Below are 72,089 nucleotides of genomic sequence, written 5' to 3'. Positions count from 1 at the left end.
AGGGGAAATCATGCAACCATATATCACAAAAAAAAAAAAAAAAAAGTTTTTTTAGAACTTTGGTTTTGCCTTTTCAATTTTAATGTGAAGTGGGAAAAAATAATACTCATTCATGCATTCTCATAGTGTTTTCACATTTGTTCCAAAATTACCCTCAAAAGTTAAAATGACAAGTACACCTACCACTTAAAAAAAGCTCTTGATAAGTATATTTATCAATGATTTAAAAACCAAACCGGATCAGCCGGTTGAACCGTCAATTGGACCTTGATCTGGTCCGATTCAGCTTTTGAGTTGAAAGGGGCTTTAGACCGGCATTGAACTAGACGGACCGATGGTTGAATCGTCGAACCGAACAAACCGTTCGATTTTTTGTGAGTCGGTCAACATGTGGGTTAACCAAAACACTCTTGGGCCTTGCTTGCCACATTGGGCCTACAATATTCCCACCCACCAGGCAGCCCATTGACCACCAGGCAACCCATTGAGCAACTTACCTGTTTCTTGGTTATTTATAGAACTCATTAAACTCATTAAATTTGTGAGTTTTCAATGTGGGATTTGGTTATAAAGAATATAGATGCAACTGTGTTGCATTGTGAGGATTTGAACATCTAAGGTTTAGAAAAAAAAAGGGCCAACCATTATGCCACACAACTCCTTTGATAGATATAGGTAACAATATTTTATATTAATGCTCTTTGAAAATTTTTATAATATAAAACATTTAAGCAAATATAAATATTTATATTCATGTTTATTTTTATAACAATTATTAACAATAAATATGAAAATAATATAAATTAATTAATATAATATTTTAAAAATTTTAAAATAATAAAATGCATAGATATATAGATAAAATTAAATGTTATAATTTTCTTCTCATATGTAAATATTATACATATTTTATTTAACAAAATTTGATATATTAATTCATTTATATTTGTGTTTATCATATCAAATACAAAAAAATGAAATGCTATAATTTTAATATTATATAAATTTCTTAAAATTATTTTTAATTTTAATAAAATATAAATTATATATTTATGACATCACCGGTTTGATCACCGATTCAACCAGTGAACCGGTAACTTTTCCAGTTCAATGACCGGTCCGGTTCTAAAAACATTGATATCTATCACTTTATATATATATATATATCAAATAGATAAATATTAAGGTTTAAATTTTAAAATTTTATTTTATTATTTAGAGGTTTATGATATAAGATTTTTTATATAAATGCTAAACAAAGGATTTATTTATTTTGTAAATACTATCACATATAAAAGTAAAAATATCTTTGTAATAATTTTTTTTTTAAATTTATCATATCAAAATCATAGTAAGTGATGGTGTTTTTATCTTTTTTTCTTATGATTTTAACTTGATTGTGGATCTAACTTTTTGTTTGGTTTTAATCTTTAATTTTTTAATTAAAATAAAATATAAAAGAAAATATATATTTTTTTCATAAAAAAAAATTGTATTTAACCTTTTATATTAATTTCATAAAAAAAATAGGTACATTCATTCCTAGGGAAATTGATACCCCTTATCTCCCTTATCATGGTCTATATATTCTTTTGGGGACTCTCGGTAAGTGATTGGAGGTCATCCCTCACATCGGAACGAACCTTGGAACCCTAAGTACATCCATTTCTAAGGAAACCAAAACCCTTATATCCATTATCATGGTCCATATATTTCTTTGGGGGACCCTCGGGAATGAATTGGAGGTTGTTCATCACCTTGGAACGGACTTTGGAACCCTAGGTACATCCTTAAGAAAATTTGGTACATTCAATCCTAGGGCTACTGGGACTTTTATTTCCCTTTTCATGGTCCATTTGTTCCATTAGGGACCCTCGGGAAGTGATTGGAGGTTGTTCCACACCCCGAAATAGACTTTAGAATCCTAGGTACATACTTAAGAAAATTTGGTACATTCAATCCTCGGGCTACCAAGACCCTTAAATCCCTTCCCATAGTCCATGTAATCCTTTGGGGTCCCTCGAGAAGTGATTAGAGGTGGTTCCCTAGCCTAGAACGGACATTGGAACCCTAAGTACATCTTTAAGAAAATTTGGTACATCCAATCCTTGGGATACTAGAACCTTTATATCTCTTCCAATAGTTCATTTTCTTCTTTGGGGACCCTCGGAAAGTGATTAGAGATCATTCCCCACCCTCAAACTAACATTGGAACCCTAGTTACATCCATAAAAATTTTGATATATCCAATCATCAGGCTACTAAGACCCTTATATCCCTTCCCATCGTCTATTTGTTCTTTTAGGAACCCTTGGGAAGTGATTAGAGGTCGTTTCCCCACCTCGTAACTAACATTGGAACCTTAATTATATCATTAAGAAAATTTGATACATCCGATCATCGAGCTACAAGATCCCTATATCCCTTCCAATAGTTCATTTGATCCCTTGAGAAGTGATTGGAGGTCATTCCCCACCCCGAAATAGACTTTGGAACCCTAAATACATCCTTTAGAAAATTTTGTGTTTCTTTAAGAAAATTTGGTATTGTAGACTTACATTTTTCACGTGCATCCCCCACCTGATTGGTGAGACTCGCTTTCTTTTAATGAAAAACTATATTTTTGTAAAAATCGGAGTCATCATTTTTTTAAAGAGAAAATAAAATAAGAAACTAAAACCCAAAGAAAAATGACTCTTTAAGCTTTGGAAAAGCTTGTCTTTCAAAAACTCGAATCTAAGTCCGAAAATCAGGTTACCTATTAGAAAGGTATGTGATTAAACTGTAGCACCCCTCTAAACTCGTATACCTATGGTCTTTACTAAGCAAACGGATGGAATCATGACAATTGATTAATTAATCGAGGATACCAATAATAGGACAACAAGATACATATGAGTCATGAGGTAAGCAAAAGAGTATACAAGGCTGTACACAATTAACGAATGTGAAATGCACAAAATAAAATTTAATTATTTGTTAAAGTTGCAACATTTCAAAGGAAGTTCAAACAAATTTATTTATATTGGGAACAATTCCGAATTAAAGATTTCAAACTTATTTACTCACAACGTTTCAATTTATTTATTAAAGATTCGATATTTATTCACATCCAAAATTAATTAAAAAGAAAAGGCTTTTCTTGATTTTATTAAAAGAATCTTGACTGAATTTGAATTTATTAAATAGAAAAGTTTCAATTTGATCTTCTATTCACAAAGAAATGATTTTGGTTTACACTTTATTAAAGATTTCAAACATCAATTTCATTTTTGGAAAAATGATTTTTATCATGGAAATGAGGTTTACTTAGAGTGTGTTTAACAATGATTTTAGAAAATGTTTCTAATTTTTTTAACACTTAAATTTTTTTTTTATCTTTCAAACATAAAAAATACTAAAAACGCTTCCTAAAATCACTACCAAACACTCTCTTAATTTAATTATAGGAACCAAATTTCAATTTACTAAGAAAACAAATTTTTACAACTTTTATTTCCTTTATATTTTTATTAAAATAATTTTCAACATTTTTTTAAAATCAAATTTTGGAACTTTATTAAAACTATTTTGAATTTTCTTTTTTATTAAAATAAAATCTTAGAAATTTTATTAAGCAAACTTTTGGAACATTTTATCAAACACAAACTTAGAGAACTTTAATTTAAAATAATTTTTTTGAGAACTTTAATTTAAAATAAATTTTTGAGAACTTTAATTTAATTAATACTAATTCACATCAAAATCTTTAATTTCTTTTACTTTGAAGAATGGAATACATTTGTTAGTTTAGTTTTTCACTTTATGCACTTACAACCCATATTTATCTTATAGATTTGATTGTTAGATTCATTAACCAAAGATCAAATCAAGTTAAGTAGTGATCAAGATATTCCCAAGTATTACTAGTATTAAGTATCCTCTATACCTTCTTTGTTGTCACCTCGCGTATCCGGTGGTCCACGTTGCTGCGAGATGGATGGACACACGATTCTCAACACACAAAGGGTTCTTGATTCAGCGGTTGTACCTGCAAAAGGCATCCGGACAGGGTGTCCGGACGCACCCTCCGATGATTTTGTTAGCCATGGTAAGAGAGGAAGATATATGAGGCAGTTGGCCTTTTACTAGGTATTAGGAGGTTTCCAGGGATCCCCTTCTTCTGCGTGTGAAGGCATATATATACAGCTTCAGGGGTACTGCTCCTTTCATTAATGGTGAGGAGATATTTTATGTTGTAATGATGATAACAGGTGTCAGTAGGAGCATTATCACCCTACGAATGGCTGTCAGAGACCATGGTAGGTGATGCGGCTGTCAGAGATCGTGGGAAGTGATTATGTAGAATGATCGTGGGAAGTGACTTGCTGTCACTTCCTCTTGTCTTCTCACTCTGCAGGTGACAAGATGTGGGCCATGGCTGCTTGTTGTGATTGCGTGTAAGACTCGTTTTACTTTAATTGACCATCCGGACGATTTATATCCGGATGGCTCATGCTGATTATCCGGATGTGTTGTGGAGACTATCCGGATGTCTACGCTCTGCCAGCGTCGTTTGCTCTTCCTTGGATAGGAGAAGCTGAAACGTCGTTCGCCTTTCCTTGAGGCGGTCCGGATAGGATAACTGCACCATGCATATCCTCAGGGGGATCCGTATGATGAAGGTCCGGCTGATAACACGTGCCACGCGTCACTATGAGCTGCGTGCCACGTGTTTCCCAAGGGGAGGGGTCCCTACATTCTTCACATCAAACTAACATAAAAGATCTCTTCCTACATATTCAAATAGAAAAACATAAAGAAACCATTTGCTACCTTATTGTGTTATTGCTATTTCTCATTTGGATTCTTTACTTTCATGATACCTTTTCCAAATCACATCAAATCAACAAAACATGCATGGTGTAGGATGCCTACCTCTCAACAACCTATGTTTGGTTATCAAGAAAACAAAATAGAAAAAAAAAACTAATAATAAATAGAATAAAATAAGAGAGAAAAAATATAACACACACAAAGCAAGTAATGATCTATGTGGTTCAACTTAAAGTTTACATCCATGTGTAAAGACAAAGAAAAACTTCTACTATTTTTTATGGATACAATAATTTTAGAGTTAACAAATATAAAGTTTTAATTACATAAAAAAAAATTAGACTCTCATTTGTTCAAACTTTCTTGAACATATTTTTCCTAATTATGGAGAATATTTAATATTGGAAACTAATTATGTATATAAATTATCAAAGATACTATTCCTAGGAGAAAATATTTTGTGCTATCTTCTTCCTATATTTTTTCTAATTAAATGAGAATATTCCATATAGGTAATTAATTACACATGTAATTCTCAAAGATTTCTATTCCTAAAAGAAAATCTTAATTGTTATAGGATATTTCTTTTATAACTATTGAAAAGTCTTTTATATTGTATTAGAAAAATATCAGACATTTGGTAAAATTTAGAAAACTGTAGACCCCCATTTTGGGAGTCATTCTTGCAGCTGATGCTTGACAAGTGTCACCATCTTGCATGGCCACGTGTCACTCCCGGATTAGTCAATATGGGATCAAAATAGTGGAATTGATGGACCAATCAGAGATTGACACCTAGAGGGGAGCTGCAGAAGAGGTACGTTTCTGTTATGGGGGAGCGTCTCCTGCAGGTGGTGGTGCTTCCAGAGAGAGGGGGCGTCTCCTGCAGGTGGTGTGGGTGCTTTTTGGAGAGATATTTTTGAGAGAAGCTTTTGATGCTGGTCTGAGAGATTTTTTTTGAGGGAGCTTCAGGGGGATTTTCTGGAGCTGGAGGAGGGGCAGCAAACTGTGAGGAGAGGAGAAACACAGCAGTCTCCTTGCTCATTTCAGCTGGAGAGAAGCCTTTCAGGTGCGTTTTCTAGACCATATACTTGTTGCAGTAGATTTCCTTGATATTGATGTGATTGTGTTATAAATAATTTGTGCCTTGTTCTTCATGAAAAACTGATTTAAGAGTGATCTGATTCCTTTTTATCTCTCCATTGGGTGTCTGAGTCATGTATTTGGGTCCTATTTCCACTGATTTTCCCACCTATACATGAGCCTATTGACTCCAATATAAGACGGGCTCGGGTCATTGTTTTCTGGGGATTCATTTTATACTCTGTTTTGGTCCTTGCTTCCTGGTTGTTTTGTTATCTTGCTCCTCTGTATTCTCTTGAATGCACGCTCAAGGCTTCAAGACTGTAAATCTGTGCCGGTGCGCTGGTGGAGAATGAATTGATTTGAAGAACATTTGATGGATGAAAATGACTTTTAGATGTCCATGAATCTGGAAGGATGTGTGGGGTATATAGGTATTAAATAGATGCAACAGGGTTGAATCAGAGCTTGAGAAGATGAATCTCAGGCACCGGGGGGTCTCCATTTGGCTGGTTCATCCTTGCATAATGGCATTGAAACATCGAGGTTCTCTGCTAGAAGTGGCTGTATATTGAATGGGCAGCAGGAGTTATCGCCACATCATGTTAAGGGGAACAGCTTCATTGAGAAGTAGCCCTGCTCTGTGCATGCGAACTTTGTGTTGTTTATGTTACAGCAGAATGGTCTTTGATGGAAATGGTCTCAAAGGGAAATAAGGATCCACAAGTGGACTTTAATGAAAAGCTTGATGAATTTGCAGAAATTGAAAAGTGCATTGGAGCTCCCATCCTGCTGGAAATGAGGTGTTATAAATTCTGAGGTCTGGGACCTCTGGAAGTTTAATTTCCTCTGAACTGTGCCTTCGTTAGATCAAACAGTAATAACTTTTAATTCTCATGGAATAGAGATGACAGAGAAGTGGTTGGAGATGCGGGTGATTTTGGGAATTGTCACAATAATAAGAGCAGAGATACAGAGGGACGAGAGAGGAATGGTATCTCACCAGCTGCTAAGGATAGCTTGAGCCCTACAATGGACAGCAGAGTAGCAAATAACCCCCCTTGCTGTCACTTCACCAACTGCTGGATCTACTTCTTTGAGGAGTCCAAGGAATAATCCAATCCCTAATACTATGAGCAGGCACCTATTTTCTATGTTCAGATCCCAATCCAATGGTGCTGAACCCAATGCCTTTTGCCAGTCCACTCGTACCCACCTCCCTCATTCTTTCCCTATACATTTAGCCCCATTTCCCATTTGCTTAGATTCCTATGTCTAGCCACCTCCATTTTTTTTTCCCTCTTTTAAATACCATCATACCCATTTACTATACCCTGCCGTGGCTGTCCCCAGTCTTCCACCTCAGCTATCCATGATACTACTAAACTCATCCCATTTCCTTTCGCCTTTTGTTCCTTCAATAACGAGCCAAAGCCCTGCATATACACCACTCACCTAGCAAAATGCATTCTTGCTGTTGGACGGGATTCGCAACCTGAAATATAAGCAAGGTCCGCCAGCTAAGTTCCGGACCCATAACAGTTGAGGAGTCAAGTCCCGAATGCCTCTATACTCAGTTTTCCCTGCCGAGAATGCTGCCATTCAAGATTCTTTGAAACTGGATTGAGTCTTCTCTGGAAGCAAAGAAACTCCAGAAGAGTTCTCTAAGCTCGTTATTAATGCTTTCTTGACCTAGAGGATTTCCTTTATTAACGTCATGACGGCTCCCTGTGAGGCTACTGATGTCACTTAGATTCTATATATGGTCGGCATGGATACCCAGATTGGGTCCAAGTTCTTGCATGCTTGTGTTGGTTTCGGTGGGTCCTGTTTCCATTAGGACATACCATGTGCGGATGTCCTTGCATGCTTATATTATGCTCCTCGCAATTTTCAGGTGTTGCTTTAAGCCTGTTTTATTCCTTGCCACAACAGCAAGTCAAAGAGATCATGATGATAGGAGAAGAAGACAACTGTAGCAGCAGGTTTTTGAAGAAGCACCTCTTTGAGAATTTGTTAAAGCATCCAGAGTCCATGACAAATACTAAATTGGCTATAAGTGAAACATATCAACAAGCTGACATGATTTTGTCTGGATACTGAAAGAGTTACTTATCGAGATGATGGTTTTACCGCTCCCACAGCAGTGCTTGTTGGTAACCATCTCTATGTTGCCAATGTTGAAGATTTGAGGGGTAGAGTTGGACGTACCAAAGTATTTCAATAATGCCGTTTTGACTGATTCATCATATTCTTGAATGAGAGCTCACTTAGACTCTCTAAAGCCCTGATTTGCCCTAACGACCTTCAAAGATTACCAGAAGAGAGAGTGACTTGAGAGGGATAGAGAGAGCTTGAAGGGCAAGTTTTCTGGCTAAGTGAGGACACCAAACAGGAGTAACGGGAGAGAGCTTGAGGGAGCAGAAAAGAGAGCCTCAAGCCATGAAATTTTCAACTCATCCAGCATAACTGCCACGTGTTCTTCTTTTTATCATGATGATCCTTTCAGATGGCGTCCTAAGTCCAGGTTCTGCAATATCCTTTGGGCCCTCCAGAAGCTCTTAAAGTAAACCCATTGAGAGGCCTCCATTGGGTCCATTGCCAGCTGGATTCCACTCGCGTTCAAGAGGCCGTGGTGTCAGTTGCAGCATCCGTGGAAGCAGATTAGAATGCCATGAGAATGAGGGAGAAAGTGCAGCTGCATCAACAGATCAGATAGAGAGTCCCCATGAGGAAAATGCCCGTGAGAAGAGAAAGTCAAGCTCCAGTAAAACCGATGCTCCTCTTCTCTTGGACCTGCAGGTGGAGGAGATAAAATATGTGTTTGAAGTGAAGACGTTTCAGAGGATAGAGCTTCTGGTGCTTTCTACTCTTCAGTGGAAGGTGAATTCAGTGACCCCAACTTCATTCTTTTGATCACATTATAAGGAGGCTTGGATTGAAGACCTGCTTGCATTGGAAATTTCTGGAGAGAATCAGCTCCTGAGTGTACTCAAAGTCAACTAAACCAGAGCCACTAGTGCACCATGACCCATAATCCTAGAGCTCAGACGAACTTCAGTACAACAGAGGCTCCATACTTCTCTCCATTTTCCCTCCCAGATTATTCCGAGGACCCTTTCATGCAGAAGCTGTGAAGCATCTTCTCAACACCATTAAGGTTTTCCACCATCTCCAGGCTTGCAAGTGCTAGTGCTGGTTCTCCAGAATCTCCAAGCTTGCAAGTGTCTGTCCTGTTTCTCAAGGATTCTTTTACTCGCGAACCGGGAATCAAGGTCCAGCATGCCAATTTCCAAGCGTCAAAAGTTGTGGACTATGGTGCTACTGTACGGGCTGTAATCTTAAGCGGTGACAGCAACTATTCATCCCCTTCTGCAACCATCCCAGACAATGGTCGGTATTGTTGATATAGTGGGACCTGCAGGCAGTGTCTATCAGCAGCCCTGGCAGGCACAAGTCAACTGGGCCCTATCCCTACCAGGCCATGCATTGGCCATCTTTAGTATGGGTCACCTTTGGGCCACGTGACATTCTTGGATTTCTTTTTATTTGATTTTGAAAAGGTTTTCTCAAACCCCATTTTGTAAATATCTTTCTCAAAATTCTGATTTTCAAGTAATTCCAATTTTCTCATCTTTCATCCTTAGGATTTTTTAGGATCACCCAAGAATCCCATTTTTAATAAAACTTGGTTGCCATCTTTCCTTCTGGCAAACAATTTCAACATCTCTTTTGTTTTAAAATGTTTTAAAATAAGTATGAATTAAATTCCGTAATTCCGAATAATGGAATTAATTCATGCAAAAATAAATGGGCTTTGGTGGGGGCCCGACATCAAATCAATTTTCTTCAAAATAAAAATGAATTCGAATGAAGTGTCGACATGCGTGCTATTGGTGTTTCTTCCTATTTGGTGATATAAGTGACATGCTTTATATTCATTATTGTGCACTAACCCCCTTTTGTGATAGCGCATTGCCGTTTGCTGATCAGGTACGCATCCACTTCCACTTTGGTTATTCTCTATGCATATTCTGATACTCATATGTGCATGATTGATTCGAGTATTCATTGATTTTCTCATTGATTTGCCATGTCAGCTTCATCTCATTAGTAGAGACCCGACTTTAGGGATTTAGAGGGGTGCTACGGTCTTTACCGTACCTTCCTGATAAGTAACCTGACCCCCGAACCCGATCCAGTTTTTCATAGACCGCCTTTTCCAAAATAAGGAGTCACACTTAGGGTTTTTCTTTCTTATTTTGTTTACCCTTTAAAAATAAAACAAAAATAAGTGGCGACTCCAAGTCATTTTCAAATAATCAATAAAATCAATTTTTCAAATAAAAATCGAGTTTCGCCATCGAGTGGGAAACGCATTGAGCCGAAATGCGGGGTCCACAAAAACACTTTTAAAAAATTAAAAGATTATTTCTATTGCTTTATGGAGAAGTGATAAATAATTTTTCTAAAAATACTTTTAGAAAAAACACTTTCCCTAAAAATGCTTGAATAAAAATATTGTCAAATGCACTCTAAGTTATTAAGTTGATTTATACAAGGATCAAAATATAAAAAAATTAGTAAAATATTGGTGATTGGATTTTATGGAAAATTGGAAAATATTGAAAATATCGGACCAAAATATTTGTTCAACATTATCATACTATGCAATCGTACTTTAGCACTTGGGCACAACTATTAAACCCCATACACAATGAGTATGAGTGACCGTCATATGTTGGTCTAGTTATTGTGCCTGCAGATTCAATGAAACATGTGTCAGGTGGACAACCTAAATCTACTTGTTTGCACAATGAAATGGATGTTAGAGAAGGTAAAACATCGATTACATGTGATTTGTGCAAACAAAGTGGTCACAATCGTCGTTCTTGTCCAAATAAGAACATGAGTGCTGGGCCTTCATGATGTGTCATTGACATTGTATTTCTTCTTTAACATAGACACAAGTTCATGAATGATTTAGTTGTGTTTAATTTTTCATTGGCCTTGGTTAGCTTTGGATGTTGACATTACGTTATTTGTATTTAGGACAATACCTATGTTATAAGAGAGACTTTGTTGTTAATTTCAAAATTGTAATATTAACAATTATTAGTCTTACAATAGTATATCATTTTCAGATGAATATTTTGATTAATCAGGTTGTTTATATTTTGGAGAATACCCTATTTATAGGGGAAACTCTGACAATTTATTAATATTTGGATGTGAACATTAGTTTATTACATTTTTTTTCATTATTGTACTTGCATATTGATATTAGTTGTAGATGAATATTTTGATTAATCAAGTTGTACGTATTTTGAAGAATACCCTATATTTAAGGGAGATTCTATCAAAATTTTTAAACTTTGGATGTAAACATCAGTGTTAGAAAAATTAGGTTAATCCAACCTATGGTAATCACCCTAGAGGGGGGGTGAATAGGGTGATGGTCTCTTTTTGCAAATTTAAACTATATAAATGTAAGATACAATTATATGCAAGTATATAATAAACAATATAAAGGCAATTGCATATAAATTAAAAGAGTAGGGAAAAGAGAATGCAAATACAAGATTTTATAGTGGTTCGGCGCAACCCGACCTACATCCACTCTCCTCTAGCTTCAATCCCAAGCTTGAGGTTCCACTAATTCAAGGCTTCCAAACCAAGCCTTCAAGTAATACAATTGGATTATGGTTCCAATCCACCCTCTTGGACTTTTGGCTCCAAGCACCCTTTACACTTCTCAAGAGATACTCCACTCTTGAACAACCACTTAAGTGATACCCCACACTTGAGAATCTTCTTCTCAAAGATATACAAATAATTGATCTCACAAAATCCTAGTACAAAAACTTTAAGCTCAAATGATACAAGAAAACTAGGATTGAAAGGTGCACTAAAGATATGCAAGTTTTAGAACAATGGTGCACTAAAAAACACTCTTCCAAGGCTTAAATATATTCAAAAAAGGTTTGGGGAGGTTAAGCTCATGAAACAATAAAGATTGGAGCCTTTTTATAGAAGAAAAAAGCCAAACTAGCCGTTAAGGGTTCAACCGGTCGAGCTGAGGGTCGACCGGTTGACTAGCCGTTAGCATTTAATGCTTGGTAGGTGACCGTTGGACCTCGACTGGACCTTAACCAGACCTTGACCGGTTGAACAATCATTTTGAAAGAAAGAGAAAGTTTTTTTCACCCTCGACCGGTTGAGTTGGGGGTCGACCCTGACCTCAATCGGTTGAGTTGGGGGTCGACCCGGACCTCAACTAGTTGAGCTGGGGGTCAACCCTGACCTCGACCGATTGAGCTGGGGATCGACCTGGACCTCGACTAGTTGAGCTAGGGGTCGACCCAGACCTAGACCGGTTGAGCTAAGAGTCAATTGATTCCTCACCCGGTTCAACCGGTTGAGTCATTTTTGGCTTAACAACCAACTTTTTCAACTTAAAACCCTTTAAACAAGTTTGAAAAACATTTGACACAAGGTTTTAGTTGAAAACATGAAATCATCCAATTTTTAAAATATTTAAAACAAAATAACTCTTGGATGATTTTGGTGCATAAGTAAAGAATGTAATGCATGAAAATCCTAGTGCACCAACAACTTTACAAAGAGATCTTATGAAGCTTGGGTCTTGAAAAACACTTCTCTTTGAGGTGGTCTTTTTCTTCATGATTTCTCATTGGGTTGATTTGTCTTTGTGATTGCCACTTTGGAAATCGTCTTGCCTAATCACACTTGAAATATAATCATTAGTTCTAAAACTTGTTTTGTTATCATCAAAACCGAGATTAACCAAACCTTGGTTTCACAATCTCCCCCTTTTTGATGATGACAAAACCAAGGTTGCTAAAAAGCTCCCCCTCAATATATGCTCATTTGAATTTAGAAAATATTCAAATTTAGAAACTTCAAGGGGTATATTAAGGATGCTCAAAATGATATAATCAAACATAAATAGCATAAAGAGCATTTTAGCAATTATTAATAAATATGATGCATGCAATTATAACCAATAAAGCACATTGCATCAATATGAATAGGATTGCTAAAACAATATTGACATTTCTTCCCAAGTTAGCAACCTACATTACTTCTCTCCCTTTTTGTCATCAACAAAAAGTCTCAATAAAGTATATAAGAGGAATCACATGTTATCAAAAGTTTAAAAAATAAACAATAAGCATGATATGATTTCTCATAGAAATGAATCTCCCTCTTTTTCATTTAAGAACATTTTTCGAATAAAAGATTGCTCATCCTTAGAGCATTCCCAATTTAAAGCATGATTTGGAAAAAATATATGGGAGAACATATGCATTTAGAAAAATATATAACATGTATTGAATAACACTATTAGAGCATACAAGCATATGATCATTCAATTTTACCTAGGTTTATTTAAAAAAAAATTTCTTTTTAATTCAAACCTTGGTTTAAAGATATACCAATTTTATCAAAGTGATACCAAATGTTATATTATTGACAAAAAATATACCAAGTGTTAGCAAAATGATAAAATGATATTGCAAATTAAGCTTTAGAAGGGATACCATTACCAATATCGTCAACGCATTTTTTCTAAGGTAAGCATATCCTCCTTCTTGTATGGATCCCTACAAAACAAATTAAGTAACCTTTGGTACCCATATCTTTTTGGGTCCTAGAAGGTTAATCTTTCTTTCTTCCATTTGGAATCCAAAATAATTTAGAGTTTTGAAGAACAAGAGGGGATTTTCTTAAGGGAAAAATATCACTAATGTGACCTCTTCTTCCACAAAGATTGCAAATAGTTGAAGGAGAAAAAAAAAAAAAAAAACTAGAGGCTTCATTTTTTTAAAAAAAAAATTGATTTTTTGAAAGGCTTGTAGCCTAGCCCTTTTTTTTTGTTGTCAAAAATGCACTTTTGATTTGCCAAAATCATATCAAAACTCTTTTGACCATTTCAGAATTTTTAACTCCTTATTTTCCTTTTCAAAAGAGATTTTTGCCTTCTCAATATTTTCAAATTTTTCCTTACGCTTATTGAGCTCATTTTGAAGACAAGAAATCTTTTTCTTGAGAGAGACATTTTTGAACCCAAGTTTTTCAAGATCAAAATATAATTCTTGAAGTACATCTTGAAACTCATTATAATTAGAGTTGGAATTTACCTCATCTTTATGTTCCTCCAAAGCCATGAAGCACATGTTGGCATCCTCATTTGTGCATTCTTCTTCCATGGAGTCTTCATCACTTTCACTTTCACTCTCTTCCTCTTCATCATCATTTGTTAAAGCCATAAAAGCTATACATTTCTTATTTTCTTCGACTCTTTGATGATTGTTCAAATTTATCTCATAAGTCATGAGTGACCCAATGAGTTCTTCAAGTGAGAGTTTGGTGAGATCCTTTGCTTCTTGAATAGCCGTCACTTTTGTTTCCCATTTCTTTGGTAGAGACCTTAAGATCTTCATGACTTTCTCTACTTTGGTATAGGTTTTTCCCAAGCTTTCAAGTTCATTCACCATCACCATGAACCTAGAAAAAATTTCTACAATAAATTCAAAATCCTTTATAGAAAATAATTCATAATCATGCACAAGGATGTTGATTCTAGACTCTTTAACTTGGTTGGTTCCCTCATGAGTGATTTCTAATAGTCTCCAAATTTATTTAGCCGACTTACATTGCCAAACACGATTAAATTCATTTCTATGAATAGCACAATGTAAGATAAAAATGGCTTTGACATTTAATTAAACTTTCTTTCTATCAAGTTTATCCCATTCTTGCTTAGGTTTTGGAACCATCACTCCATTTTCTAATTTTGAAGGAATGTGGGGACCATCTTCAATGACATCCCATAAATCAAGATTAGTAGATTGTAAAAACCAAGTCATTTTAGTTTTCCAATAGGGATAATCGGTTCCCGTAAAGAATGGAGGTCAGGTGGTTGAAAAACTTTCAATGTGAGATGAGCTTGATGGATTAGCAATTACCTCTTAGACAGTTAAGTCTTAAACAAGAGGCCTTACTCTGATACCAATTGTTAGAAAAATTAGGCTAATCCAACCTATAGTAATCACCCTAGAGGGGGGGGGGGGGGAGGGAATAGGGCGATGGTTTCTTTTTGTAAATTAAAACTATGTGAATGTAAGAGACAATTATATGCAAGTATATAATAAACAATATAAAGACAATTGCATATAAATTAAAAGAGTATGGAAAATAGAATGCAAACACAAGATTTTATAGTAGTTCGGCGTAACCCGACTTACATCCACTCTCCTCTAACTTCAATCCCAAGCTTGAGGTTCCACTAATTCAAGGCTTCCAAACCAAGCCTTCAAGCAATACAATTGGATTATGGTTCCGATCCACCCTCTTGGACTTTTGATTCTAAGCACCCTTTACACTTCTCAAGAGATACCCCACTCTTGAACAACCACTCAAGTGATACCCCACACTTGAGAATCTTCCTCTCGAAGATATACAAATAATTGATCTCACAAAATCCTAGTACAAAAACTTTAAGCTCAAATGATACAAGAAAACTAGGATTGCAAGGTGCATTAAAGATATGCAAGTTTTAGAATAATGGTGCACTCAAAAACACTCTTCCAAGGCTCATATATATTCAAGAAAGGTTTGGGAAGGTTAAGCTCATGAAATAATAAAGATTGGAGCCTTTTTATAGAAGAAAAAAGCCAAACTAGCCGTTGGGGGTTCGATCGGTCGAGCTGGAGTTCGATCGGTCAAGCTGGGGGTCGATCGGTTGACTAGCCATTAGCATTTAATGTTTGGCTGGTGACCGTTGGACCTCGACCGGACCTCGACTGAACCCCAATCGGTTGAGGTTCAACCTTGACTGGTTGAACAACCGTTCTGGAAGAAAGAGAGTTTTTTGCACCATCGACCGGTTGAACTGGGGGTCGACTCGGACCTCGACCGGTTGAGTTAGGGGTCAACCCGGACCTTGACCGATTGAGTTGGGGGTCGACTCGGACCTCGACCAGTTGAGTTGTGGGTTGACCCAAACCTACATCGGTTGAGCTAGGAGTCGACCAGTTCCTCATCCGGTTCAACCGGTTGAGTTGTTTTTGGTTCAACAACCAACTTTTTTAACTTAAAACTTTTTAAACAAGTTTGAAAAACATTTGACACAAGGTTTTAGTTGAAAACATGAAATCATCCAATTTTTAAAATATTTAAAACAAAATAACTCTTGGATGGTTTTGGTGCATAAGTAAAGAATGTAATGCATGAAAATCCTAGTGCACCAACAACCTTACAAAGAGATCTTATGAAGCTTGGGTCTTGTAAAACACATCTCTTTGAGGTGGTCTTCTTCTTCATGATTTCTCCTTGACTTGATTTGTCGTTGTGATTGCCACTTTGGAAATCGTCTAGCCTAATCACACTTGAAATATGATAATTAGTTTTAAAACTTGTTTTGTTATCATCAAAATTGTGATTAACCAAACCTTGGTTTCATAATTAGTTTATGACATTTTTTTTCATTATTGTACTTGAATATTGATATTGGTTGCAAATAGATATTTTGATTAATTAGGTTCTTTGTATTTTGGAGAATACCCTATTTATAGGGGAGACTTTGTTGAAATTGTTTAAATTATAATATTAACATTAGTTTATTATGACAATATAGTAATGAAGCATAGAGAGGGTAGATCTGATCTAGATCCATTAGATCACTCTATTTTAGTGCTACAAGACAGACATAGGTCTCAATTAGTGGATTTTGGTCAGGTATATATGTATATATAAATATAAATGTATATAAAAACATAATCATAAACCTTAATTAAGTTCTTATTTAATCGAAATGGTATCTTCTGTAGCTTAATCGAGTATTGACATGTCGACAACGTTTATGGACATTCATGCGAAAGTGGGAGATGGACCCTCGTATTCGGCGATAAGTGATGCAGTCTAGTTTTTATGGTGTATATTGTGTCGGACACATTTCACTAGATTGGCCATTGATCACAAGTCTTGTTGAGCGATGGTGACCTGAGACACACAAATGTCATTTACCTATTGGAGAGATGATTGTTACTTTACATGATGTAGCCATGATTCCAGGATTACGTATTCATGGGCCTCTCATCACTGGCACATGTAACATAGATTGGTCACTACTATGTTCAAAGCTTTTAGGTATGGTCCCACCTCCATCTCATATTAAAGAGTCAACTATATCAGCAGGATGGTTGAGTGAGCAGTTCTCATATCCACCAGCAAGGGTCGATGATGTTATTTTACAGCGTTATGCTCGTGCTTTCATATTAGCACTATTGGATGGAGCATTGTTCGTAGACAAGATTGGCACACATGTACAGTTATGTTACCTTGCACTGTTAAGAGACTTCATTGAGATTTTTCACTATAGTTGGGGCAATGCAATGTTGGCATACCTATATAGAGAGCTATGTCGTGCGAGTTTGGATAGTGTCATAGAGATTTCTGGACCTATCACACTATTACAGGTATTTCGACATAACTATCTATTCTAATTAATTGACTCACATTATTGTTGTAAGTTGTTTAATTTTGATAATTCTATTTGATTTTGTAGTTGTGGTCATGGGAGAGACTTCATGTGGGTCAACCTGATTTTAGTTGTTCTTCGGTGCCTATAGTAGTCCCACATGTACATGATGATGTAGTTGATGGTTTACACGATCATCTATTGCTAGATGAGGCACTCCCAATCGATCCATTGGGCCATAGGTGGAGAGTACCTATGTCTTGGTCTCATAACCCATCACCACATGTGTTGACATTGTATCGAGATCAATTAGATGCCCAAATACATGATCAGGTAAAGTGTTGATGCGTCCACCAATGTGACTAATTAATTTTTTTAAAATTACAGGTATTATGGGAACCATATACAACAGAGTTGATTGCACATCTTTCAGTTATATGTCAGACTGATGAAGAAATTTGGTGAACTATGTCACCTCTAATTTGCTTTGATATTATCGAGTGGCATAGACCAGAGCGAGTTTTACACCAGTTTCGTATGCAATAAGGGATACCTCCACCTTGTTTGATAGATATGGAGCTACATTTAGTGGATAGGTGAGGACGACATCACAATGATTGGGTGACATTCCATGCTCAGTATATTTCTCTTTGGGCTACTCGTTCTGAGTGTATTGCGACAACACCACTTGCTATTACTAGCATGGATTTTTATGATCCATATATGCAATGGTATCGACGTATCATGCGACGCTTGATCGCACTTGTTTTGCATAGAAATCATATGAGGTTCCATAGTACAACTTTTGCCATTGAGTTATTGGTGAGACCATTTGAGATACAAAACCATTTTTTAATGAATGTTAAACTTAAATTATGTGCAAATGCCTTATGTTTCATTTTCTTATATAGATCACTGTCATATTGCAGATGGCTATTTCAAATGATTTAGAGGAAACTCACCAAATTGCTATTGATGTTTTACGTGCTGTAGGAGAGGACCATCGCATACACTTGACACAAGAGCCATCCACATCTTTAGGACCATCTATGAGATCACCATCATTGATTATGCTTATTAGGGTACCACCCATTAGAGGTTGGGGGAGAGGTGGTGGTCGAGCTGGTCAACGACATGTACCTTTGGCATCTACTTTAGTACAACCCTCACAACCACCAGTCACATATACCTTCCTCTATTTCAGCCATATACTTCATTAGAGTCACCACTGATCTCTCTGCCTGATGTATCCATACCAGCCCATTCATCTCAACTTGAGACTACCATACCATCTACCCTTACCCCTATTGAGCCATCTATATCATTAGACTTACCTTTCTTTCCTCATGTTACATCTATACAGACTTCTTCACCTCCATCTCCACCCCAGCCATCTATATCATTGGATGCACCCCCACCTGTTACAGAGTTTATTGCACCCCCACCTATTACAGAGTCTATTGTACCTCCACCTATTACAGAGTCCATTGCACCTCTACCTTTTCTTGAAGGGACAACTCATGCTGCACGAATACATGTACGGGTACCTAGAGGACATCGAGCACCACGCGTACGTCGAGTTCTACCTCCATCAGTCCCATCTAACTCAACAACTCATGTAGATGGCGTGTCATAGTCTATAGAGATGGAGACTTTTCAGATAGCACAGATGGATACCACAAATATGGCCATCTACCATAGATGTTCACAATGAAAGAGAAAGATTCCATCATGTGGGACACATTGAGAGCTTTTTTCATGTTTGTAGAACTATAATACTTTGGTTCATACATTTAAGGTTATATAAAATGTTAATTCAAATTAGTGATGTTATGTTATTCACATGTTTCCTTGATAATTTAAACAAATAAGACTCAAATGCACCCTAAAGTCTAAATGAAATAAATTCTAACTAAACAAATTGTTACAATCATAACCTATTTTTCTTTCATATAATTTAAAAATTATACATTTTAACCAAGACATAAGTTCAAATCATACTTAATAAGGAATAACCTAAAATCATAATCATTGGCATTAATTTTCATATGAAAATATAAAATTTTAAAATAATATAAACAATATGTTTAGTTATTTTAAAATAATTTGAAAAAATAATTTTTTTTAATTCATATGTGATAAAATTCATAAAACAAATAAATATTTTATTTACCATAAATATATAAATTTTTATGGGAATGCATGTAGGCAAAATTATTTTCTCAGAATTTGATGGAAAATATGAAAAAATAAAGATAATATATATATATATGTGTGTGTGTGTGTGTGTGTAATTTTAAAACAGTCGTAAAGAAAAAATTTATTAAGGATAATTTGTAAAAAAAAAACAATTTTAAACTGACAATGGAAAATTGTAAGAAATTTTCCCCACTCTGAAACAAACTTTAAAGAAATTTGATACATCGTTAAGAAATTTTGGTACATCCATAATTTACACTAAAATTAAAAATAAAAAAGCAAAGTTCTGAAATCTAATTTTTTTTTTAGTTGATGTATGGTTACATGAGTTCTCCTTAAAGATATTTGTGAAACCACAGTTAGTAACTGTGGTTTTAAAGACAGATAGTGGTTTTAAAGAAAATTGTAAAACCACAGTCTGTGATTGTGTTTTTTAGGATATTTTAAAACCACAATTATTAACTGTGGTTTTATGGTTATTATGATAAAAAATATTTTAAAAATAATATTAAAATCACAATACCATTAAAACGGGGATGGATTAAAAATAATTTTGAAACCACAGTTACTAACTGTGGTTCTAAGGAAAATTGTAAAACCAGTCTGTGACTGTGGTTTTAAGAATATTTCTGAAACTTTTAAAACTACAGTCACCAACAGTGGTTTTTACACTAAAAAAAAAAATTCATGTGGATGCTTACATGGATACAAAATATTACTTTGACAAATATTTTGAGATGAATACTATTTTTACCATTTTTTTTTCTATCAGTGGATTATTTTGGACTTAAACTCGGTATACTGAAGTAAAGTTGATGGTGGTGGCAAAATGATGGTGGTGATTATGGAAGTTGGTGATGGTATTTGTGAGGATGGTGTTTAGAGATGATGATGGAATTGAAGGGAGGTGGAGATAGTGGTTGGGGTTTGAGGAATGTTTATTATGAAGGCGGTGTATGGTGAAGTGAAGTAGAAGGTTGTGGTGGTGGGGTTGACGATGTTTATTTATAGGGCTTTTTTTTAAAACTTGTATAACTATTTTAAAAAATAATTCTTAAAAAATGGTATTTTAAAAAAAACTCTTAAAGTATGATAGTTATAAAACTATTGATAAATTGCGGTATTTTTTGTCACTTTAAAATGTGTTTCTTGAAGAGACACATTGCATATTTTTCATATCAACGATACATGTTAAAAAAAATTGAATTTACACTAAAGGTGTCTCTTCAAGAGACACTTTTTCATAATTTTTTTTATTAGTCATACACGTTAAAAAAATTGAATTTATACTAAAGAAATATCATTTCCACAATACCATAAAATCAAATTTATACTAAAGGTGTCTCTTAAAGAAACATCTTCCACAATTTTCATATCAGTCACACAGTAAAAAAAAAATTAATTTACATTGAAAGCGTCTTTACAATTCCACAAAATTGAATTTATACTAAATGTGTCTTTTGAAGAACATTTTTCACAATTTTTATATTAGTCACCTATTGAAAAAATTAAATTTATACTAAAAGTGTCTCTTAAAGGAAAACCTTTCAATATAAATTTAATTTTATTGAATTGTGGAAGATGTCTTTTGAAAAAATACTTTTAATATAAATTCAGTTATTTCAATGGATGATTGATACAAGACTTGTTGAAAAGAGACACCTTTAATATAATTTTAATTTTGTGAAATTGTAAAAAGTGCCTCTTAAGGAGATATCTTTAATATAAATTCAATTTTTTTACTATACAACTGATATAAAAATTGTGAAAAGTGTCTCTTTAAAAGACATTTTTAATATAAATTAGATTTTGTAGAATTGTAAACGGTGTCTTTTGAAGAAATACTTTTAATGTAAATTCAAATTTTGTTAACATGTGTTATTAATATAAAAATTATGGAAAGAGACATTTTCAATGTGAATTCAATTTTTTTAAACATGTATTATTGATATAAAAATTATGAAAGATGTATTTTCAAGAGATACTTTTCAAAGTGGTAAAAAAATATTATAAATTTGAAAATATTTTTTAATGTACTGTATTTTTAAAAATTAATTTTAAATTCACGGTACAATTATCAAATCCTTTATTTATGGGCTGAAGGAAGGTGGCGTTTGTAGGATTAAAAGTGGGTTATGGGTTGGCCATCGGACGACTCCGTGAAAACAACCTGACAGTTCTTCTCTCCTCCTTTATTATCTCTACCTTATCATTTCTTTCCTTTTTCCTTCGCCCTTTCTCAACCTCTTGCCAGCCCCTTTCATCTTTTGTACTGAAAAAGAAGTCATAAAACTAAGGAACCTTTCCGACCCTTTTTTTTTCCTTTCACCCTAAAAGGACTCTCTCACATGACGCTTCCCTTGTAAGAAAGAATTTCAACCCACTCTAAAAGAAATCCTCCCCCCTCCTCCCCTTTTGCTTCCTTCCTCTCACCAAACAATATTCTTATTCTCTTCAACAAGCTGCTTCCTTTGTTATCATTTCTTTTCTTTTTCTTTCCTATTAACCCATCAAGTACTCTGCCACACCTGCTACCATTTGACATCTGTCATGCCCACTCATTTCACTTGCTATCCCATATTTTATTTCATTTCTTGCATTTTCGATTTCATTATGATTTTATTTTCATTTGGTTTTGATTTTAATTCCAAAATCCATTTCATTGCATTTGCATTAAATTTCCTTTGATTTGCCATTTTTTTAATTTAATTATTATTGTTATATTGCCATTTAAATGAAAATATAAATAAAGTCAAAAATAAAATTGAAATAAGATTTAAATGTAATATAAATAAAGTAAAAAAATAAAGTGATTTTCATTCTATTCTTTTCCTTTTGTGGTTAGGCTTGTCTGAGACCTATATGAATTAACCTTGTTTGAAGATTAAGAGAAGGATCTTTGGGTGAGTTTTGAAGGGAGAAAAGTGGCATAAAACTTCTAGAAGAATTTACATTAACATACTGACAATTTTTCATAGGATTAATGATTATGAACTTTCTTTACAAATTCTTGAGATTTGTGTTGGTGACAATACTTCTTGATTACCATAGATTTGATTTCAAAATTAAAGGCAGATGAAATATAAAGGACATTGACATTATACTACATGACATTTCACATTTTTACATATTCTTACCAGAATCCTTCTTTCAACCATGCCACCATGTAACCTGACTTGGAGTCCCACGATTTAGGCCACCCCAAGTCCTCGCACTTCAAAATATTCCTTCACATGAAGACATTAGCCACATGATATCATTTGTACTTCATTCTCAGCAAAAACTTACAAGCCAAGTGGTCATTAGAAGCTAAGGCCAGATCTCACTCCATGATGGGGCAGAGCATGGTAGCCGCCCGATCTTTGTCATTGCACTTGATGATCAAGCCCAAGTAGCTCATTGCATCATGAGGGGGGAGGCCCTCAATGAAGAAGCGAAATAGGTGGGAGTGTGTCCCCTGCATTGCATCCCAGCACTGCTCCAACAGCCTCTCGTGTTGTTGCTTGCTCAGCTCTGCCGCCTCCATCAGCGGCAGTAGATCCCTCTCCTCCCCATCGAAGTGCTCCTTGCAGTGCTCCTGCCCACACAAGATTAGAATCCCTTACAAAAATCATCAAATAATCATGTGTCTTGTGCAATACAAAAATTCATTTCCTAAATGTTGTCTTACTTGTGCATTCTAAGCTTCCAAGTTGTGTGCATATTTAACTTTACATTCACACTTCACAAGTCATGAAAGGCGAGTAAGAATATTCTTATCCAAAATCACTTGTGGTGGGTCTAACCTGTAATGATTTGAGGCGAGTGAAAAGGTTGGAGAGGGCCTCTTGGTATGCAGGGGTGCCCGAGTCCAAAACCACAATGGATTTGATGTCTTCTTTGATGCCATTCATGATGGGTAGGTCCCTTGCATGATCATCATTTGCAGCTTTGGATAATCCTGTTTCATGTTTCACATCCTCAACATTCTCTTAATCAGATTTTTAAAGCAAAAAATGCTCTTTCAAGTATTTTGTTGGAGAGAAAACTAGACTTTTTCAATTAATTGAACATTTGAGATCATTTTCCATCTTCACGGCAGATAACTTACACCCTACTTTTCAAAAGCCATGCTGTCTACAAAAATTGTAATACTAGAAACGCTCCTACACAATATTTTGTAATAAAAACAATATTTTTTAATTAACTAATTATGATAACTTGTTAACTACTCTTTCTCTAACAAGAGTCCATCGCCGACCTTACTTTTTGCGGTGACAAGATAGTAGCTGCTGTTCCTGTTTTATAAAGTGTTTTTGGAATTATTACATGAAATTTAAGTAGACATTATGCTTCTCTATAATATCATTCCAATTATAATTTTAAACGTTATTAAAAATAAAGCAAAATATATATTATAAGTTTATATATAACCATAATTTTAAAATAGTAATAAACTGGAAATTTCGGATTTTTTCTGCTATTTTCTAAATTACAATACGGTGGAAGAAGAAGCATTTCGTTACCTCGATCAGCCCTCTCTAAGATGGGGAAGACGATCCTCTCCTCCATCTGAGCGTGCTCCAGCATCAGCTCCAGTAGATGACCATAACTCCTCCCAAACTTCTTCACCTCCATCCGCGGACTCCCCACTGTCGGGTCAACTGCTCCTCTCCCACCACGCGCCGCCAGATCCTCCGCCCACCTCACCATCCTCTCAATGTGCCACGTCATGCTCCGGTGCTGCAGCCTCGTCGCCGTCACTATCAACGGCGTCGTTTCATCGCAGTCACCGCCGCGGCTCATCACCAGCGGGGGCCGAGGGAACCTCGATTCTATGTACCGCATCAGCGTCTCCCTCGATCCCGAAACGGTGTCGGAGCCGCACTGCAGAACCAGCGTATCGGGCCCGAGAATCGGCGTCTCGGCCGACACCATTCGGACGGACACGCATTTGTGGTGCAGGGCGAACCGGATGTAGGAGGTGAGAGGAACCGCTGGAGATCCGTAGAGTATGACGACAGGTGGTGAGTCTTTAACGAATTCGCAGGGCGCGATCTCCGCCGTGGATTTCTTGAGCTTCACGCAACTGTTTCCCATTGTGCAGAGAGATCAAGATCTGAGAAATAGAGAAATATCTCGGGAAACAAACAGGGGGTGAGTGGAAGGGAGTGTTGATTGGAGTGAGTCGTCTTGAAGATTTCCCCTGCTCGCTTTTGAAGAAATGATGGCCCGTTGCTCGGTTCCTGGTACGCTCCTTGGCGTGACGTGTCCGTTGTCTTGTGTGGTGTGGTTTGTTGGAATTAGCCCCGTCATCAAGACAGGTCATCAATTCTTATTTTCCTAAAAAAATAAGATTTATCTTCATGCACTATGCACTAGACACATTTCGAAACGGTACTATCCATTAAACTCAGTTGGAGGGTCCACCACTGAAGTGGCGTCTATATCTGGTTCCAGTGGGGTCTCCGTCTCTTGATGTCCCCAATTCCCAATTTTTAAGATATATTATCATGTGAAAAAGAAATTAACTTGTTGCACTATTTCTACCCACCCAATTGTATGATAAAAAGAGAGAAAATAATGCAAAGCTTTATTATTTAAAAATAATAATAATAAAACTATAACCTTCGCCATTGAAGAGATGATCCTGTTGCTTACATTCAAATAGTAAGTCATAGAAAATGCCAAAATCGTCTTATTTTCTAAAAAGTTTCTAAATTTACCCTAATTACTTATTTTGCATAAACTGATCCTAATTATTATGTTTTGCTTTCAGCTCCTGCATTTATTTCAACACAAATCTTGATTTATTTTATTTTTTGTTTAATAAAATATTATTTTTTTCTCAATTATGAAATAAAATTTTAAAATTTTCAATAAAATGTCATTTTATTTTTAATTGTTAAACAAAATCTCAACTTTATTTTTAATACATATAAGTTTTTGACCAGAATACATGAATAAATTTATAAATATATTGATAGTTAGATTAGTGAAAATTTTGACAAAAAAGTTTTAGTAGAATAATCAAAACTAATAAAAACAACGAGAAAAACTAATAAAAGGTACAATAATACATATTACATGATATAATTTGAAATATTTGATAATAATATTTAATACTTTAATAAAAAATATAATTTTTTTTAGGTTGCACTTAATATTAATCTACATTAAGTATTTAATTTCATATTAATAACTTATATACATCATTTAGTTCCCATCTATTTCATGACACTATTGAATGAAAGAATATCATTTTGATGGAAATATTATATTAGTATCAAAGTATGATAAAAGAAATAATAATAATAAGTATAATTTGCATTATTCAATAACAATATGTAAAATCTAAAAATATATTTGATATTAAAATGATATTTATTACTCTATGATATATGAATAATCATTTTTTTGTTTTAAACTATCATAATATAATTTTTTTATTCAATTCGTTATTTTTGTATTTTCAATAATAAATTAAATAGGATTTGAAAATAAGATAATTAAAATTTCATTTTAACATTTTTATTTTTTAATAAATTCATATATAATTTAGAAACAAATATGATAAATACAATATGTAAGATACAATTTATAATAACAGCATGGTTATTAAAATTAATATTTTAAAAATTGGACCCGAACGGTTCGGTTTGGTTCACTCATTAGGCCAGACTTGTGTTGAACCGCCACTGAACCGGTCCACCCAATGGTCCAACCGCTGAACCAGTGGCCGGCTCATGAAAGATTGTGGCAATTAGCCCAAGCCCAACCCACTTTCCCCTTTTCTCTCAAACTAGGGCGGTACATTGAAAACAAGTGGGCCCAAGTACATGCCCACACCTTAACTAGGCAAACTCTCTGGGGATTTGAACTGGGCCTTTAAGTATACAAAATGAGGTAATGGGCCCCCCAGTTCTGTTTGCACCTTTGTTTAAGAAAGCATTTAAAAAGTATATATATAATATAAATATTTATGAATTAATTATATAACAAATATCAAAATAATATAAAAATAAAAACAAATTTTATGAATTAATTATAATAAATATCAAAATAATATAAATAGGAAAACAAATAATTTTGTAGATATTTATAACTATTAAAATCCAAATAAATTTAAATAATAAAATTTTATTTTATCTTAACAATTAATGGTTAAATATTTAATAAAATTAATAATTTTTTATGTTATCCTTATTGCAAGTTAAGCTATCAATATTAATGATGATAAAAGAAGGAAATGTGTTTAAAACTTTTAATTATTTATATATTTTATTCTTTTCGTATAATTATTTTTAATTTTGATCATATTGTGAACTCGCAATTTTCACGTGTGTCCCCACTCGATGACGAAACTCGCTTGTTATTTATTTGGTGAAAAAATGATTTTTATAAAAAGCTTGGAGTCACCATTTATTTTTATTTTATTTTTAAAGGGAAAACAAAATAAAAAAGAAAACCCTAAGGGGGTGTTTGGTACGTTGGAATAGGGAATGGAAATGAATATTTTGTTTTCTTTCCTATTTCTTAGTGGAATGGAATGAATTTGATGATTCCATTTCTAGCATTTGGATGAACTTAGGAATGCAAGATTAGAATGATTATTTGTTTCCATTCCAATGTTTGATAATAATATGAATGGAAATAAAAATAAATAAATTTACAATAATATCCTTTCATATAATTTAAAATATTTTTTATTTTTACTTTTATTTTAAAAAAAAATTTGAGAGGTTTTTTGTTATTAAATAATAAGACTAAAAAATATATATACTCGATAAATAAAAAATTAACCATAAAAAATCGTATAACCCTAATGCACAAATATTCAATTATTATTTTTATTAAAAATTTGAATAATTTGTCATGCTTAAGTAGTTAAATATTTGTTTTTTTTTTCCTCAAAATTTTAAATAATTTGTCATGCAAAAAAAACTATAGAATTATATTTTACTAAGAAAAAAAAGGAGAAAAAAAATATAAGAACATATAAATTGTCAAAGCTACCAAATACTTATTTCTTATTTGCAAAAAATGAAATAAAAAAACACAAACTTCATTCTAGTTCTCAATATAAGTACCATATCTACTAAAATCTATAACTAGTATATCCTCCAAAATTAAGCCATCAAATCAATAAAAAAGTTCCTAGGAAAGTGATGAAACAAAATCCAACCTAAAATTTCTATCAATCCAACCTAAAGACAATAAATCAACAAGGATGCAACATGGAGATTTATGGGGTTTGAAGAAGTTGTTTCGCCCATTCAACCTTGAGATCTTCATCTAAATTGAACAAAAGTTTGACTTTCATTGGGTCACTCATAATAATTTGACTTAACTTCAATATGTCCAACCTATTAAGATTAGGAAGTTTCTCCAACTCACCAACCACTCTATTTTCCTTTTCCGTCTGTTGGTTGAAGTTACCAACAAGGCTCTCTAATGCATTGCATGTTCTTGTCATCACATTAATTAAAGTTGTGTCATCATTCCTTGCTCTTTTCCTACGAGATTGTGATGAACATTCCATTCTACTTGGAGTGGATGCAACTGTATTAGTATGAGAGGCATCAACTTCAGCTTCTAAGTCATCAACTCCAATGCCATTGCTTGCTTCAACTTGATCTAACTCTTCCAAAATATCAGCAGCTGACATTGCTCCTTTTCCATTAGCACGATCTTTACCAAAAACAAGACTTAGATCATCAAAATGTGGAAATGGCTTGAGTCTCAAACCATTAGCATCTTTATGCCCCTGTAAAATAAACAAAAAATAATTAGCACCTTTAAAATAAAAGTTACTAACTTAAAGAAATATTAATCTCATGCCACATTGGTTTGAAGACAAGATAAATGATTAAGAATATATATCATGTCTTTCCTTGATGAAATGAATTATAGAATAGGGTCTATTTGAATTTTTATGATCACTTCCAACTATAACTCCTAATTATTTTCCTAAAAGCAGCAATGGTAGATACTAAAAAAGAAAGAATATATCATGCATTAAAATGTAATTCATATAAAATACATAATATATTGAAAGCAAAAGAATATACCAATGTATCAAATTACATTAACAAGATGTTGTGGAATAAAAATACAAGATAGGAAGTATTGTAAATATATTTACCTTTACCCAACCTTCAAATACATCTTGATCACATAAAACCATTTTCTTTTCATTGTCCCAAGAAAACCCGCTACCATGGGTTAACATATCCATTATGGCATTGAATTGTTTTTTTAAAGTCTTCACACGCGATTCAATATGTGGACTTGCTTTAAGTCCACTATTTGGAAGCTTTTCCTCTAACATCTTCTCCACTTGTAAAAATGCTCCTGGTTTAAACCCATTGTCACATTTTACCTTCCCTGAAACACACAACTCAACAAGACACTCAACCAATTTTTCATCCTCACCAGGAGTCCACACTCGTTTGTTTCTTCCACGCCCTCTTATTTGACCACTTGATGTAGAATCCATCCTATGTTTCAAAAATATCAAATTATATAACTATATTTTAAGAAAAAATATAATATGAAGACAATTATAATAAACACATGTCTAATTATATCTCAAATTCAACAATAGAAAAACATTATCAAATTCAATTCAAACTAGTTCATCACATAATAATCCATACAAACCATTCAAAATTTGCAAATGATAAGTCTAAAACATCAAACATAATTTTTCTCCTAAAATAAACAACATACTATAATGTCCTCCATTCATTAAACATTTGAATTGCTAAATTTCTTCGCCAAGCGCTCCATTGATCCGATGGTTCAATTATAGTTATTGGTTCACCTACAACTTGGTGGTCTTGCACATCCAACTCTTGTTCCAATGGATCCACAGGCATCTCTCTTTTAATGAGATTATGAATAAGACAACAAGCAAGAATGATTTTGCATTGTGTCTTTATTGGATAGAAACAAGGGCTCCTAAGTATAGCCCAACGTAGTTTAAGCAAACCAAAACATCTCTCGATAACATTTCTTGCTGCAGAATGCTTCATGTTGAAAAACTCTTCATGGGTTGTTGGCATGTGTCCCTCTCTCCAATCATTGAGATGATATCTTTGCCCTCTATATGGGGCAAGAAACCCTTTTCCATTTGTATAGCCAACATCAACAAGATAGTAATAACCTAAAATGAATATTCCAAAACATATTTTAAAAAATATATCATATATTAAAAAGAAATCAATTGTTTATAAAAACCATATTTTACCATGTGGAACTGTCAGTCCATTTCTCCTACTAACTGCATCTCGAAGCACTCGAGAATCAGAGGTTGATCCCTCCCAACCTGGCAATACATAAATAAATTGCATGTCTTGAGAACAAACTCCTAAGACATTTGTTGCAATTTCATTCTTCCTTGTTCGATATCTAGGTTTGTCTCCCTCACGTACATTCACTTTAATGTAAGTTCCATCTAAAGCTCCTAGACAATTCTATTTAAATAAAAACATTAGTATTACTATAATATGAAATAATTAAACCTATATAAACTTAATTTATAATTTATATACCTTAAACCATTTCCATCTCTCATCTGTGGAGTTCTCAGAGACTGGTTCCGGTTTTTTGAGTAATACTCCTTGTAGGCGAATGACTGCATTCAATACTGCATTGAAATGTCTACTAATAGTTTCTCCAGACCTTAAGAATCGAAATTTTATAACTCGATTCTTTACATGATGTGCAAGAATATGTAAGAATAATGCAACCATTTCTTCTACATCAATATATTTTGAATCCTTTAGTTTACCAATAGTACGAAGCATAGAACATAACGTGGTGAAAGTATGTCTATCCATCCTAAGTTGCTCCATACATGCTACATCACTCCCATAAATCAATCGATTAAGATTTTCAACTCGCAAAAATTCTCTATTTGCAGGTCTTTCCATCAATGTTCGCCTCTGATAATGTTTCCTTGTAGTCGTACAAAGTGCAGTAAGCATATTAAGTATGTTTACTATAATATATAGAATCAGGATAAGTTGTTCTTTTCTTTCCATCTCAATGAGGTCCATGGCTGTGCAAGAGTCCTAATCATAAAGGAAGAAAAACACCATAATATTTAATATTATTAAATATTAATGTTCTATTTAGAATTATGTAAAAAAATAAACACCACCTAACTTTAAATGCCAATTTCAAATTTTTATTTTTATTTTTTTGTATAAAAGAAAAAAAAATAAAATTATATATTTTCAAATTATTTACACTTTACCTGAGAAATGAAAAATAAGCTTTAAAAGAAACTTCTCTTTTCCTTTCATTTTTCTTTCTATTTTTTTCCTTCTTTCTAAGATGTTTTGCCTCAAAATTTTCAACAACTGCCATTGCTTGTGGATGTGACTGTTTGAGTACATAATCATTTCCCCTTACACTTTAAGCCAATAAAAAGGGAAAAAAGTGGTATGGGCAATACAAATAAGAAACTACGGCAGAGCCGATGGTATGGACAATCATCCTGTTGTGTAATGATAAATTGCAACCCGGGGAAAGTGAAAGAAACCCATTGTCATTAAAACGATATGGACTTAAATTAGCTCTGCAAAAATTACCATATAAACTTTAAACCAAGGTTGGCTAGTGGGTGCTTGACAGCAGGTTAATTTCATTTCAAACATTTTTCACCATAATCTATGCATTCTTTCTACCTGTCTAATATTATAGTTCTTGAATTGCAACTTTCATATTAATGATCTACGAGGCGATTTGTGTGACACGAGAGATAAAAGAATTCCCATAGGTTCTTAAATAAAATAAAGAATTCTAATTATCACAGTCACGGAGAGCAGAATTGGGTGGTGGGGTGGGTGTGGTAAGAAGACTTCGTATTACCGGAATGACAACCCCATGATTTACTCAATTTAAACATAGCAGGAAGACAGTCTAAGTTGATAAAGGAATTATGCTACAATTAGTAGCTATACCAGAGGCTTGAGTCAAATCCCACCAGGGTCAAGGTTGGGGTTTTGTGAATATGGGGGGTGGTCCTCTGTGGAAAAGAAAGTTATCTACTCCGACTTCTCAACAGCAGTACCAGATTATACTTAAAACTATTATCAAATTGAAACATCCGTTTAATTTTAGAATGACATTATCCTAACCATTAAAAATTTTAAATATTGCAAAGACGTGAAATCGAAAAATCTTTTTCCAACCATTTCAATTTTTCTCTCCAGTTTTCATTAATACAATATAAAGAAACATCAAATACAAGATTCCAAACACAAATTAATAAAAATAAATAAATAATAATCGATTTATAAAGAGGAAGAAACACATATAAAGAAGTAGAAGAAGAAAGAAAAAATAAGGTAAACCTGATCGGAGATGTAGAAGGGAGTTTTCAGAACTTAGTTGCAGCAAACAATGACGAATCCTAGACCCAACAATCAAAATGAACATCCAAAACCCTATAAATTAGAAATTGATTTTTTTTTTTAAATATAGTGGAAGGTTTAATTAATTCAATTTGGAAGAATCACTTGTTGTAGAGAATTGGATGATGAATGGGTTTCTAGCTTTGCAAAGAAGATAAGAAGTGGACGATAAATGGATTTCTACCTTTACAAAGAAGATAAACATCTGGAAGGTTTAATTAATTCAATTTGGAAGAATCACTTGTTGTAGAGAATTGGATGATGAGTGGGTTTCTAGCTTTGCAAAGAAGATAAGAAGTGGATGATAAATGGATTTCTACCTTTACAAAGAAGATAAACATCGGGTTTGAAGAACGAGATAAGAGGGTAAAATAGTAATTTAGGTTATTTTATATTATCAAATTGATTTAATGAATCAGAATACCACCTATTTTTTATGAATGCAAATCCGACTTATAAGTTGAATTTGATTTCTGCCGGAATAATTTTTTATTCCATTTCCATCATCTTAACATTTATCCAAACATAGGAATAAGAGAGAAAAAGAATGAGATGTCTATTCCCACTTCCTATTCCCGTGTACCAAACACCCCCTAAGTGTGATTCCTTATTTGGAAAAGACGGTCTGTGAAAACAGAGATAAGTCCAAGGGTCAGATTACTTATCGGGAAGGTACGGTGAAAGAACATAGCACCCCTCTAAGCCCCTTAAGAACGGGTCTCTACTAAATAAGGTGAAACAAGTGTGACAATTGATGATAAAATCAATGGATACCAATGAAATAATCAAATAATAAAACAAATCGAGCATGAGAATGAATAAATAAATGAAGTAGGAGTGGGAGCGTACCTTAGTAGCAAATAAGAATGTGCTGTCATGGAAAAAAGGTTAGCCCATAATGAAAAATGTAAAATATCTCACACAAAACTGGTCAAAATCGCACAATATCAATCATGCAATTCACTTGAATTATTTTTGAAAGAAATGTTATGAATGTTGGGCCCCCACCAAAGTCCAATTTATTTTGCATGAATTAATCCCACAAATTTCATTATTTTGGAATTATGAAAATTGCCTTCATGCTTATCAAAAATCAAGGAAAGCAGTAAATTATTTTAAAATCAAAGAAAATTTGTGAAAGTGTTTAACTGAAATGAAAGGTAGCAAGTTTATTTAAAAACGATATTTTTAATGACTTAAAACCCTAATGAAGGATGAAAAGTGGTAGAATTAAAAAATATTTGAAAACTGGAGTGAAATTAAAATTATTTGAAATAAAATTAAAGTTTTGAAAATTATTTGAAATCTGAAATCTTAAAAATTAAATTTTAAAAAATATATTTGAAAATTGGAATTTTGAAAAAGTATTTGAAAATGGAAGTTTTGAAAATTAAATTTGAAAATAGGAATTTTGAATAATTGTTTGAGAATGGAATTTTTAAAAATTAAATTTGAAAATTGGAATTTTGAAAAATTATTAGAAAACGGAAGTTTTGACAATTAAATTTGAAAATTGGAATTTTGAAAAATTATTTGAAAATGAAAATTTTAAAAATTGGAATTTTGGAGAATTATTTGAGAATGAAATTTCTTAATAATTAAATTTGAAAATTGGAATTTTGGAAAATTATTTGAAAATGAAAGTTTTGAAAATTAGATTTGAAAATTGAAAATTTGGAAAGTTATTTGAAAATGGAAGTTTTTACAGGTAAATTTGAAAATTGGAATTTTGGAAAATTATTTGAAAATGGAAGTTTAGAAAATTAAATCTGGAAATTGAAGTTTTGAAAATTATTTGAAAATTGAAATTTTGAAAAAAAAAATAAAAATTGAAAATGGAATTTAAAAAAAAATTAAAAATTGAAAATTATAATTTTGAAAATGGAATTTTTAATTTGTAATTCGAAAATTTGAAAAATTATTTGAAAATGGATTTTATTATTTTTTTTTAAAAAAACATTTTTGACACCAAGAAATGAAGGATTAAGAGGATGACACTTAGCCCTTGGGGTACTTTGGTGTTGTGGCACTGGCTTATCCTTTGAATCCTTTTCTAGGTTTGGTTTGTGGGTTTTTCTAAACTTCTTAACTTTGAAGAAATCCATTATAAAATATGTCTTTTGAGGCAAAGCAACTTTTTCTTATAACCAAAACATAAAAAGCTACAAAATCCAAGCCCCACTAAGAACAAAACCACCTATCTTAACCCTATGAGGCCCAAAAATAGCCTCAAATTCAAACTTATTAGACAACAAAACTCTTTTTTAAAAAAAAAAGACTATCTAGAGGTTCAAGCAAGCTAAAAACAACAAAGAAATCTATTTTTCTTTGAAACACAAAACCCTAAACTAAAACCCCATTTTTTTAGTAGAAAAGTAAATGTAGTCAGATCACAACGTAAATGCAGTCAGATGAACTTTGAAACAACACTTACGATGATCAAAAACCCAGAAACCTCTCACGAGTTAATAAAAATTTTAACATTTCAGTCTCAAAAAAGTACATTTTCCACCAACATTACTCCAAAAAAGAACCAGAGATCAGATCAGTCTTACTTAACCCTGAAACAACACTTACACTGTTGTATTATGTGGCTCATATTTGAGCGAAAAGACATATGGAGAAAAAAGGGCAAAATGTTGGAGTGAAGCAGAAGTGAACGAGAGCGTAGCAAAGTGGAACGGAGCGGAGGCAATTAGCCGTGGAAATCCTCTTTCCCTGTTCCCGTGGACGTAGGCAATTAGCGGAACCATGTTAAATCTCCGTGTTCTTCTTTCTCATTTTTTTTTCTATTTTTCACCATTAATTATTGCACGGATTCCAAAAATTGGTATCAGAGCACCAGGTTCAATGTTTGGGATTTCTTCTACGAAGTTCGACATGGTCAAGTTTGATGGATCTGGGAATTTCGGCCTATGGCAGAGGAGGATTAAGGATCTGTTAGTGCAGCAAGGTATGGTGAAGGTGTTATATGGAAAGCAACTAGATGGAATGAACAATATGGATTGGAAGGATCTGAAAGCGAAGACTGCAGCCATGATCAAGCTTTGTTTGGTTGATGACGTGATGTACCATGTCATGGATGAGGAATCCCTGACGACAATTTGGTTGAAATTGGAAAGTCGGTATATGTCTAAGTAGTTGACGAACAAGTTGTATCTTAAGCAGAAATTGTATGGTCTTAAGATGGTATAGGGCTCAGATTTAAGCCAACATATCAATGTGTTTAATAAGATCATTAGTGATTTGAAGTGAATTGATGTGAAGTTCGAAGACGAAGACAAGGCGTTGATGTTACTGAATTCCCTTTCTACTTCTTCTATGTATGAAAATCTGGTTACAACTCTGATGTGGGGGAAAGAAACTCTTGATTTGGAGGAGATCATGAGCATTCTTTTAGGATTCAATCAGAGGAAGAACGCCAATGATGAGAGTTCTCAAGGTGAAGGTTTGTGGCAAAGAGTAATCAGGAACGTGGGAGAAACAAGTTCCGGAGTGAATCGAGTAACAATAAATCCCGATCTAAATCTAGGAAGAGAAAGGACATACAATGTTATAAGTGCTGGAAAAAGAAGCACATGAAACGAGATTTTCCAGAGAAAAAGAAAGGGGGCTTAGTATCGGAAAATAAAGAAGGTTCATCAAAGTCTGCGAATGTAGTGGCATAAGAAGACTCAAAGAGTGGTGATGGTGATATGTTGTCAGTTTCATCCAGTTCAGATCATCTTACAGATTCTTGGATCTTGGATTCAACATGCTCTTATCATATGACACCCAATAAAGATTGGTTTAACACATACATGTTGGTAAATTCTGGTTCTATTCTTATGGGTAATGATGCTTCATGTAAAGTTGCTAGAATAGAGAATATCATAATTAAAATGTTTGATGATGTTGTTAGAACGTTGTGTGATGTTAGACATGTACCTGATTTAAGGAAAAATCTAATTTCTTTGGGGACTTTAGACTGTAATGGGTTTAGTTACAAGTCTACAAGTGCAGTAATGAAGGTAAGCAAAGGTGCTATGATAGTGATGAAAGGGCAAAAATTAATAAGAAATATTTATAAACTGTTGGGTACCACAATTATAGGTGGAGTTGCAACCGTAGAGTCTGAGTCAGAAAATATAGTTTTGTGGCATATGCGGTTAGGGCATATGGGTGAGTGTGGGGTGATGGAGCTTCACAAGAGAAATCTGTTGAAGGGTATCAAAACATGTAAACTTGATTTTTGCAAGTATTGTGTTTTTGGGAAACAGAATAAAGTGCAGTTCAAGACATCCACACACAAGACAGAGGGGGTTCTTGACTTTGTTCATACAGAATTTTGGGGACCAGTAAGGGTAGCATCATTGGAGGAAGTATGTATTTTGTGAGTTTTATTGATGATTACTCATGAAAGGTTTGGGTGTACTTCATGCGACACAAGTTAGAAATGTTTGCCAAGTTCAAGTTGTGGAAAACTGAAGTAGAAAACCATACAGGGAGAAAGGTAAAATGCCTCAGATTAGATAATGGTACTGAGTATACAGATTCAATGTTCACAGAATTGTGTGAGCAACATGGGATTAAGAGACACTTCACAGTACGCAAGACACCATAGCAGAATGGTGTAGTAGAAAAGATGAACAAAACAATAGCTGAAAGAGCTCGATGTCTCAAATTGAATGCAGGCCTTGAAAATAAATTTTGGGCAGAAGCAATGAACATGGCATGTTACTTGATCAATAGGTCACCCAGAGCAACATTAGATGGGAAAGTAGCAAAGGAGGTATGGACAGGCAATCCGGTAGATTACTCTGGTTTGAGAGTATTTGGGTGTCTAGCCTATGTGCACATTCCTAATGAGGAGAGATCAAAGCTTGATGTGAAGTCTAGATAGTGTATATTTCTAGGGTATCAGAAAGGGGTGAAAGGCTTCAAGCTCTAGGATCCAAAGGCAAATAAGGTGGTGATCAGTAGAGATGTGGTTTTTGATGAGAAACCCATGTTACAGTGTACTCAGAAAGGAGAGAAATAGGAACTAGAAAGTTGTAGTAGTAATGAACGACTGATACAGGTGGAATTAGAGACCCATGATATAGCGGATCATGCTCGGAATGCAGGGAAGTCTAATTCAGAAGATCAACAACATCACAGTATAGCCATAGACAGATCTAGACGCACTATTAAGCCACCTACCAGGTATGGTTTTGAAGATTTGGTTTCTGATGCATTGATTACTAGTAGCGGAGATCCTACTACCTTTCAAGAGGCTATGCACAACCAAGAGAAAAGTAGATGGATAGGTGTTATGATGGAGAAGATTCAGTCTTTGCATAAGAACCAGACATGGGATTTGGTGGAGCTTTTAGAGGGGAAGAGAGCAATAGGATGTAAATGGGTGTACAAGAAGAAAGAAGCAGTTTCAGAAAAAGAGGGTGAAAAGTTCAAATCTCGTTTAATAGCAAAGGGTTACTCATAGAGGAAAGGGCTTGACTATGATGAGATCTTCTTCCCCGTGGTCAGACACACTTCCATCAGGACAATGTTGGGTTTGGTAGCACATTTTGACATGCAGTTGGAACAAATGGATGTAAAGACAACTTTTCTTCATGGTGATTTGGAGGAGTTGGTCTATATGGTACAACCAGAAGGGTTTATTTAACATGGACAAGAACACTTGGTCTGTAAATTGAGGAAATCACTTTATGGGTTGAAACAGTCTCCAAGGCAGTGGTACAAGTGTTTTGAGTCCTACATGATCAGGATTGGCTATAAGAGATGTGAGTATGATTGCTATGTTTATGTAAAGAGCCTAGATGATGATTCATCATTTTTTTTTTCTATTACTCTATGTGGATGACATGTTAATTGTTGTAAAGAGTATGGTTGAGGTCAATAAGTTGAAGTCCTTGTTGCGTAAGGAGTTTGACATGAAGGACTTAGGTGCAGCCAAGAAGATTCTTGGAATGGAGATTCATAGGGATAGAGCTTCAGGGAGATTATGGTTATCTCAGTATAGCTATGTTAAGAAAGTGTTGGAGAGGTTCAACATGGATGATGCAAAACCAGTAAGTACACCTTTGGCAAATCATTTTAGGTTGTCTACTAATCAATGTCCAAAGACAGATGATGAAGTGAAAGATATGTCAAAGGTTCCATATGCAAGTGCAATGGGATGCTTGATGTATGCTATGGTTTGTACAAGACCAGATTTGGCGCATGTTGTTATTGTGGTGAGCAAGTTTTTATCAAATCTGGGAAGAATACATTGGGATGTAGTCAAGTGGATTTTTAGATACTTAAGTGGTACTACAGACTATGACATCATGTTCAACAAACAACAGGGTGATCCTTCAGTTAGAGGATATGTTGATGCAGACTATGCAAGTGACTTGGATGATAGGAGGTCTACCACAGGTTATGTATTCACCCTTGGTGGGGGACCTATTTGTTGGAAGTCTATAATACAGTCTTTAGTTGCACTATTTACTGCTGAGTCAGAATATATGGCAATTGCTAAGGCTGTAAAGGAATCATTATGGCTTATAGGTTTGGTTAAGGAGTTGGGTATTCAGCAAGGTGGAGTTCAATTATATTGTGATAGTCAGAGTGCCATTTATTTGGCAAAGAACTAGGTGTATCATGCAAGGACCAAACATATAGATGTGAGGTTCCATAAGATCAAGGAATTGGTTTCTTCTGGTGAACTGTTACTTGGGAAGGTCCATACCTCTGAGAAAGCAGCAGACATGTTGACAAAGCTTGTTCCCATAGAAAAGTTCAAGCATTGCTTGAACTTGATTAATGTCTCCAATTGCTAGATAGGAGATACCCCAACCTATTGTCTTAGGTGGAGTTATAAGCTATGTTTCTTGTCTCCTAAGAGGTGAGTGAATATTCGCCAAGGTGGAGATTGTTGTACTATGTGACTCATATTTGAGTGAAAAGACATATGGAGAAAAATAGACAAATTGCTGGAGTGAAGCGGAGTGGAACGGGAGCCTAACAACGGTATTTTCCATTCAGCTTGTACTTCTTTTGTTGTGGGGGCAAACGGTAGGTTGGGGGGGTGTTGCCCCCCGTGATACGGTTCAGGGGTATTTTTTGGAATTTCATTCCTAAGGGTTAGTATAAATTTTATTTTTTTTTTTTATTTTTATTTTTATGTAAACCTGATTTTAACATAGTGAACATCCTCTTTCCCTGTTCCCGTGGATGTAGGCAATTAGCCGAACCATGTTAAATCTCCATGTTCTTCTTTTTCGTTTTTTTTCTATTTTTCGCCATTAATCGTTGCACGGATACCAACATACACTGATTAAAACCTAAAAAACCTCTCTCAAGCTTACAAAAGTTTAACCATCTCAGTGCTCAACAATCCACATTTCTCAGCAACATCACACCAAACACCACCCCCTCACAAACCCGAATAGGTCAAATCATCTTTGCTGAACTCATAAACAACACCTATGGTGATGAAAACCTCCCAGAAACCTCTATAAGGTCACAAAAGCTTCACCTTCTCAGTGCTCAAAAGGCCCATATTTCTCCGAAAAACATACCAAACAACACCCTGAAATAGAAAACCCATTACCAACCTGATAGGTTTCCCCTCGAGCCCAGCTTCTAGCTCCTTTTCTCAACCTCTCCCCAAAAAGTCTCGTTCGTTCCTCGAAATCCATCCAGCTCCAGCTACCCCCTTCTGTTCGTTTTTTTTCCTCAACCTCCTTCTTGCTCTATTTTTTTTTTCTCCCAATCCCTTTTCTTGTTCTGTTTCTTTCTTCTCCTATAAGCTTCTACCCGTTGCACTACTCATCGTTCAAAAAAAAGGTCTCCATCCTCAACCACCACCATGGCAAGGTGGTAGCGTCCTTTGCCACATGTCTCAGTAGCTTGGCTCCTTTGGAAACCGTGCCCCCCCCCCCCCCCCCCCTCCAATAAATAAAATGCCCAACTCTCCCGGGTGGCCAGCAATACCTCTTGATCCACAAGAGTGGTCTACACATATATAATTATATATTTATGATGTCACTTGTTTGATCACCATTTCACCGTGGTCTAACTATTGAATTGTGAATTGACAATTTTTTTGGTTCAATAAGTAGTCTTATTCTGGAAACATTGACCAAAATGGCTACCAACACTTTGACCTATTGACCATTCACACATGTGGAAATTATTATTGGGAAAGATCCTTATATATTGAGTAAAATTGAGTACTTGATAATTTTTTTTCTCAATTTATTTTTCAAATTAAAAAAGAATCGTAAATTCCTTTAATAAAAAAAATCTTAATAGGTGGGATGCTATTTGATAAGGAATCCTATATTTTTATACTGATGTAATAATTACACATGGTTTTATCTATGTTGCATTTGGTTGGTTGATTTTTTTTTTTTAAATGAAATAACTATTGATTTTTTATTTTTTTATTTTTAAAAAACTTGTTTCTTTTAGGGATGACAATGAAGCTAAGTATATTTGGAACCCTACTCTACCTTGCTTCCAATAATATGAGTTTGTGAGGGGTTTAAATCAATTAAGGGTGAGTTTAAGATCTTATTTTATTTTTATATTTTAGCATAGGGTGGATGTGGTGTTGCCCCACCCCACCTTGTAATGTTATACTTTATTTACATATAAAATTAAATATAAATAATTTATTGTTTTTCATTTTTCTTATTTTTTTGAAAAAAATTAAAATATAAGTTTATTTATTATAAAAATAAAATTTATGAAAATCAATTAATTTATTTATAAATTGCGAATGTTTGTAAATTATATTTATTTTTATACAATACTTTTTTTTTAAAAATAATTGTAATAAAATTTTTTATATGGATACAAGTGAGTATAGAAAATTCTCTAATCCATCCCCTCCAATATAGGTTTCAGATGAGAATAGGAATACATTTAAATAATTAGGGTGGAGTTATGATGAAGGTGACCTATCTTGCAAATGTCTTGTTGACATCCTTATAATTCACGAGTTCTTTTATTTTTTTTTTATTTTTTGAGATTTTTGTTATAATTCTTTGCAATTCCAACTTAAAATTTAACTAACTTTTAGGGCTTTGATTTATATTAATTTTATGGAATTATTTTTTTAAAAATAAAACAAGAAAAAACAAACTTGTGATCACTATTTTGAGAAAATGCCCACTCTTTATTCAAAGTCTGGTTCATCTACAACCCATACGAAGCCATCACCATTTCAATCTTTGAAAATTTGAAAAGTTTCTCTTCTCACTTCCAATAGAATGTAAATGAACTTGTAGTGTTACAAAAAAGATCTCAAGGTAGCATATATCTATTGATGGTAATGCACAAAAGAAGTATATTAACTTGTATGCGAAAGCAGTATGAACAACACATGGGAAAAATAAGAAAACAATAACTAGTACATGCATCAACTATTGTTCATGCATGTACCATACTGTATCCATACATGTATTTCCTCATGATCAAGTATGTAATACTTTTGGCCTATAAACACTCATTGTAAACACTAATGGTAAGTCCCTTATTAATTTTTTCACTAATTTCTCCAAATTTTTTCACTAGATAAGTGAATTCCAAATCAAGCAAGACTTGGTAGGTTAGATGCATAACAAGTCTAATAATTTTTAAGGATAATTTGGAACTCAAAAATAAAGTTTACTCATTTCATACCCTTCAAAACCAAATTGACTATATTAGTATTTTCTTTTTTTCCACATAAGTATTCTTTTTTTTCTTTTATGTTTTTCCCAGATTTCTCATTAGGTAAACAAACTCCAAATCAACCAAAGCTTAATGCTTAGATTTGTTGATAGTTTAATGATTTTAAAAATAAATTGAAAATAAAAAATCAAATCAATTAATATTTGAATTTCTTAGACCAAACATATATTAATTTTAGCAATTTTGGACTATTTTTTGTTACACCAAGGTTTGATTGATTTTGATTTAATAATTATAAAACAAAATATAAAACAAATGATTATGTTTCAATTGTAATTAAATTAAATAAGATTTACAAAGAGAGAATCAAGAAAACATCAAGTCAAAAGAAAATTAAGAAGAAAGGGAGAAGAGATCTCAAAGAGATGATATCTTAAGATCATGCCCATAAAATCTTAGAATCTCTTTGTAAGGTTATTGGTCTACTAAGTTTATGTTAAATTGCATCTTTTTTAAAGCACTATAATTCATCAAAACGCCTAAATTGGTTTTATGATTTTATAAATTAGATAAGGAATCTTTCCAAATACAAACCATTTTTCATTAGTTCTATTCATGGTTAAAATAGTTTTCAAAATGTTTAAGAGTTAATCTAATTTGGTTTCCCAAAGATTTTGCACTAAAGTTGCAGAAATTTTAAAAACTAGCTCATTTCGATATTTTTTTAATGACTCCTATAAAAGTGAGATTATTTATTTCAAGGATAAAAACTCATGTCTTAACATGTAGTTCATCATTACAAAATGTTTTTTTATTGTAAGTTTTCATTTTGAAACAATTGGATTCGTTAAAGGTCAATTGTGTTTTAATTTTTCATATTTTATGAATGTTTTACCAAATTTGATCGAAGTGGCTTAATTGGTTATTTCAACCAATTGGTTGAAACGGTTATTGTTAGTTGATTGAATTAATTGAGGTTCACAAAAGCTCGTTTTACCTAGTTGATCAATTACTCGATCAAATGAGCTTCTAGGATGTAACGGTCACCTGTTAGGACATTAAATGCCTAACAATTAGTAGTTAGTTCAACACAAACTATGCCTAATAATGACTAGTTTGGGTCTCTAACTCCTATTTAAAGTTTCAAAATTTCTCATATGTAGAATAGTTCAAAATCATTCTTGAATATTATTTAAAGCTTAAGAGAGTGTGCTTGAGTACAATTTGTTCTTAAAATTGTATTTCATCTTAGTGAACCATTTAACCCTAGTTTCTTTGTATCCATTGAGTCAAATTGTAAACTAAGAGTTATATTATAGTCAAATCTATTCTGGTATACCTTGTGAGATGGGAAGTGTGGTGAAACACTAAGGGGATTCAAGAGTTGTTTTCTTGAGGTGTATGTAGAGGGGTCCTTAGAACCATAATCCAACAGGGTGCTTGGAGCTACAAGCCCAAGAGAGTTGATTGGAACATAATCTAATTGTATTCTTGAAGAATTTTGTTGGAAGCCTTGATCATAGTATAGAAAACTCTAGAATACTTCGTTCCCTAACCTTCAATCTCGTTAGGGGATATTTATAAGATTCCTATTAGGCTTAAGTGACTTGAACCCACTATAGGCTTGGGTCACTTGATCTAACCTAAAAAAAGGTCTTCATATATTACCTAACCCTATAAGGTTATCTAATTAATCAATTAGCCCAGTTTAGAAATACCATTCTCTAACCCTTATGCAACTTTGCATAATTACCACAATACCCTTTTGCACATAAGTGAACCAAGAGCTAATTCAACCTTTATAAATCATGTCCTCATGGTATATTAGCTTGAACGGGGACCATTGGTATTTATATGATAGTACTAGCTCCCTTAGAATCTAATTTTGAAGTTGACTTAACATCCCGCTACATAGAGTTAACTACATTCCAATACTTTATGTATATAATAACATGACACTAAGTGCTTGGGTCCGTGACTTGCTATCCACTATATATACTCCTCATGAACTGGTGTTTATAATCTAATAAGGTAAAACCTATCAACCTTTCAAGATTACGAGATTGCGTTTACCATCCTTAAGTAATAGATACTCCTATAGTGTGATCAATTGATATATCTTACCTCATAAAGAGCTTATGTCAAGTTCCACTTAAGGAACTGTTATGACCATATTTTACTTGAACACATGCTCTTAGAATCACCCAAGGGGATACACTGTCTAAAACCCATGAGATATCATGGTGCTTCTATTGAGAATACCTGTTGTTATAAGCTTTCACTAACAATGACCCAATTTATAGGGAATATATGATTACCATAGGATCTAACTTGTAGGTTAAAATGACTACTAACTTTGCCATAGACTCAATATTCTCTCAAGTTTAAGACACAATACAATATAACAGTTTGGTAAAGTTATGACTACTCGATAACCTTATATCATGAATCATCGTAGGTCATATCCAATGTTATTAGTTACACTTACCATGGGAAAGTCATCTTGATGGTCATTGCCAATCATCCCTTCAATTAGAAGGTAGTGCACTATAACCTTAAATGGATTGTCTAAGTTCACGTATCGAATGTTAATAAATTATTAATTTGCAAGAGACTATAACTTCGATCTTCTGTGCAACTCCTAATGCAACTAAGTCAGGTATAATACAAAAGATGTAGGTTAGAATGTTTATGAAATATAATGCATGGAATAAGAATAAATAAAAGTGAAATTGGAATATAATTAAATAAATAATAAATTCCAAATTTGTTACATCATGTCCTACTTTTAAGGGCTCTATCCTAATACTTAGTAGAACCCTCATTTTGGTTTATAGATTGAAGAGAATGGATGTAAGTAGAGTTGTGTTGAACCACTAAAATTTTGAGTTTATATTTTTCTTTTTATTTATATGTAAGTTCTCGTTATTGTTTTTTATTATATCATTGCTTATTTGTCTATTACATTCATCATAGTTCATATTTGTTGAAATTTGAAAAAGAGACTAACACTCAATCCATCCCCTTTCTTGGATGTTTTCCTTAGGTTGGTATATTTAGAATCCTAACAATTTTAATATGAGAATTATAGTATTAATAGAATCAATACTATAATTGTGTTTGTATTTAAAATTATTTTTAAAAATTATTAGACTCAATATTGAATCTAAAACATTAAGTCTTGCTTGATTGAGAACTTATTTTCCTAGTGAGAAAATTTTTAAAAACATAATTGTGTACAAAGACAAATTAATAGTCATTCTATATCAATTTTGGTCTAGGAATACTTGATATCATTACAAGAAATTATATTTTTCACAATTGCTATACACTATCGAAATAAACATTTTTCAATGGATAATCTCGATGCATGATAGTTGGGAAAAGATGTGTTGGCAAAAGTTTGTTGATGAGAACTTTTCGTCGTCAATAAAAAAAGTTTAGCAACAAACTATCCAATGGATTGAGACTTTTGTTATTTCTTGATACTCATGACCTCAAGTTTAAAAGGAAGTAGCTATGCCACTAGGCTAACTTTGTTATTTACAATATATATATATATATATATATATATATATATATATATATATATATATATATATTAATTCTTGTGTATTTTATATAATAATTAAATTAAAATAAATATAAATTTACAAATAAAATTATCAACATTTTAAAATAAAAAATACTTATACATATATCATCATTTCTTTTATGATACATTCAAATTAGATAAATTTCTATAAAATATACTTTTAAATTCTTGATAATACTTAATTTTTTTTGTAGTGTATTAATTGACATATTTTTTCAATTTCAAATTATTTATAAAAAAATTATAAACTCGTTAATAAATGTTTTAACTTTATAAATTAGATCAATTGAAATTTAGCATTAGATTCATTAACAAGTATATTAATTTTTGAAAACAATTCAATTCTTAAATATCAATGCAATTCATACTAAAATTCCTGCAACCAAAGAGGTTTAGAATACCCTATAGAATTAAATATAAAATATCTACTATGTAATGAAAATATCTTTATGTATTTTTAAAAAGGTAAATTATGTTTATTTTTATAATTCCTTTTAATTAAAAATATTATCAACCATTATCATTTTTTAAATATTATTATTTATTTCAACTATAAATACTATTTATGGTTGTATTAAAATATTAATATCCATATTTTATAATATCTACTTAAATATTCTTATTCTTTTTTGACAAAAAATATATCATTTTGTTTTAATTATATGAGCATTCATGTCTTTCCATACTTATCATTTGCATTAGTCATTTAAAAAGGTATTATCCATGTATTTGTGTTTATTTTAATATTCATTTTAATATTTTAATGCTGGCATATCATGAAGAGAATAAAAGTGAAGATGAGGAGTCTATGAAAAGTTCTCATCTGTTTTGTAGCCAGTGGATGATTGAGGTTTTTGTCGAGGGGATATGGAAGATGGAGTCTATTATGAATGTTAATGGAATAAAGGAAACTTGGAAAAAGTTGGTATGCAATGTGTGTAAGGCAAAATACGGTGCTTGTGTTCAATGCAGTAATGGAGCTGGCAAAACTTCTTTCCATCCCATGTGTGCGAGGGAAGCAAGACACAAAGTGGAGATTTAGGGAAAATTTGGTAGTGATAATCTTAAGCTACGGGCCTTTTGTTTAAAGCACTTAGAAGTCATGGATGTTAGCAAAACTCGACAGTTAGGAGATTTTTCTGCAGCTGTTGGCAGCAACATTTCAAGTCACCCACTAGTGGCATCAATTAACAAACCACACAAGTTAAAGATTCGTCTCAGAAATGGAGATAAAATTGTTGTTCATTTGGAAACACCTTATAACAATTCTAATAAATTGAGTGATGGTGAATTTCAAGGAACAAGATTGGTAAATACCAGATCAAAGGTCGAGTTTATGTCAGGATGTACTAATCTATGCGTATGCTAGAGCTAATTAACAGTGAAGGTGTTAACCCATCTGACTCCATAAATCTTGCATTGATCTTAAAGAAGTTAATTGACTGAGGAAAAGTCAGTGTGAAAGATGTAGCATTGGATATTGGAGTTTTACCTGATTCATTGGCTTCAACACTTGCTGATGATCACTTTGTCCCTGACTTGCAATGCAAAATAGTGAAATGAATTAAGGATAATGCTTACATGGGTACCTTGCAAAAAAATTTGAAAGTCAAAATAGAATATGCAATTTCATCAAATGATGAAATTGAAGAAGTTGATGGCTCTAATGTTGTGCTTGTCTCTGAGACTGATATTCCAGAACTAGTTCCTGTGAAGTTAGTTCCTCCATGGAGAAGAACAAAAAACAACATTAGGATTTTGAAGGATAATAGAAGAATATGCTCATCTGAAGTAACATTTAGTGACAATGGAACAACAATGGATCAGGTAAAGACAAATCAACTTTCTGGTGAAGGACTTGAAGATTCAAGTAAAGGATCTTTTCCTAATGCCACTGAAAAGCCTTTTACCAAGCCTACTGGATTTCAAGATTCTTTGGAAAGGAATTGACCTATATTTGAAAGTAGTGAACCTTCAAACTGTAGTCTTTCTGAAAGTGGACAAATTGAGGAAGATGGTGCTAAGGATAATACTTGGTGAATTTTAACAAGGAAAATCCTGTAAGTTTAGTTGTGGATCCAATTGCTCCTGATCTCATAAACAAAGAAACAATATCCGATTCTTACATGCACCCACTTATCTACCAGAAACTGAGGCAAACAGAGAGTGGGTTGCTTTTAAAGAACACAATTTGTAAGGTTGAAAGTTAAAAGGGGGCTAGAAATTTCTCCTATGGAAACATCTTCTTATGTCAGAGTTCCTTGCAATCACCAAAGTCAACATTCAACATGCACTAAAATGATTTGTAAATCTGATAGAAAATTTAGAGCAGTTGGTTAAGGCTAGGAATACAGGGTTTTTAGAACTTTCGTCAGAAGACGAAGTTGTAGGAAACTAATTTATTTTCAGAATAAGCTTCTTGGGAATGTCATTACAAGAAAGAACCTTAGCGATGATTTAATTTGTAAAGTTGTGAAAAGTCTACCTCAAGAGATTGAAGTGGTGTGGAAGAAAAAACGAGACTTTATGCTGGTTAACCAGTATCTTTGTGAGATTAAAGAAGCAAAGAAACATGAAATGAAAGAAAGGAGGCACAAAGAAGCACAGGCTGTACTTGCTGTTGCAACTATTATTGTTGTTGATTCTTCTAGGATTTCATCGTTTAGGAAAGATGTCATTGATGAACCTGCTCACTAGGAGAATCTATTGAAGATGAACACTTCTAGTGGAGGAGTTAGACTTTCCTCTCAGCCAATGCCACGAGCAAGGAGACACTTTCAAGGGTTGATGCCCCAAGGGTTTCATAAAAAAATAAAATAAAAATTCTTTGTCCAATTTATTTTAGATTTTTCTAAAGAGCATGGTGGATCATGTGACATTTGTAGACACTCTAAGATGATTTTGAATCCAATTTTAGTATGTTCCAATTGCAAGGTGGTTGTTCAATTGGATTGTTATCATAAGAAGGACATGACATGCCATTTTTCTTTTAAAAACACGATACACCATTTTAAAATGGTAACTTTTGGAAACTAGGTGACAGTTAGATCAAAAGCACATAATTCCTAAGGCAATAGTAGAAAATGATAAAGAAAAGTGTAGAAGCACTACGAATGATAAAAAAACACCAACAATTAATAACATTAATGGTGCAATGGAAGGTTGTTTTGAAATGAAACAAAGAAACACTCAATAACAAACACAAAGATCATAATTGGATGTGAAAATTAGGAGATATTTCTGAAAAAATGTATTGAACTCCTCTTTAACAATTACAATGAGCCTTTAAATAATGTTTGTAATGCAAAAATAAAGGAAATAACTGAAATAGAAAACTAGAAATAGGAAACCAAGGTAATTGGAAATTAGGAAAACTAGGAAAGAAATAGGAAACTAATGATGGACTGCCAATAGAAACTAATAATGTAGAAAATAGAAACTAATGGGAATAGAAACTAATTTAAAATAGAAACTAATGATATAAGAAGCTAAAAATAGAGACTAATGATGATTGTGTGCTGCATCAATCCCCTTTACTTGAAGAAAACTTGTCATCGAGTTTTGTGGCTGTAAAGAAAACTCATCCGGGGGAAAGTATTCAAAGATATGAACAACGTTGAAAGTATTGGAAATGTTCATATTAGCTGGAAAATCAATCTTGTAAGCATTATCTCCAATCTTTTGAAGAACGTTGAAATGACCAATTTTCTTGTCTTTAAGTTTATTGTACGTGCTAGTAGGAAAACGATTTTTACGGAGATGGACCATTACTAGATCACCTTCATTGAAAAACTTAAGGTGTTAATGTCGGTTTGCAGTAGTTTTGTAACAAAGATTAGCCTCTTCTAAATTCTTTTTCACTTCTTGGTGAATTTGTTGAATATGCTCTGCAACTCCTAAGCGTTAGGATTTACATCATGAGAAAGGAAAGGACGAATCAAATCCACTGTATGCCTTGGAACACTAGTGTAGACAACTTTAAAAGAAGTCTTCTTCGTAGAACAGTTAAGCATACTATTAAAAGCAAACTCAATTTGTGGAAGGGCAATATCCCATTGCTTCGACTTATCTCCACTAATGAATCACATCATATTGCGAAAAGTGCGATTAGCCACTTTAGTTTGCCCATTAGTTTAGGGATGGCTCATGCTACTATACTTCAAAGAAGTGTTAAACAATTTCCATAGAGTTCTCAAAAAATGACTAAGGAATTTCACATCCCTATCTGAAGTTATTGAATGAGGAACGCCATACAGGCAGACAATTTCACTGAAAAATAAATTGGCCACATAAGAAGCATTCGAAGTCTTTTTGCAATGAAGGAAGTGAACCATCTTAGAAAATATGTCAACTACAACCAAAATAGAATCAACTCCACGTTGAGTTCTTGGGAGGCCAAGAATAAAATCCATAGTTAAATCTTGCCAAATCGCCTCTAGAATAGGTAAAAGAGTATAAAGACAAGTATTTTGAACTTGTCCCTTGGCTTTCTAACACATTGGGCAACGCTGAACGAAATGCCCAACATCCTGTTTGAGTTGGGGCCAATAATATCTCTCATCTACCAAGCTGATTGTTTTATCTCGGCCAACATGTCCTCCTAGTCCGTCGGCATACAATTCTCTAATCAATTGTTCACGCAAAGAAGAACGAGGGATACATAATTGTGTACCTCGATATAAAAATCCATCATGAACAAGGAAGTTAGTAACAAACTCCTTATTGTTACATCGCGCCCATATGCCACCAAAATCCTCATCAACAACATAAGTATCCTTCAAATAATCAAACCCCACCACCTCAGTATTGATTGTAGTTAAAAAAGAGGCTCGTCGACCCAATGCATCAACTAGTTTATTTTGTTGGCTAGACTTATGTTTGATAACAAAAGTGAACTTCTGTAAAAAGGCAATCCATCAAGCATGCATTTGATTCATCATCTTATAAGAATTTATGAACTTTAAAGCTTGATGATCCATAAATAGCACAAACTCTCGATGAAACAAATAATGCTCCCGATGCTTTAAAGCTCAAACAATTGCATAAAATTCAAGCTCATAAGTGAATCACTTTTGTCGAGGTTCACTAACCTTTTCACTAAAAAGTTCCACTGGGCGACCCTCTCGAGATAAGATAACCCCAATTCCTAGAACTGATGCATCACATTCAACCTCAAACACTTTATCAAAATTGGGGAGTGATAACACTGGTGCAGTGCACAACTTTGCTTTTATTGATTCAAAGTTGTCTTCTTGTGCTTTGCCCCATTGGAATTGGATTTTTTCAAACAATCAGTAAGGGGTGCCATGATTATAATAAATCCTCGAATAAAAAGCCTATCAAAAGTAGCTAAACCATGAAAACTTTGCACTTCACATACAGTTTTAGGAGTTAGCCATTCCCGAATTGCCTTCACCTTCGTCTCATCAACTTGAATACCATCATTTCCCACTATAAATCCAAGGAAATAACGATGGCTAGTCATAAAGCTACACTTCTTAAGATTGATATACAATTTAGTAGCTTGTAAGGCTAAGAGAACTTTCCTGAGATGTGATAATTTCTCTTCCTCGTCCTTACTATATATGAGAATAACATCAAAATAAACCACCACAAATTTTCTAATAAATGAACAAAGAACCTGGTTCATCAACTACATGAAAGTGCATAGCACATTTGATAGCCCAAATGGCATCACTAGCCATTCATAAAGGCCAGCTTTAGTCTTGAAAGTTGTCTTCCACTCATCTCTTGGTCGAATACGAATTTGGTGATAACCACTTCGTAAATCAAGTTTGGTAAACACCACAACACCTTCTAACTTGTCAAGCATATCATTAAGATATGGGATAGGAAAGCGATACTTGATTGCTATTTTGTTGATAACACGGTTGTCCACACACATATGCTAACTACCATCTTTCTCTGAGGTGAGTAAAACTAGGACTGCACAAAGACTCATGCTCTCACGAATCAAGCCTTTATCAAGCAACTCGTTAAGTTGTCACTGCAACTCTTCATGATCAATAGGGCTCATACAATAATGTGGCAAGTTAGGCAAACTAGCTCCAAATACTAAGTCTATATGGTGTTGAATATTTCACATAAGAGGTAACTCATTAGGTACTTCATTAGGAGATAAAATTGGGAATTAGAAAATATCTCTTGAACCTTGGTGGGGATATCAATAGTTGCTTCAAATTGGCCCTTAACCACCAATGCTAGAACACAATTTGACTCCTTAATTTTCTTAAAGAAATCTAGGCCTGTTTTGTTGGTGAATAACGACTTATCTTTCTTAGTAACCAAATTGTTTTATAACGATTGAGACTATGGCATCAAAATAATCTTCTTATCAAACCACTAAAAAACAAAAGTATTATCTCGACCCTTATAAGTGGCATCAACATCATAGTGTCACGACCTCCCCAATAAAATATGGCAAGCATCCATATCCACCACGTCACATACGATCTCATATTTGTAATACTTTCTGGTTGACAAAGGAACTTTGCAAACTTCTAGCACTTGAACTTTCGAGCCCTTCTTAATCCATGCAATCTTGTACGGAGAAGGGTGTTTCTCAGTCTTCAAATTTATTGCTTTCACCAAAGCCTTGGAAACAACATTCTTGCTATTTCCACTATCAATGATCATGTTGTACACTTTATTACGAATCGTGCATTGAGTCCAGAATATTTTATGTCGTTGAAAGTCATCCAACTTTTTTGGGGTAAGCAAAAGTTGTTGGACAATGCACACCACTTCTTCTCTCACATCTCCTTCTGCAAACTCAGCATCCTCATAGATATCTTCTTCAAGAACATGTTCTTCTTCGCTGCCACCTTCTTCTACAAAGTTAACAGATTGTCTATTTGGGCAATTATTTGAAAGATGGCTTGGCTGGTTGCACCGAAAACACCTCCCTAGATTTTGACGAGCATAAGGATCATTATTGATTCGTTGTTGTTGCTGGTTTCGGCCTTGAGTATTAGATCGAATAGGTGTTGAAGTTACACTTCGATTCTGTGTCGAATTTTGAGTTAAAGGGCCATCTTTATTGCTATTACCATTGTTGCTTGAAGTTTTTGACCCCCTTGGAGTAGAAAAAACTTCTTAGGTTGGTCGGCGAAAGTTACCCTGAGTGTGCACCATGGACCTATTGATTTGACTTTTCACTTTCATTGCCAAATTAACTACATCTATCATGGCCCAAACCCCTTGAAGAGCCATTCAATCTTGAATAACCAGCTTCAGGTCCCCAATATAATGAGCAATTAATTGATCCTCCGTCTCAAACAAATTAACTCGGGTGTTTAATCGATAAAATTCCTTCATGTATTCGTTCATAGTCCGATTGGCTTGTCGACTATTTTGATATTGTTGGTATAAAAATTATTCATAATCCGAAGGGAGAAATCATCCTTGTAATAAGCATTTCATCTTAGGCCAAGTACAAACACGTTGTTTTCCTTGTCGTTGACGATTATATTGAAGTTGTTCCTACCATGTAGAAGCTCCGCCTTTCAACTTATATGCCATGAACTTTACTTGATTTTCTTCTGAAATCTTCAAATAGTTGAAAAAGTTTTCGACAGTATGGACCCAATCGAGAAAGTCTTCAATGTGTCAAAACTTGGTAAATCCATCTTCATCTTAAATTCTTGGTTATTTTGACTCCGATTGTTAGCTCAATAATTGAAATGAAAATAATCTTCTTTTCCAAATGAATAATCCAACCTTCGTTGCTACCTTTGTTGAATATTCCTCCGCTATGGATGTCGAAAATTATCACCATCTCGAAAAGGTGGACAAAACTCATTTTGTTCATCAAAAACCCCTCGTTGGAGTTTGTTGTCATCATGGTGTCTAAGAGCTCCTCGATTTCAACGCTCATACACTCATAATGGATAGGGCTCACGAAAATTGCGATTTGTGGTTGGATTCGTGTGAATCGCGCCTTCACCATTGATTTTTGAACCAATCTGTGGCCAACGTTGGTCGTTGTAGTCATCTTGTTGCTAGTCGCCATGTTGGTCTGGTCGTTGCTTCATGGGTTCGCGTTTTCCTTCGATAGTAAAAAAAACCTCCATCTGCGTGAGGCTGCGAAGAGTCTCGTTGATCCCATCAAGTCGTTGCTCAATTTTTTTGAATCGTTGTTCATCGTCGATAGTTCATTTTCCACCAGAATCGTCATCAGCCATCATAGCGAGGTAAAAATCCTTGCTCTGATATCAATTTTGGTGTAGCGGAAGGTTTGTTTCAAAACAAAACAAAAAAACACTCAAGAACAAACACAAATATCACAATAGGATCTGAAAATTAGGAAATAATTTTGAAAAAATATATTGAACTCCTCTCTAACAATTACAATGAGCCTTTAAATAACGTTTGTAATGCAAAAATAAAGGAAATAACTAAAATAGGAAACTAGAAATAGGAAACCAAGATAATTGGAAACTAGAAAAACTAGGAAAGAAATAGGAAACTAATGATGAATCGCCAATAGAAACTAATAATGTAGAAAATAGAAACTAATCTAAAATAGAAACTAATGATGTAGGAAGCTAAAAATAGAAACTAATCTAAAATAGAAACTAATGATGTAGGAAGCTAAAAATAGAAACTAATAATGATTGTGTGTTGCATCAATTAAGTACATAGAATGCCAAACATGCAAAAATAACCAACTTATAATGGATATGAGAAATGCTCAAGCCCTTTATGCATTGAGTCAAATTCATCAATCGTAAGGAAGCACATGCCGGGCCAATGTAATCTCATGCACATTGCACGCAATTCCATGTTTCTTGCCATCTCCATGGTAACCAGTTGGGCAAGTGCATGAGTAAATGCCCGGGATGTTGGTAAAATTTTTGTCTGATTCATTGCACTCATTAATGCTTTTTGAGAACACAAAGTAAAATATAAATATATATATATATTAACGGTTATGGTAACAGTTACGGTGGTGGTGACGATAACGATCATGAAAATGTTGAAGATAACGGTATCGCGGACGGTAATAGTAATGATGGCAATGAAGGTAACTGTAATGGTCACGATCACGGTAATGGTAACAATGACAGTGACGATAACAATGACGGTAATGTTGACGATAACTGTGACTGTGATGGTGATGGGAACAGTATCGATAACGGTGACGATAACGATGATGGTTATGGTGACGATAACAGACATGGTAACAATCACGGTAACGGTGACGGTAACAATAACGGTAATGGTAACGGTCACTTTAACGATGATGATAATTGTAACTGTCATGGTAACAGTCACTTTAACGGTTATAGTTACGGTAACGGTAATTGTAACAGTGACAGAGATAGTAATGGTAATTGTAACAGTGATGGTGATAGTAATGGTGACGGTAAGAGTGGTGGTAACAATGACGGTAAGGGTGACGGTAGCGGTGATAGTAACAGTGACGATAAGAGTTATGGTGATGGTAATAGTAACGGTGATGGAAACAGTAACGGTAATGGTAATGGTGACAGTCACTAAACGGTAACAGTGAGGATATCGGTTATGGTGACGGTGACGGTCACTGTAACGGTCACCGTAATCGTAATGATAACTTTCACGATAACGGTGACAGTAATAGTAACAGTAATGGTAATAATTACGGTGATAGTAACGGTGACGATAAAGGTCACAGTAAAATTGACGGTGACGATAATGGTTACGGTCATGGTAATGGTGACAGTGACAGTGACGGTAACGATGATGTAGAAAATAGAAACTAATAATGTAGAAAATAGAAACTAATCTAAAATAGAAACTAATGATGTAGGAAGCTAAAAATAGAAACTAATCTAAAATAGAAACTAATGATGTAGGAAGCTAAAAATAGAAACTAATAATGATTGTGTGTTGCATCAATTAAGTACATAGAATGCCAAACATGCAAAAATAACCAACTTATAATGGATATGAGAAATGCTCAAGCCCTTTATGCATTGAGTCAAATTCATCAATCGTAAGGAAGCACATGCCGGGCCAATGTAATCTCATGCACATTGCACGCAATTCCATGTTTCTTGCCATCTCCATGGTAACCAGTTGGGCAAGTGCATGAGTAAATGCCCGGGATGTTGGTAAAATTTTTGTCTGATTCATTGCACTCATTAATGCTTTTTGAGAACACAAAGTAAAATATAAATATATATATATATTAACGGTTATGGTAACAGTTACGGTGGTGGTGACGATAACGATCATGAAAATGTTGAAGATAACGGTATCGCGGACGGTAATAGTAATGATGGCAATGAAGGTAACTGTAATGGTCACGATCACGGTAATGGTAACAATGACAGTGACGATAACAATGACGGTAATGTTGACGATAACTGTGACTGTGATGGTGATGGGAACAGTATCGATAACGGTGACGATAACGATGATGGTTATGGTGACGATAACAGACATGGTAACAATCACGGTAACGGTGACGGTAACAATAACGGTAATGGTAACGGTCACTTTAACGATGATGATAATTGTAACTGTCATGGTAACAGTCACTTTAACGGTTATAGTTACGGTAACGGTAATTGTAACAGTGACAGAGATAGTAATGGTAATTGTAACAGTGATGGTGATAGTAATGGTGACGGTAAGAGTGGTGGTAACAATGACGGTAAGGGTGACGGTAGCGGTGATAGTAACAGTGACGATAAGAGTTATGGTGATGGTAATAGTAACGGTGATGGAAACAGTAACGGTAATGGTAATGGTGACAGTCACTAAACGGTAACAGTGAGGATATCGGTTATGGTGACGGTGACGGTCACTGTAACGGTCACCGTAATCGTAATGATAACTTTCACGATAACGGTGACAGTAATAGTAACAGTAATGGTAATAATTACGGTGATAGTAACGGTGACGATAAAGGTCACAGTAAAATTGACGGTGACGATAATGGTTACGGTCATGGTAATGGTGACAGTGACAGTGACGGTAACGATGATGAAAACTGTGACAAAAATGGTGATGGAAATGGCGATTGTAACGGTGACAGTAACAGTAACGGTCACGCTCATGCTTAAGGTAATAGTGACGGTAACGATGATGGTAACGGTGAGGGTGATGGTAATGGTAACGATGACAGTAATGGTGATGGTAACGGTTACAATAATGGTTTCGGTGACGGTAATGGTAATGGTGACGATGACAGTAACGGTAGCGATAACGGTAAGGGTAACAGTAACGGTCACGGTCACGGTGACAATGCCGGTAATGGTCACGATCAAGGTTACGATGACGGTGACTGTAATGGTAATGGTAACGATCATGGTAATGGTGATGATAATAGTAACAATAATGGTAACTGTAACGGTGACGATAATTGTGACGGTAATGATGACGGTAATGGTGACTGTAATGGTTACTGTAACGGTAACGGTAACGATTATTGTAATGGTAACAGTAACTGTTATTGTAACAGTAACGATTATGGTTACTGTAACAATAATGGTAACAGTTACGGTGATGGTACTTGTAACGGTGATGGTAACTATAATGGTAACGGTGATGGTAACAATAATGGTAACGGTGACAGTAACGGAAATGGTGAAGGTAACGGTGACGGAAATGGTGATGGAAACGGTGATGGTAATGGTGACTATAACGGTGACGGTAACGGTCACGCTCATGCTCAAGGTAACGGTCACGGTAGCGGTGACAGTGACGGTGACGATAATGGTGATGCTAACAGTTACGGTAATGGTTTCAGTGACGGTAATGGTAATGGTAATGGTGACGGTGACAGTAACGGTAGTGGTAAAGGTAAGGGTAACGGTCACGGATATGGTAACAGTGACGATAACTATGACGGTAACGGTATTGGTAACAGTAACAGTTATGAAATCTATTACGGTGATGGTAACGGTAACAGTAACGGTAATGGTAACAGTGAAAGTTGTAGTAACAATAACGGTAATGGTAATGGTAACTATATGATGGTAATAGTAACAATAATGGTAACAATAACAATGACGGTAACGATGATGAAAACGATGACTGTAATAGTGACAATGACGGTAATGGTGATGGTGACGGTAACGGTTACAGTGACGGTAACGATAATGGTTATGGTGACGGTAATGGTAACGGTGACGATGACAGTAATGATAACGACCATGGTCATGGTAATGATGATGGTAACAGTGACAGTTATAGTTACTGTGACGGTAACAATAACTGTAATGGTATCAGTGATGGTAACAATAACGGAAATAGTAATGGTAACGATAATGGTGGTGGTAAAAATAACGGTAACAATAACGGTAACGTTGAAAGTGATGATAACGATGACGGTAACAGTAACGGTTACGTTAATGGTTAGGGTGACTGTAACTTTAATGGTAACAATAACGGTGATGGTGATCGTAATAATAATAATAAGGGTGATGGTGATGGTGACAGTGATGATGACAGTAATCGTAAGAGTAACGATAATGGTGACGGTAACCGTAACAGTAACAATAACGATAACGGTGATGATCGGTGATGGTAATGGTGACGGTGACGGTAACAGTAATGGTAATGGTGACGATAACGATGACATTATGATTATTATAATAGTTATAGTAACAGTGACGATAATGGTTACGGTTACGGTAATGGTGATGGTAACGGTCACAGTAACGGTGACGGTAACAATATCAGTAACGCTAATGGTAACGGTCACGGTAAAGGTGATGATAACAATAATGGTTATTGTAATGGTAATGGAGACAGTAACGATGATGATAAAGGTAACGAGGACGGTAACGGTTACGGTGACGGTAACGGTAATGGTGACCGTGACAGTAATAATAATGGTGGTGGTGACGGTGGTGGTAATAGTGACTACAATGGTAAAGGTGACGACAACAGTTACGGTGACGGTAATGGTAACGATAAGGGTAACGGTGACGGTGATTGTAACGGTAACGGTAAGGGTGACAGTAATGGGGATGGTAGTGGTAACGGTGACGGTAACGGTAACGATGATGACAATGGTAACAGTAACGATGAAAGTAATGGTAGCAGTGACAGTAATAGTAACGGTGACGGTAACAGCAACAATGACGATAACGGTGACAATAACAGTAACAGTGATCGTAACGGTGACTTTAACAGTTACGGTGATGGTGATAGTGACAGTAATGATGATGGTAATAGTGAGACTAATGGCTAGGATAATGGTAATGATAACAATAACGGTAATGGTGACGGTGATAGTGACGGTTATAGTATCGGTAATAGTCACAATAATGGTGATGGTAACGTTGTCGGTAATGATAACGGTAATGGTAACGGTGATGGTGACGATAATGGTGACGGTAAGGGTGACAATAATTGTTATGATGATGGTAAAGGTAATGGTTATGGTAACGATGATAGTAACCATCACGGTCACAGTCACGGTAATAGTGATGGTAATGGTGATAGTAATGGTGACGGTGACAATAATGATGATGCTAATGGTGATGGTGACGGTCACAATGACGTTAACGATGACGGTAAGGGTGACGGTGACGATGACGGTAACTGTAACGGAAAGGGTGACGATAAGGGTCATGATGATGGTAATAGTGATGGTGATGGTAATGGTGACGATTATGTAGAAGGTCACAGTAACGGTGATGGTAACGGTAACAATATCAGTAATGGTGATTGTAACGATCATAGTAATGGTGACGGTAACAATATCAGTAATGGTAAAAGTAATGCTAACGGTCACAATAAAGGTGACGATAATAGTAACGGTAATTGTAACTGTAACGGAGATGGTAATGATGACAGAAATGGCGACAATAAATGTGACAATGACGGTAACGGTAATGGTGACCATGACAGTAATAATAACGGTGGTGGTAATAGTGACTATAACGGTAAAGTTGACGGTAACGGTTATGTTGACGGTAAGGGTAACGATAAGGGTAATGGTGACGATGATGGTGAAGGTGATTGTAACGGTAACAGTAAGGGTGACGGTGATGAGGATGGTAACGGTAACGATATCATGGATGGTAATGGTAATGGTAACGGTGACGGTAACGGTAACGGTGACGGCAATGGTAACAGTAATAGTAATCGTAACAGTAACAGTAATAGTGACAATAACAGTGACTGTAATAATAACGGTGAAGGTAATGGCAGCAGTGACGGTAACAGTAACAGTGACGGTAATAACAACAATGAAAATAACGGTGATAGTAACGGTAATAGTGATGGTAACGGTAATGGTGACCATGACAGTAATAATAACGGTGGTGGTAATAGTGACTATAACGGTAAAGTTGACGGTAATGGTTACGTTGATGGTGAAGGTGATTGTAACGATAACAGTAAGGGTGACGGTGATGAGGATGGGGATGGTAACGGTAACGGTAACGATATCATGGATGGTAATGGTAATGGTGATGGTAACGGTAACGGTGACGGCAATGGTAACAGTAATAGTAATCGTAACAGTAACAATAACAGTGACAGTAACAATGACGGTAACAATAACGGTGAAGGTAATGGCAGCAGTGACGGTAACAGTAATGGTGACGGTAATAGCAACAATGACAATAATGGTGATAGTAACGGTAACAGTGATGGTAACGGTAATGATAACAATGACGGTGACGATGACTGTAACTGTAATGGAAAGGGTGACGATAATGGTCATGATGATGGTAACGGTGACGGTGATGATAACGGTGACGATTACGTAGAAGGTCATGGTAACAGTGATGGTAACAGTTACGATGACAGTAACGGTAACGACGATGGTAATTATGACACTAATGGCTAGGATAACGGTAATGATAATAATAATTGTAACGGTGACGGTGACGGTAATAGTATCGGTAACAATCACAATAATGATGGCGGTAACGTTGTCGATAACGATAAGGGCAATGGTAATGGTAACGGTGACGATAACGGTGATGGTGACGGTAAGGGTGACAATAACAATTATGATGATGGTAAAGGTAATGGTTATGGTAACGATGGCGGTAACGGTAAGGATGCATCCATTGGAAAAACTTCTCTATATATATTCCCTTGCATCCAAGGTAATGGCTATATGGAATCCATGGCAAAGCAATTGGAAGCTAATTTACATGAACAACCTAAGCTTTGGAGCTTTATAGTCCTTTTCCATAAACAAATCATGAATGCAAGGATGAAAGCAAAGAGAGAAATCTAACATGAAGAATTCAAGAGGACATCAACTGTTTGACACTTTTGGAGCACTTCCTGAAGTCTATTTGATGCATACTATATGTCATTTCCAAGCTCAGGAAGTCAGCAATCCAACGCTTCAAATGGTGCATGAATTAGAGTTGAAATGAAGAAGTTAAAGCCATTGGAAGCCGATCACACCAAGCTGAAGGCCAATTTTGCAGGCTGCGAAATTAGCCTTTGGCTGCGAAATTTTGCAGCCATCTTGCACGCCTACGAAATTCTCTTGAGTGCTTCCAGATATTTGCGACCGACATTTTTAGATTTTTTGCTTCAGATATTTGATGTCTAAATCCCCATTTTCTCCTTGTAATCCACCAATTATAGGATTCCTTAGTTATTAAGTAAGAACAAAGGGTGAATAGCCTCATATATATTGTTTTGTAATTTTCATTACAGAGATATCTTGGGAGCTTGTTCTCAAAGACAACTTTTTGTATAGTTTTGAAAGGAAGTAAAATACAGAGCTTTGCTCTGCCTTACCTACTCAATTTGATTGTATTTTTCTTACTAGCCAAACAAGCTATGTGGATGTTTCCTCAGAGAATGGGTGGCTAGACTTTTTGTCTCTTGGAGCTAAGGTAGCTGGGTAAGGTGCCGAATGCAAGAATTGGTAGTTTTGTTGTTTCAGCTATTAATGAAGAGAAAGTGTAACCCGTTTATGGTTTCTATGTTTTTAATTAACTTAAAACGCCTTCAATTCACTTGGGCCAACACTTGGTAAGGCAAGTGATCTCTGTCCATTGAGATGCACTAGTTTACCTCTTGCGAGCCTTTGGGAGGTGACTTGAAGGTAGGATTTTCTAGAATTGCCAACACTTGGTAAGCTTTTGGACTCGAAGGAGACATCCATTAGTTATCTCTTGCGAGCTTGAGAAGGGAAGTCCAAGGTTAATGATCATCTTGAATGGCAAATGCTAGGTGAGAGGCACGAGCCATTGCAAGATGAATCAGTGAGAGGGAATTAGTGCTGAAATCCATGGAAGGGATACATCTGTATAATACCGGTTGGAGAATGAACTATATGTTAATTCTCCAATGCGAGGAAAAGAACCAAAGTGACCGGAACTCTATTTTTGCATGAGGAGCCTGACCCCAGTGCTCCTAAAACTCCAAGAAACGATTTTCTTTATAAGTAATTCCCATTACTTTCTTTTTCGTTAACTTGAAATCAAACCTTTTTCAACCAAAGTTTATGTTTTTTTTTTAAGCTAACCTTGAAATGAAAAGACACCCATTCAACTTTGAATTGGTATTAGTTGTAAATTGAAAACCCTTTTCAGTGAACGATCCTAGAGCTACTATGCTATGCTAGCTGAGGCTATCCTAGTACATGGTGTAATAGGTTATAAATTTTGTTGATTACTCCCATCAGGGGACCAAAAATCAAGGTACACCAACTGGGCACGAATCAACCATGATTCGAGAGCGCATGCCCTCTAACTTTGTATCTTTCCTTTGAGCTTCAATAACCTTCTGCAATATTGTTGGCTGAGCTACCAAAGTACAAAAACATGCACCAGAATCATGTACATCAAAGCAAGGATTGAACTCATTGATGTAATCATACATTTTCCACTCATAAACCACCAAGCCAGATAACACACATTGAGCCTTTCTACTTAGGGCATCAGCAACCGTATTAGCTTTTCCTAGATGATACCGCAAAGTAAAGTTAAAATCTTCAAGGGTTTTCATCCATCTCCTTTGCCTTGCATTCATATCTTTTTGAGAGAAAATGTACTTCAAACTTTTGTGATCTGAAAACACTCTTCAAAATTTTCACCATATAAGTAATGTCTCTATAACTTTAAAGCAAAGACTATGGTTGCGAGTTCGAGATCATGTGTAGGATAGTTTTGCTCATGGTTCTTCAATTGCCTAGAAGCATAAGCAACCACTCTTCCTCTTTGCATCTAAACACATCCCAAGCCATTTCTTGAAGCATCACAATAAACTGTATATCTTTCGCCACTAATAGGAGTAATTAGCACTCGCGCTGTTGTTAGTCTCCTTTTTAGCTCTTGAAAGGATTCTTCACACTTATCATTCCAATCAAAGTTTACTCCCTTGCATGTCAGTCTAGTCATTGGGCAAGCAATTCGAGAAAAGTTTTCAACAAACCTTCTATAGTACCCAGCTAGTCCAAGAAAACTACGTACTTCAAAAACATTCTTGGGTCTTTCTCACTTTTTCATAGCTTCCACTTTTGTTAGATCCACTAAGATACCCTCTTGAGAAACCATGTGCCCCAAAAATTGAATTTCCTGCAACCAAAAGTCACATTTCTCCAATTTGGCATATGACTGGTGTTCTCTAAGTGTTTGAAGTGCCATATGCAAATGATGACCATGCTCTTCAAATACCACCACAAAATGATCCAAATAAGGCTGATAAATATGATTCATCATATCCATGAATGCAGCTGGAGCATTGGTTTACCCAAACGGCATGACCACAAATTCATAATGCCCATTCCTTGTACGAAATGCAATCTTTGGAATATTTTATTCTCGTATCCTCAATTGATGATAACCAGATCTTAAATCAATCTTTAAAAAATAGCAAGCCCCACATAACTGGTCAAATAAGTCATCATTCCGAGGTATCGAATATTTTTTTTTCACTGTTACTCTATTCAATTTTCTGTAATCCACACATAACCGCAAGGATCCATCCTTCTTCTTTACAAACAATACTGGAGCACCCCAATGTGAGGTACTAGGCCGAATAAACCCTTTAGTTTGCAACTCCTGCAACTGAATGTTCAATTCCTTATGTTCAACTGGAGCCATCCTATATGGAGCTATTGATATTGGATCTATACCTGGATACAATTCAATAGAAAAATCCATCTCTCTATGAGGAGGTAAACATGGCAATTCTTTAGGAAAAACATCAGCAAATTCACAAACCATTGGAATACAATCTATAGTTGTCATCTTTTTGCCTTCTCCCTTCATATTAAAAAGAAAATAGTGTCCACCATCCTTTCTTGACCACTTGTCATCCAGGTTTCAAATTAGTGGAATAAATGTAAGACTTCTATCACCATAGAAACTCAAATATGAACCAGATCCATTGTAACTTCAAGACCCCCAATATAAAGTACACAAGCATGACACACCCACTTGGTTTCCACCTTACCACCCATAGGAGTCTCAACACATAATGAACAATGAAGGGGAACAAATTATATGTCTAGCATAGAGGCAAATGATGCAAAAATAAAAGAGTGGGTGGCTCCTAGATCAAATAAAACATGTGCCCAAGTGCTAAAACATAAGATCATACCTTCCACCAAGGCATTTAACTCTTCATTTTGTGACCCTATTGCATAAAATCTCCCTTGTTGTCCTTGCTCTGGCTTCCCTCCAGGCTTCCCTTATCTAAAGTCTCCTTCCCCTTGAGGTTGCCTTCCTTGGATTCGTGGATTCATCTACTGAAACTGTCGTTGAGATGGTTGGTATGCAAGTCGTAGAAATTTTGGGCACTCCCTCCTAAGATGTCCCACCTCACCACATTCATAACATCTCCTTGGTCCCTTGGGCGAATCTGTAATCCCACTATACTGCTCTTGTTTTTTGGGTTGTTGTTGGGGATGAATCACTTTCTGGCGGTTGAAGTCTCATTCTCGTTTTTCTGAACCACCAAACCTAGAATTTCTACTTCTCAACCTTTGAGCTTCCTCCATTTCCCTTTCATAACAAGAGTCGTTGCCACAACCTCACTGTAAGTACGAAGCATGAAGGGAGCAACCTGTGCTCTAATGTTCAATATCAACCCCTCTTGGAATTATTTAGCTCACATTTGTTCATCTGCAACCACATTCGGATCATATCTAGATATTTGTGTAAACTTTGTTGCATATTCAGTCACTGTCATATTCCTTTGAACCAAGTGTATAAATTCAACTTTTTTTTGTCTTCTAATGGCCTCTGGAAAGTAATTAGATAAAAGAAGCTCCTCATATTGCATCCAAACCATCTTAGTCACATCTTGAGTAGTCTTGATCATGTCCCACCAATTGTCTGCTTCATCTCTCAACATGAAGCTAAAGAAACTCTCCTTTCCTCAAGCACTGCCATTACATCCAGTATTTTCTTTATTTCTTTCATCCAATTCTCAGCTTCAAGAAAATTAGGCCCACCACGAAAGATTGGAGGAGTTAGTGCTTTAAATTCAAGAATTAATCTCACATTCTGGAATTCTGAACCAGTAGTTGGATATATTGCAGTTCTTCCCTCAGTTACATTACTATGAGATATTGAAGATGATCTAGTTGTTTGTCTAGGCCTTGTGGTTAATCTTTTCATTGCTCTAAGCATTTTGTCTTAGAAAGGTATACAAGGATTAGATTATCAATACATCACTTTATAAGAGTTATTCATTAAATCAAGCATCCTTAAACAATACAATCAAACCACTTATGTCACAAACACACATTTTCAAAACAAACCTAATAACAACAATATCATAGTAATGCATTCTCAATGATTAAGAACTCAAACAGGCAACATGCTCACAATTATCATAGCTAGGCATATTCAAACCAATACAACAAGGAATGTCATCAACACAAACCTAACATTCATCCTTTAACCTTTCACTTCATATCAATATATCATACACAATAAAACAGTGTCAATAATAATGACTCCAGTGCACCTATTAGGCTCCCCACCTATTGTCCACAATAGGGATCTAATCTCTTATGCTCTAATACCAAGTTGTCACACCCGGGTTTTTTTTATTCTTCAAACTAAAGAAGTGATACTCAAATACAGTATAAGTGCTCTCAAAAATTTAAATGTTGAGTTCCTGCTTGATTTTGTGCAAAAAGAGGATATGCAAAACCTGTTATAAGGAGTACATCCTGTATTAAACTTTGTAACTCGTAGTTAACAAAATATGGTTTTTTCTTAAAAGAAACTTATACTACATTAATTTACATATACCAAAACTCCATTTTTCACTATGGGTAGCCTATACTACAAGTGTACCTGACAAATATATATATATATATATATTACATCATTCCTACAAAAAGATTCAATCTTTGATACAAAAGGCAAGGCCTCAAAAGACTTTCGATGCGAGCAAACAACATCAAATCACTGTAAAGCATTGCTGAAGCATTATTTCGTGCATAGGTCTTCTGACCTACATCTATAGGAGGAAAATGAGTTGCAGTCCCCTTATATACCAAAACCCCATTGTTCACTAAAGGTAGCCCTTACTACAAGTGTACCTGAAAATTATATATATTACATTATTCCTACAAAAAGATTCAGTCTTTAATACAAAGGCAAAGCCTCAAAAGACTTTCAATTGAGTAAACAACATCCAATCACAGTAAAGCATTGCTCAAGCATTATTTCCTGCATAGGTCTTCTAACCTGCATCTAAAGGTGGAAGGGATAGGGTGAGTTCACAACTTAGTAAGAAAGTTTATAACAATCCAAAGCATACCCTTAAAAACCTAGAATTAAACGTTTAAAAGCATGGATGATAAACATTTTATAACCATTAACAAATGTGTAATCATGTCAAACATGTATGCATGTGTTTGCTAGATTCATCCTTACTTTTCCCCATCCATCCTTTCACAATTGATAAACTGCTGACCCTCAACAATCTACAAATCAGATATCAATGCTCCACAAGATACACGATCAATATAATAATGACTATTCTAGGACATCACCCAAGGGCAAGTCATACCCGTATCTTTTGGGACTCATACCCAAGGGTAGGACCAACCCCGTGTCTTTAGGGACTAAAACCTAGGGGTAGGACCAACCCCATACACCCACATTGAAGTGTCTTCCTCGAGGGCTTTAGGGACTTTCACCCAAAGACCCATGATCCCACATAAACAATATATCAAATGATAATGCCTGTAGCATCAAATAAACACTTCCCACCAATCAATTCTCTAAATATCATCTGTGATAATTCCATATCCTTCTTGCAATGCAACCACATCACGAACCATTTCGACAACACAAAACTATGAATCTTCATACCAATATACTTTCCAATATCATGATAACATTTCAATGCAATAAACTGAGATGCAATGACACATTAAAACATTTTATGAAATCATAGAAATAACGTGAAATTCCAACAAATGATTCAAGGAAAGAAATCAAATACATCATAGAATAGCATAAAATTCCCTACCTTACACCAGTTTCCTTTTTGCGTTTCTTCTATGTAGGTGATCTTTGCCTATTACAAGGAATTGAAATGAAACAACATAATTTAGGTTTCCTAACCATTAAAATTTATTCAATTAAAACTTGTGAAATTTTCCTTTCTTACTAATATTTAACCACTTTCTATTATTATATTTTTTTTTCAATTCTCATATTCCCCAATTAATTACCAAACACTAATTCTTTTGATTTTCTTAAAGCCTAACCTATTAACAAATTCCAAGTGCCCAAATAACCTAATTAATCACATATTTACTAATCCATTTTTTCAATCAAACCAAATTAAACAAAGATTCGTGCTGATCTTACCATTAATAAAATACTTCAACTAAAATACTTTAATCTTAAATTAATTGTGATTTTTAACTAAAATAGGTTTATAATTAATTACAATCAACTTTTACACAAATTTTACCGTTAATTCTTTTTAGCATACCATTAGGAACAAAAATAAACAAAAATTAAAAAATTAAACAACTTGCTTACCTCAAATCTACACTTTCTCTCTCTAGATTCTCTCTCTAACCCAAGTTGCTGCAGGTGAAATAGTGGAAAAGGAGCTGCAACCCCCTTATAAAGGGGTTTCCATGCAGCCAAGGCATTTAACTCTTCATTTTGTGATCCTATTGCAAAATCTCCCCTTGTTTTCCTTGCTCTGGCTTCCCTTGTCTAAAGTCACCTTCCCCTTGAGGTTGCCTTCCTTGGCATCGTGGGTTCATCTGCTAAAACTGTCATTGAGATGGCTGGTATGCAAGTCATTGAAATTTTGGGCACTCCTTCCTAAGATGTCCCACCTCACCACATTCATAACATCTCTTTGGTCCCTTGCCCTAATCTGTAGTCCTACTATACCGCACTTGTTTTCTGGGTTGTTGTTGGGGATGAGTCACTTTCGAGCGCTTGAAATCTCATTCCCTTTTTTCTGAACCACCAAACCTAGAATTTCTGCTTCTCAACCTTTGAGGTTCCTCCATTGCCCTCTCTATAACAAGAGCCCTTGCCACAACCTCACTGTAAGTACGAAGCATGAAGGGAGCGACTTGTGCTCTAATGTTCAATCTCAACCCCTCTTGGAATTATTCAGCTCGCTTTTGTTCGTCTGCAACCATATTCGGAGCATATCTAGATAGTTGTGTAAACTTTGCTGCATATTCAGTCACTGTCATGTTCCTTTAAACCAAGTGTATAAATTCAATTCTTTTTTGTCTTCTAACAGCCTTTGGAAAGTAATTAGATAAAAGCAGCTCCTCAAATTGCATCCAAACAATCTTAGTTACATCCTGAGTAGTCTTGATCATATCCCACAACATGAAGGAAGCTAAAGAAACTCTCCTTTCCTCAGGCACTGCCATTACATCTAGTATTTTCTTTATTTCTTTCATCCAATTCTCAGCTTCAAGAAAATTAGGACCACCCTGAAAGATTGGAGGAGTTAGTGCTTTAAATTCCCAAATTAAGCTCACAGAGCATTCTTAACCAGTAGCTGGATTTATTGCAGCTCTTTCCTCAGTTCCATTACCATGAGATATTGGAGATGATCTAGTTGTTCGTCTAGGCCTTGTGGTTAATCTGTTCTTTGCTCTAGGCATTTTGTCTTATAAAGGTATACAAGGATTAGATTATCAATACATCACCTTATAAGGGTTATTCATTAAATCAAGCATCCTTAAACAATACAATCAAACCACTTATGTCACATACAAACATTTTAAAAATAAACCTGTAAACAACAATATCATAGTAATGGATTCTCAATGATCAGGAATTCAAACAGGCAACATGATCACAATTATCAAAGCTAGGCATATTCAAACCAATACAACAAGGAATGTCATCAACACAAACCTAACATTCATCCTTTAACCTTTCACTTAATATCAATATATCATACACAATAAAACAGTGTCACAATAATAATGACTCCAATGCACCTATTGGGCTCCCCACCTATTGTCCACAATAGGGATCTAATCCCTTATGCTCTGATAGCAAGCTGTCACACCCCGGTTTTTGTTATTCTTCAAACTAAACAATTGATACTCAAATATAGTATAAATGCTCTCAAAAATTTAAATGTTGAGTTCCTGCTTGATTTTGTGCAAAAAGAGGATATGCAAAACATGTTATAAGGAGTACACCTGTATTAAACTTTGTAACTCGTAGTTAACAAAATATGGTTTTTTCTTAAAAGAAACTTGTACTACATTAATTTACATATACCAAAACTCCATTTTTCACTATGGGTAGCCTATACTACAAGTGTACCTGAGAAATATATATATATATATATATATATATATATATATATTACATCATTCCTACAAAAAGATTCAATCTTTGATACAAAAGGCAAGGCCTCAAAAGACTTTCAATGCGAGCAAACAACATCAAATCACTGTAAAGCATTGCTGAAGCATTATTTCGTGCATAGGTCTTCTGACCTACATCTATAGGAGGAAAATGAGCTGCAGTCCCCTTATAAAGGAGTCTCCATGCAGCCAAGCATGAGGTGGCATTCCACTAACTCCAATTTCCATATTTTGCACTTTAGTCCTTCAAGTTATCAAAAATAAAACCCATAATTGTACATTAGTCCTTTAGGTTTTCATAACCTTAATTAGCCCCTAAGAACCTAATAAGCATGCTTAATCAAAGTTTAATTCATAATTAAACAAGATTAGCACTAAACTACTTTTAATATCTAATTAAGCATGCTTAAACTTAAGTACTAAAATAATCATTATTGCCTATTTAATTCATTAGTATTAGGTGTTACAACAGTAATGATGATGGTAACAGTACTGATGATGGTAACAGTGATGGTGACAGTGACGATAATGGTGACACTAACGGTTACGATAACGGTAACGGTGATGGAAACAGTAAGAGTAACGGTGACGGTGATGGTAACAGTGATGGTGACACTAACGGCAACGATGATGGTAACAGTGACGATGACCTCATAGTGAAGGGAAAGGAAAGGAACAAATGAATAAGTTTTGATAAAAACTAGGATGACATCTCCAGCATGGGAAACAAAATGAACTAAGAATGAAAATAGATAGAACCAAAAATGGCGCTCTAATCATGAGCAATCAAAGGAACAAACTAATATGCTTTAAATGAACATAGGATGGAATCTCAATGATGCGAAAAAAAAAAAATAGGAACAAAGAAATAAGCTTTAGATGGAATGTAGGATGGCATCGTAATGATGGGAAACCTTAGGAGGCAAGAATGAACATAGATAAAGCCTAAGATGGCGTGAAATGATTAGAAACCAAAGGAATAAATGAATAAGTGTGGATAAAACCTAGGATTGCTTCCCAATGATTAGAAACCGAAGGAACTTACAATGAGCAATAGATAGAACCTAGGATGGGGTCCCAATGATGAGAAACCAATGGAACAAATGAACAACCATAGATAGAGCTTACGATGACTTCCCAATGATTGGAAATCGAAGGAACTAACAAAGAACCTATACAGAACATAGGATGGAATCCCAATGTTTGGATATGAAAGGAACTAAGAAGGAACATAGATAGAAACTACGATGGCGTCACAACGATGAGAAACAAAAGAAATAATCGACTAATCCTAGGTATAACATAGGATGACATTCCAATGATTAGAAACCAAATGAACAAACATAGATAGAACCTAGGATGGCGTCCTAGTGATGAAAAACAAAAGGAAAAAAAAAGCTTTAGATAGAAACTAGGCTGACATCACAATCATGGAAAACTAAAGAACCAAAGGACAACGATATATAGATCCAAGAATGGTGTCCCAAAGATGATGAGTCAAAAGAACAAATGAATAAGCTTAGATAAAACCTAAGATGGCATCCCAATGATGGGAAACGAAGGGAACTAAGAATGAAAATAGATAGAACCAAGATAGGGTTCCAATGTTAAGCAATCGAATAAGCTTAGATAAAACCTACGACGACATCCCAATGATGGGAAACCAATGGAACTAAGAATTAACATAGATAGAACATAAGGCAGTGTCCTAAAGATGAGAAACGACTAAGCTTAGATAGAATCTAGGATGACTTCCCAATGAATGAAAACCAAAGGAAATAACAATGAACATACACAAAAGCCTCGGAGACCATCAAAATGTTTGGAAACCAAAGGAACGAAGAACGAACATAGATAGAAACTAAGATGGAGTCACAACAATGAGAAACCAAAGAAACAACTGACTAATCTTAGGTAGAACCTAGGATGGCATCCCAACTATCGGAGACCAAAAGAACTAAGATTGAACATACATAGAACCTTGGATGACGTTCTAGAAGGGAACAAACAAATAAGCTTGGATAGAATGAAAATAGATAGAAAACATAATGGCATTCCAATGATGAGCAATCAAAGGAACAAATGAATATGCATTAGATGAACAAAGAATGAATGTAGATAGAACATAGGATGGAGTCTCAATGATGAGAACCAAAAGGAGCAAAGAAACAAGCTTAAGATGGAAACTAGGATGGCATCCTAATGATGGGAAACCTTAGGAGGCAAGAATGAGCATAGATAAAGCCTAGAATGGCGTGCTAATTATTAGAAACAAAAGGAACAAACAACTAAGCATGGATAGAACCTAGGATAGCTTCTCAATGATTGGAAACCGAAAGATGTTACAAAGAGCATAGATAGAGCCTAGGATGGGGTCTCAATGATGAGAAATCAAAGGAACAAATGAACAACCATATATAGAGCTTAGAATGACTTCCCAATGATTGGAAATCAAAGGAACTAACAATGAACCTATACATAGCGTATGATGGCATCCCAATGTTTGGAAAGCAAAGGAACTAAGAACGAACATAGATACAAACTACGATGGCGTCACAATGATAAGAAACAAAAGAAACAATTGACTAATCCTAGGTAGCACATAGGATGACTTTCCAATGATTGGAAACCAAATGAACGAAAATTCAACATAGATAGAAACTAGGATGGTGTCCCAATGATGAAAAAAAAAAAGGAACAAATAAATAAGCTTTAGATACAAACTAGAACCTAGGATGGCATCCCAAAGATGGGAAACCAATGGAACTAAGAATGAACATAAGGTGGTGTCCCAAAGATGAGAAACGAATAAGCTTAGATTGAACCTTGGATGGCTTAGATGAACAAAAGGAACTTATAATGTGCATAGATTGAACCTATGATTACGTCCCAATGTTGAGAAACCAAAAGAATAAATGAATAACCGTAGATAGAACCTACAATGACTTCCCAATGAATGGAAATCATAGGAAATAACATTGAACATAGACAAAAACCATGGATAGTATCTAAATGTTTGGAAATCAAAGGAACTAGGAACGAACATAGGTAGAAACT

The 72,089-nt window shown here is 34.7% G+C and overlaps 4 protein-coding genes across 4 annotated transcripts; 2 read left to right on the top strand and 2 right to left on the bottom strand.

Annotated features, from left to right (window-relative positions):
• Positions 1 to 22,562: 22,562 nt before the first annotated feature.
• Positions 22,563 to 24,947, bottom strand: LOC100267160 (uncharacterized). The gene is made up of 3 exons (XM_002271299.4): positions 24,109 to 24,947; positions 23,389 to 23,543; positions 22,563 to 23,180 (listed from the first exon to the last, which is right to left on the bottom strand). Exons 1-3 carry the CDS (start codon positions 24,680 to 24,682, stop codon positions 22,926 to 22,928), a joined length of 984 nt encoding a protein of 327 aa, XP_002271335.1. The 5' UTR covers positions 24,683 to 24,947; the 3' UTR covers positions 22,563 to 22,925.
• Positions 24,948 to 27,711: 2,764 nt separating this feature from the next.
• On the bottom strand, positions 27,712 to 29,149 carry LOC109123707 (uncharacterized protein At2g29880). The gene is made up of 2 exons (XM_019224222.2): positions 28,728 to 29,149; positions 27,712 to 28,349 (listed from the first exon to the last, which is right to left on the bottom strand). The coding sequence occupies exons 1-2, from the start codon at positions 29,079 to 29,081 to the stop codon at positions 27,828 to 27,830; spliced, it is 876 nt and encodes a 291-aa protein (XP_019079767.1). The 5' UTR covers positions 29,082 to 29,149; the 3' UTR covers positions 27,712 to 27,827.
• A 27,447-nt stretch (positions 29,150 to 56,596) lies between these two features.
• LOC132254890 (uncharacterized) lies at positions 56,597 to 57,235 on the top strand. The gene is made up of 2 exons (XM_059741906.1): positions 56,597 to 56,785; positions 56,852 to 57,235. Exons 1-2 carry the CDS (start codon positions 56,597 to 56,599, stop codon positions 57,233 to 57,235), a joined length of 573 nt encoding a protein of 190 aa, XP_059597889.1.
• Positions 57,236 to 57,378: 143 nt separating this feature from the next.
• LOC132254889 (uncharacterized) lies at positions 57,379 to 60,065 on the top strand. Its single transcript, XM_059741905.1, has 6 exons — positions 57,379 to 57,561; positions 57,621 to 57,781; positions 57,860 to 58,164; positions 58,241 to 58,404; positions 58,458 to 59,448; positions 59,593 to 60,065. The coding sequence occupies exons 1-6, from the start codon at positions 57,379 to 57,381 to the stop codon at positions 60,063 to 60,065; spliced, it is 2,277 nt and encodes a 758-aa protein (XP_059597888.1).
• The last annotated feature ends 12,024 nt before the right edge of the window (positions 60,066 to 72,089 follow it).

The sequence above is a fragment of the Vitis vinifera genome, chromosome 13 (assembly GCF_030704535.1).
Source record: "Vitis vinifera cultivar Pinot Noir 40024 chromosome 13, ASM3070453v1".
Lineage (NCBI taxonomy): Eukaryota > Viridiplantae > Streptophyta > Magnoliopsida > Vitales > Vitaceae > Vitis > Vitis vinifera.
The sequence above is the reverse complement of the archived record's forward strand: the minus strand, read 5'-3'. Positions and strand labels throughout refer to the sequence as shown.

What these genes read in the sequence shown, in the direction of transcription:
- LOC100267160 (XM_002271299.4), bottom strand. Translation starts at nt 24,682, where the DNA reads ATGGGAAACAGTTGCGTGAAGCTCAAGAAATCCACGGCGGAGATCGCG. An exon ending in CTTAGAGAGGGCTGATCGAG is followed by an intron (nt 23,544 to 24,108) that starts GTAACGAAATGC and finishes AACATGAAACAG; the next exon opens with GATTATCCAAAGCTGCAAAT. An exon ending in CTCGCCTCAAATCATTACAG is followed by an intron (nt 23,181 to 23,388) that starts GTTAGACCCACC and finishes TTGTGTGGGCAG; the next exon opens with GAGCACTGCAAGGAGCACTT.
- LOC109123707 (XM_019224222.2), bottom strand. Translation starts at nt 29,081, where the DNA reads ATGGATTCTACATCAAGTGGTCAAATAAGAGGGCGTGGAAGAAACAAA. An exon ending in TATTTGAAGGTTGGGTAAAG is followed by an intron (nt 28,350 to 28,727) that starts GTAAATATATTT and finishes TTTATTTTACAG; the next exon opens with GGGCATAAAGATGCTAATGG.
- LOC132254890 (XM_059741906.1), top strand. Translation starts at nt 56,597, where the DNA reads ATGGTAACTGTAACGGTGACGATAATTGTGACGGTAATGATGACGGTA. An exon ending in TGGTACTTGTAACGGTGATG is followed by an intron (nt 56,786 to 56,851) that starts GTAACTATAATG and finishes GAAATGGTGAAG; the next exon opens with GTAACGGTGACGGAAATGGT.
- LOC132254889 (XM_059741905.1), top strand. Translation starts at nt 57,379, where the DNA reads ATGGTAACGGTGACGATGACAGTAATGATAACGACCATGGTCATGGTA. An exon ending in CGGTGACTTTAACAGTTACG is followed by an intron (nt 58,405 to 58,457) that starts GTGATGGTGATA and finishes ACTAATGGCTAG; the next exon opens with GATAATGGTAATGATAACAA. An exon ending in CGGTAACAGTAACAGTGACG is followed by an intron (nt 59,449 to 59,592) that starts GTAATAACAACA and finishes TTGATGGTGAAG; the next exon opens with GTGATTGTAACGATAACAGT.